Source organism: Castanea sativa, chromosome 11, assembly GCF_040712315.1.
Source record: "Castanea sativa cultivar Marrone di Chiusa Pesio chromosome 11, ASM4071231v1".
Taxonomy (NCBI): domain Eukaryota; kingdom Viridiplantae; phylum Streptophyta; class Magnoliopsida; order Fagales; family Fagaceae; genus Castanea; species Castanea sativa.
In genome coordinates, this window is record NC_134023.1 from 40,608,718 (window position 1) to 40,664,149 (window position 55,432).

General features: G+C 35.8%; 4 protein-coding genes and 1 long non-coding RNA gene across 7 annotated transcripts; 1 reads left to right on the forward strand and 4 right to left on the reverse strand.

The window, feature by feature from the left end:
• Positions 1 to 1,651: 1,651 nt before the first annotated feature.
• On the reverse strand, positions 1,652 to 3,079 carry LOC142617990 (putative F-box/LRR-repeat/kelch-repeat protein At1g11620). The gene has a single exon (XM_075790970.1). The coding sequence runs from the start codon at positions 2,985 to 2,987 to the stop codon at positions 1,839 to 1,841; it is 1,149 nt and encodes a 382-aa protein (XP_075647085.1). The 5' UTR covers positions 2,988 to 3,079; the 3' UTR covers positions 1,652 to 1,838.
• A 7,444-nt stretch (positions 3,080 to 10,523) lies between these two features.
• On the reverse strand, positions 10,524 to 14,004 carry LOC142617359 (iron-sulfur assembly protein IscA-like 1, mitochondrial). Its single transcript, XM_075790185.1, has 3 exons — positions 13,690 to 14,004; positions 11,755 to 11,872; positions 10,524 to 11,077 (listed from the first exon to the last, which is right to left on the reverse strand). The coding sequence occupies exons 1-3, from the start codon at positions 13,886 to 13,888 to the stop codon at positions 10,972 to 10,974; spliced, it is 423 nt and encodes a 140-aa protein (XP_075646300.1). The 5' UTR covers positions 13,889 to 14,004; the 3' UTR covers positions 10,524 to 10,971.
• Positions 14,005 to 15,793: 1,789 nt separating this feature from the next.
• Positions 15,794 to 23,939, forward strand: LOC142615128 (putative aspartyl aminopeptidase). Of its 3 annotated transcripts, none has more exons than XR_012840658.1 (10): positions 15,794 to 16,049; positions 16,127 to 16,202; positions 16,845 to 16,980; positions 17,432 to 17,704; positions 19,047 to 19,191; positions 19,929 to 20,168; positions 20,598 to 20,797; positions 21,143 to 21,324; positions 21,978 to 22,090; positions 23,255 to 23,939. XR_012840658.1 is itself a non-coding variant. In XM_075787826.1 (10 exons), the coding sequence occupies exons 1-10, from the start codon at positions 15,861 to 15,863 to the stop codon at positions 23,361 to 23,363; spliced, it is 1,596 nt and encodes a 531-aa protein (XP_075643941.1). In that variant the 5' UTR covers positions 15,794 to 15,860; the 3' UTR covers positions 23,364 to 23,939. The 3 variants fall into 3 exon arrangements, 2 of the variants coding, with proteins under 2 accessions (XP_075643941.1, XP_075643942.1); XM_075787826.1 differs by having other exon boundaries at positions 20,598 to 20,730; XM_075787827.1 differs by having other exon boundaries at positions 15,833 to 16,049; positions 17,424 to 17,704; positions 20,598 to 20,730.
• LOC142615130 (uncharacterized) lies at positions 23,349 to 24,190 on the reverse strand. The gene is made up of 2 exons (XR_012840659.1): positions 24,020 to 24,190; positions 23,349 to 23,832 (listed from the first exon to the last, which is right to left on the reverse strand). It is a non-coding gene; the product is annotated as an uncharacterized LOC142615130 (long non-coding RNA).
• Positions 24,191 to 24,868: 678 nt separating this feature from the next.
• On the reverse strand, positions 24,869 to 30,871 carry LOC142615129 (uncharacterized). Its single transcript, XM_075787828.1, has 5 exons — positions 30,158 to 30,871; positions 28,171 to 28,912; positions 26,649 to 27,021; positions 25,320 to 25,708; positions 24,869 to 25,174 (listed from the first exon to the last, which is right to left on the reverse strand). Exons 1-4 carry the CDS (start codon positions 30,465 to 30,467, stop codon positions 25,658 to 25,660), a joined length of 1,476 nt encoding a protein of 491 aa, XP_075643943.1. The 5' UTR covers positions 30,468 to 30,871; the 3' UTR covers positions 24,869 to 25,174; positions 25,320 to 25,657.
• Between the last annotated feature and the right edge of the window lie 24,561 nt (positions 30,872 to 55,432).

Consider the following 55,432-nt stretch of genomic DNA (forward strand, 5'->3'; position numbering starts at 1 on the left):
TTTGCTTAGAAGATGAAAAATGAAGGTAACCATGCATTACACTTGGACAATGTGCCTGTGCACCATCTCCCTTGAGTCTCTTGTTGGTTTTCATCCATCTCAAGCCTCATTCTTATTCTTTTACGGACAACTAGAAAATGAAAATTCAATGCTTTTAAGATGGCCCTTTCCTTTGACTTAGCGCAATCTCATGTTAAATTTTTGGGAGAGTTCAAAAACTAATATTGCAAAATGCTAACCGTGAATAAAGCGACAATTACCCCATGAAATAAACAGCAAGAATCAGTCACTAGCCTCCTTACCAAAACAAGGATCAGAATATGTCGTTCTCTAGACAAAGTTGAGGTTATTATTCTAAAGTTATGTTTGCTTAACATGGAGATTTAGCTTGGAACTGTGTTCACAATTTTGTAGTCCCACCAAAAGTATGAAAATTGCAAGTAATTTAGCATAATAAAAGAATGGTTAATACAAAACAAGATATAATCAGTTAATCAGAAACTGTAAACACTACCATCTATATGTATTGTATGATACTTTAGGCAACATTTTGAACTGGCCAACACAAACAATAGATTCGTACATACCATGCAGGCCTAACCTTGAATTTATAATATTGTTCAATTATACAAAAGTCCTGATGTCAACTGTGTATTAAGAGATTTATGTTGAACTAGCAACACTAATTTTATGCCTCTTACTTCAAATTTCTTCTATTCTATTTTAGTAATTCAAAAATTATACTAAAGCTGACCATACAACTCCGAATAAATCTTACTGTCTCCAGGCAATCAAAGGAAACACATACCTAAGCCACTATGACGTATGATCAATTCAACCAATGACAGATAATTAAACAAGTAATAGACCATCCCACATTGAGACATATGCCATATATCAGATAGCATATCAAATAATTTGAATTCCACAAATTCTACAAGCTGTAGCATAAATGCTTCCAGGCCATTTCTATAAATCAGTCATCTTAGAGACATAAATTTCTTTCTGTAACCATTTCTATAAATCAAAGGCATGTTAGAATTCAAACTCTATCTAAAAAGAATTCTGAAGCCGATCTTTCTCTCGTCATTTTGGTTGATAGAAATCTCAAATCTCCATGGTCTGATTAAAGCTTTCCAAGTCGATGTAAAACATAAATTCAGCTTCCCAATGTAACTCCCACATTAATTTTCTAGAAAATAAAATAAGTATATGATGTTAATAAGAAGTAGTGGTCCTTGCACCATTATATAGCAAGCATGAGATAATAGCATCCCTTATACATCACTTACGGGCCAGAAACCAACAAAGACCATGTAAATAAATTAGCTTCTTGTCATCAATATTAAGGTTAAATGTAGTTCATAAACCAACCAAGGCCATGTTGCTGGAAGCAGGGAAAGTAGGAGCATGACCTTGGAATGGTGACATGCTCACTAGATAGCACTTGGCTACTCCTTTTCCACATTCTCAGTTTTAGAGCTTCTTTTATACTCTTCTGTTTTGTTTTTTGTTTTTTTTTTTTTCTTTTAATTTAAAGTGAGGAGAGCACTAATCTAACTCTTTGTAACACTACCAGAGGAACACACTAGCGAAAGAATGGCCAAGCATTGTTTTTTGTTAACAATGACAGACTAGGGTATGTGCACAACAACTATCCATATACAAATATCAAATATTAATTAATAATAGCTACAAAAGGATTAGGTAAACCTATATAAAAATCAAAGTTTTTAGCAATACTGTCATGCCAAATACTAAACTAAGAGAAATAACAATGGTTTCACTTCATCCATACCACTAATGATTTCACTTCTTATATGCACGCCACCATCTGCTTAGTAAGATGCCACATTTGCTCCATCAAGTAAAATAAGGCTCTCCATGAAAGTAGCCACATATGAAGGATGTTGGATATCAGGATCCTTCTTCTCATGTAGAGTTTCAGTGTCAACCAATACAAACTCAAGTTCCGGCCCCTCTACTAGTTCTTTGCAGTAGAAAACCAGAAGTGAACCATACTCAGTAAAGCCAAAGAAACAAGCTATTCTTTGAAATGACACAACGCAAAGTTTATTCCAAGAGTCAACTACACCATACTCCTTCATCACCCACACGGAGTATTGGCTTGGAAAGCCAGGTTGTTCATTATATTCATATGTAATGAAAGTCAGTTTCCCTTTGAATGATGCAAGAAATCTCTCACAATTGTTTGCCTTGATCAAACAATCAGGCAATGCTAGCTTACTGAATTTCTCACTATTGACATCAAATGCCATAATCAATTCACTTCTGCCATCCTCTCTGATACGTGCCAACCAATGCAAAGCTCCACAAACCAATGGGACTGGCAAAATAAATTTTCCATAACCGAACATAACATCTGTTGTCAACTCGATCCCAACCCTTTTCCATGAATCGGAACTTAACGTGTACACCTCAATCTCCTTTGTAGACAAAGGAGTCGACAAAATCCTCACAACCTTGTAGTCATTATTCTCAGAATGATACGCAAATCCGAGTGTAACATTCTCTAACTTTCCTAAGCAAGTACGAGGCAACTTCTTGAATTTTCTAATGCTGGGGTTCCACAAATATATAACATTAACACTCCCGAAATCAGCGAGACACAATAAGCCATTGCATGAACCGACTAGTTGGGCAGGCTCAGAATAAAAATCAAAGGGAATTTGAACCTCCGAAATCCTATCAAATGTACAGTCGAAAGCGACGGTACAGACTGGTCTGTTGTTAGAAGACCACCAAAAAGAAGGATTCGATGGCATGTGTATGACATAATCATTATCATGGGAATCTTTGTTGTTGTTGTGATTAAGGTGGGTGGAGATGAAATAAGGGGTGGTGATTGAGGAGTCCCAGGATTTGGAAACGCATCTGAATCTTATAACTGATTTCACAGGTAGTCTTCCGAGGATGTGGAGTACGACGTCGTCTGGGATGCTCCGTTGGAGAATCGTTGGTTTCATCGTTTGGGACACAAACAAAAGGAGTATTACTTGGGGTACTTAGGTTCAGACACCTAAACAATGTCGTTGTTTCGAGGATCAAAATTTAGATCAGACTAAACGGTGACCTAATCTTGACTTGTGAATACTATTCTTCTCGCCATTGAAGCTTCCTTTTATAATTTTTTTTTTTTTTAATTACTCGATAATTTGGGAGAGTGAGATTTATATATAATAGTAAAGACTCTTTTGAGTTAAATTTGGATTTTTTTTTTTTTTTTTTTTTTTTTTTTTTTTTTTTTTTTGTAGACAGTAACACAAACAAAACACGAATACTGCATTATTTTTTCTTCTCAAAATATTTAAAAAAAAATTACTGCATGATTTTTTATGGGTTCATGTCTCAAAGCTAGTCTACAAATCTATAAATATAATAATTTAAATCCATTATAATTTTGGATTACTACATTTTTCAATCAAAAAAAAAACTTAAGGGTGTAATGAGTAAATTATTTCATCCAAAACGTAAAACACTCATCACGCTCCTAGGAATTTCTGTAATTGAAAAATGTAATAATTTCAAATTATAATAGATGCAAATTATTAACCTTTACAAAAAAAATAAAAATAAAAGAGCAATTTGAAAACCATCAAGAGAATGATCCAGTTTTTTAGGCAACATTTTAGTGGGAGTTAAAGATGTATCTACTTATAAAAAAAATGTATATATCTATTTAGTTTAGTTTAGTTTTTTTTTTTTATATTTAGTTTTGTTTATAGATAAACATGGGGTTTTTTTCTTAAGGAAAAAAACAGCAGCAATGTGTATATATCTATCTATTTTTTTATTTAACTTATTTTTCTATTTAAAAATAAAAACAATAAACGTATAGTTACTTTGAAGAAGTGGGTTAGTGGAAGAGTGTTCCTATTTTGTAGGCAATGTTTTAATGCAAGTTAAACATGTTTTTTTACCAAATTATTCTTTAATTTTGTCTCTACTTAAACTTAGGGGTGTAAGGGTATTTTGTAACAAAGAAAAATCCAGTCCAAACAGGGGAAGCTCCTTAAATAATAGTATAGATAAATATATATATATATATACACACACACACACATATATATAGCCGAAACTCATACAAAAATCCAATTATATTTTAATTGAATTCTCAATTTTGCGTCACGTGTCTCTTTTAATTTTTAATTTCGTGCCAAGTGAATTATTGAGTGTAAAAATCAAAGAGTCCAAATCCAATTAGATTCTAAATTAGATTTCAATTAAAGTCTAATTTTTCACCTCATGTTCATCTAAGTTTTTAATTTTTATGACAAGTTAATTATTGAGTGTAAAATCTGAAGACTCTAAAACTAATTACAATATAAATTATATATATAATGAGAAACCATTATATATTTTAGAAATGTATGGTTTTAAAATAGTGTAAGTTAATACCGTGTATAATTTGGACATCTTCTAAAAAAATGTATAATTTGAACCATATAATTGTAATTTTTTTTAAATTGTACCTGTGCATATTCACGGCGTTACACACTAATCTATATATATCTAAAAACTGAGATGTAGCATTTAATGTTGCTATACTCCTGTTGAGTCACCTCATCAGCCACATCACACTCTTTTTTTTTCTTTTTAAATCATGTTTCTCATGAGTTTTTTAATTTTTTATATAAAATAATTAAATACAAATCATGGACAAACATTATTATTTATTATATACATAATATTTGACTATTCAGCTACCTAAATTAATTTCAACTTTTCGTTCTCTTCTTTCTAATTTCAAGTAATTTTTAAAATTGAATAATTCATTATCTTTTTAGTGGATAAAATTAACATTTCAAGTGTCCCTTCATTTATTTACGTTATAGTGTTTTCTCTTCCAAAATTTCAGTTTTTCATATCCTTATCTCTCTCTCACTCATACATTGATTATTCACTTAAGTTTTATAATGTTATATATATACCAATACACATTTTAGATACAATCACCCATCATCCACAACAAAAATTTTAGCACAATAATAATTGTTCTCTATATTTTCAATCAAGTTTTAGTTTTCCCCATTTTGAGAAGACATCAATTATATTTGTCTGAGACATTCAAAGTTAAGGCAACAATAGGAAGACCATTGAGGTAAACAAAATGCACAATAAAAATGATTTTTTTTTTTTTTTACCATTTTCCTTTCTTTTTAGTATTCTTGCATTTTTCGAAGTGATTTTGTTGTTTTCTTTCCAAATTTTTAAATGATATTGACTTTTGTTATTTATAATTGACTTAGAATTGTTAATGCAGTTTTATTTGTCTTATCATTGTTGTGAAAATTCCTAATGTTGACATGAAACATATTGATAACAAACATTTTTTATGCTTATTTGTAGAGTGTCAAAAAGTCAAAAACTTTTTAGTGTAGTAATTTTAGTATTGTTGCATCCCATGTGTTTGGTAAAATTTCTTTTAGAAATCTTATGCATCTTTCTCAAATCTGTTTGTGATTTTTGTTTTGTTCATTCTACTACAAATAATAGGCATCTCCACCATTATTTTTAGCTAATTTGAGCTTTCTTGGTAAGCTTTTACTTTGTTTAGTTTATCATCTTTAAGGAAAAAGCCAAAAAGAGAATAAGACAAAATATAATTTACTCTAGAGCATCATTATGCTATTAATGTTTTTATGTATAGAAACTTAAGGAACTTGATTAATTCTTTGATAGAATTCCTATTATCCTTATGTTTAGCCTCTTAGATTAATTTTTGGGGGTCAAGTGATAACCTAGCAACATTCTTTATGGTGTCCCCTATTTGTGGTTCAAACCCCACCATCCCCCCTCCACCACCATCTCTCTCTCTCTCTCTCTCTCTCTCTCTCTCTCTCTCTCTCTCTCCATATATATGTATATATATAATCAGCTATTCAAATTAAGAATTCTCATGTGTTACTCTTTAAAGATTTTATTAGATGTATAGATGACACTTTTGGTTTATTAAATATGATCAACAAAACATGATTTTTATATAATTATATCTAGACTATACTGCAATGTCATAATGGATGGATTGGTCTTATTTGACTATAAAATCTAAGTAATCATGTGGTTTATGAATTTGAAGAGTTATATATTACAGGATTTGTTCATATGTTCATATGATGAAATAAAATTTTCTCTTTGCATTTTATTTATTTTATATATCCACTTTAAGATATATGATTTATTGAATATGATCTATTGCATAGTTATCTTTATATACTTTTCACTTAGTTTCAATTGTATGGAAGAAAGAGATGTGGATCTATATTTTGGAGAAAAATATACCTATAAGTGTTGAATCACATACATCTGTATAGTAATAAACAAAGTATACATGGTTAGAACTTGGTCTAATAGTTCTCCACTGTAAATTTTTTATTATTAAAAAAATATTGCATTGTATTTTCATACATATCTCACTATATGTAATACCCAGCTACAAAATATATTTAATTTGTTAGTTGTTACACCACAAAAAAACTTATAATATAAAACATAATTTCAAATAACACATATTGACTTTTAAAAATATACAATCTAATATATTAATTCTATAGTTATCCAATAAAACATATTCATATCAAATTTTCTCGCGCATCGCACGGGTCTGCGACTAGTATATATTAAAAGTCAAAGTTCAAAGAATATCAAATTAAACTTTAATTGGATTCTCAATTTTGTGCCACGTGTACCATCAATTTTTAATTTTTGTGCCAAGTAAATTATTAAATGCAAAAATCGAAGAGTCCAAATTCAATCAAATTTTAAATTGGATTTCAATTAGAGTCCAATTTTGGGCCACGTGTCCATGTTTTTTTTTTTTTTTTTTGTGGCAAGTGAATTATCAGGTGCAAAAATTGAAAAGTCTAAATCCAATTAAATACTAAATCATATATATATATATAATATGAACCATTACATATTTTAGAAATGTATGGTTTGAAAAATGTGTAAGCTAATACCATGTATAGTTTGAACCTCTTTTTTAAAAAATGAAGGTATAATTTGAATCGTGCAATTGTGATTGTTTTTAACTAACTTGTAACCCTATGCATATGCATAGATACACTTAAAGATATACAATAAGATGCATAATATAATTCCTATATATAATTTAAATACTACTGATTAAGGGTGTCCACGGGTCGGCTCGGCTCGGCTCGGCTTGGGTTTGGGCTCAACTCGGAACCGACCTGACTCTATTGAGTCAAAGGACGGCGGACCCGCCGCCGATCGCGAAAAACTACAGGTCGAGTCGGATCCGGTTCGGGTGGACTGCGGTTGGACTCAACTCGATCGAAAGACTGAAAACAAAGACGAAACTTGGTACAAATTTCACAAATCTTAAAAACAAATCTACAAACCTAAATATTAGTAACCACAAATCCGAAGAACCCAGATAGAAATAGAGAGAAATAATAGCAGATCTAAACTTGCAGGCGACTAAAATGAAGAAATAAAGAGTGTTACTTACAGATCAGCGATGGTGCGATGAAGGAGATTCATAGCTTAGCGATGGTGGAGGTTCGAAGATCTAAAGATTCAAATCGGCAGTGGTGTTGGCTGGCAATGGTGTTGGTTGTTGAGCGTGAGAGCATGAGACTCTGAGGCGAGAGTGAAAGAGCAAGTGGACAGAGAAACTGAGGGTGAGTGAGCCAGTGATGGTTTGAACTGGAGTGGAGAATATAAAATGACTAAGAACTGGGTTATATATACACGGTCAAGTCGGGTGGATCGAGTTTTGGAAGGGAAGACCCGCCATCGGACCCGCCTGAATCGATTTGGGATGGCAGGGACCCGCCACCGACCGCCAAGTAGTCGGGTAGGGCGGTTGCCGATTCGGGTCCAGTTGGTTTTGCCGAGTGGGTTGGGTTTGCGGTTTTGTTGAATAGGCCTACTATTGATAGTCATTTTTATTTTTTGTTAACTTTTTTAAAAAAATTGTAAAGATATTATTAGATATAAAATGTAAATTGTTCATGTTTTTTTTAAAATTACTATGAAGCACTGTTTTTTTTTTTTACAATTCATTTATTCTAGATTTTTTGGTTTTTGTACTTAATAACTCACATGGATGAATATTTATGATGTGGTCCCACATTTGATTGATTCTAAAATTAAGAAATAAAACACTTTAAGAATAAATAATTTAGGACACATGGCGCAAAATTGGAACTCCAATTTGGAATTGTAATTTGAGTTTCTCTTAGCTTTACCTATTATTATATATATATAGATTGTACCTGTTGTGCGTACCCAAAAGTGGTTGTTGGGCCCAACCTTTATTTAGGCTCACAATCTATTTGTATTGTGAGCTTTGAATTTCCTACTATGGGTGATTCTATTCCCGGCAACGCAAATACCGTTAGTTTCTCTACCCTCAGAATTACTCTCCCTTTTTCTTTTAGAATGGTCACCCTCCCTTCTCAGTATTTACTTCTCAAATTGCCAACCTCCTCTCTCAAATTCTCCTCTCTTATTTATAGCCTAAGGTTAGTGGAAGAGTTATGATTATTTTCATGGTGAGTGGGAGAAGAGGTCCAATGTTATTGCTCTTAAGTGGGTGTTTAGTTGGGAATGAGAGATGGTGAGAGTGGCATTAGAACTGGTTCCACCACTAGAGGGTCTGCTCGGCAGCGACACTCCCTAGGTGATGCCGAGCATACCGAGACTCATCTTCCCGGGAAATTGCATTCTCTGACCAGGTAGGATCTCACCTATGTCGTTCATGTTATAAATGTCTTTGTCTCGTGGTTTCGGGCTTTGATGGGCGTCAAAGCTTGCCTGGGCTGAGTTCGTGGGCCCAACAAGTGCAAGGTATTACACGTGGCACCATTACAATGGGTTTCACTGATCAATGGGCTTGAGGAAGCGTAACACCTCGTACACTTATGTATATACACGGGGTTGTATACTAGTTTAAATAAAATTAATGAGTGAGTCAATTCCTTAAATTTAAATATTAAATATAGAATTGTGTAATGAAAATAATTGTTATGGATATATTGATAAATTTTTCATTTTGAGTCCTGGAATCCTAAAAATATGTTGAAATGGGCTATGTCCATCAGTCCATGTTAATCCAATACATTTTGGGTAAAATATAGTCAACACCCCTGAAGTTGGGCTATAACCAACTAGATTCAAGATATTTCAAAATTAACCAATTTGGTCCCTAACCCAACTTGGTACCTGAACTGTTATTCATTTTTCTCCTCTCTCTCTCTCTCATGGTGATTAGGGACTAAATTGGTTAGTTTTTAAATGTCTTGAACCTGGTTGACATTAGCCCAAACCTCAAGGCTATTGACTATATTTTACCCATACATTTTTATTAAATTGGTTGAATGGATCATATTCGTGTCAACCCACTTCAACACAACATGTACAGTAAGCGTGTTACGGGGTCATGTCATGTCAACTTGCTTAATAAAAAAATCGTGTTACAATTAAGTGGTTTAGATATAATTTTTAAATAGATCAAATTAGGATTGACCCATGTAATTGAATACCTTTTTCCCAACCTAAACACGCTAACGCAAATCACCTCAAACCTCAAGGCTATTGATTGTTACCCATACATTTTTATCAAATTGGTTGAATGGATCATATTTGTGTCAACCCACTCCAACACAACATGTATAGTAAGCGTGTTACGGGTCATGTCATGTCAACTTGCTTAAGAAAAAAAATCATGTTACAATTAAATGGTTTTGATATGATGTTTAAATAGATCAAGTTAGGATTGACCCATGTAGTTGAATTTCATTTTTCCAACCTGAACATGCTAACACAAATTACCACCCTAAGCTTATGTGAAAGAAATGGAATAAGTGTATTGACAATGTGACAAAGTTTTATTTATTGAGTGCATGAGCAATGAAACCAATAAAAATCAGGAATGATATTTGGATTAGATGGAAGAACATGCCAAATTCATGATACATCAAGTGTTAGATCACATGTTTTTTAATCCTTTAATAGTCATAACAAAAATTCACAACACCACCTAATTTACCTAGCACCTCACAAATGGGCCATTAAAAAAAAAATTAAAGTCATAGATTCTTGTGAGCATGGCGTGAGGTGATAAGCAATTTTTTTTTTTTGGAGTTGTGAATTATTGTTATGACCATTAAATTGCAGACTTTCTCTGTACGAACTACGGAGTTGGGGTTATTATTCTAAGTTAAGTTTGAATCTGATTAGAATAAAATTTAGTTTGGTAATCAATTTGCAATTGTAGTCCCAACAAAGTTTGAGAATTGAAGTAATCCAGCATCATAAAGAGAATGATTTGATATAGAATAGGATAAAATTATTTATTTTCAGAAATTGTATATACCACCATATTTCAGAAAAATACTTGAGCTCACACATGGTTATTCGGGTGATGAATTTATTGGTCTAGGGCATGACTTGGAGGTCCCAAATTTAATCCACTACACTATCGGCCATGGGGTTTCTGGGATAAGATTTCCATGACATCCTACACGGGATGGTTCTTGATCAAGAAAAATAATTTCCATGACATTTTTTTAGAGAAAAATAATAGATCATCTTTCATACACCATCACATTGATTTTATTGCAAAGCTGAAAAAAATTTAAATATCCAAAAACAAGCAGACTACTAGTAAAAAGTATAGTCATCTCTTATTACACCAAATAGTAAAAAGTATAATCATCTCTTATTTACAACAAATGACAATATGAGATGTTCCAGTTACTACACTCATAGTTAACGTGGTGAAAGTAAACAAGGCCAGTGCCACAAAAAGAAAAACTTGTCAGCTTATATGAAAAAATAAAAAATAAAAAAAAAAGAGAGAGAGAGAGGACCTTGGCTCTGCTTTGACTAGGCATTGCTACTAATCTGTGTTTCCAGCTTGGCAACATACAAGCTTTCTAGGGGCTAGAATTAAGTAACAGTGACTCATTATCATAATCACTTCTAACTACCACCTCGCTTAGCAGCCTCTGCATTACTCATTGTCATGAAAGACTCTCCACACCCACACTCTCCTTTAGAATTTGGATTAACAAAAATAAATTCCGATCTGTATCCACAAAAAAAGAGGAAAAAAATGAGAATCAACAGAAAGGAGAATCAGGAAAGGATTAACATAGATTATCCGGATTTGGAAAAGAAAAATCAAGAATTAGTGAATAGATGCCCAAGAAATTATTTATTTCCTTGTTCGTTTATTTCACATACATCCTTGAAAGTACTTCAGTTGCTTACAGAAGGGATGTTCTATTCAAAACAAAACTGTAACAAGTTCAACTTTAGTTCTTATGTTGTTGAAAATAAATTCTGGAACATTATGAAAGAAGTATATACCAAATTATATTTTTAAAGTTTTGGTCATGTTATTGTGAATCAAGAAACATCTAATGATTTTCTCAACAAAAAAAAAAAGAAACATCTAATGATGAATCACTTCTTCCACACTTCTCTTTGGCCATGAGATACGAAAATGAAAAAATATCCTCCTTTTATATAATAATTATTTTAAACAACCATAATGCTGTGGGTATGATACCATTTTATCACAAATCACGGTATTTCTAGAACAAAATTTCCCCCTCCTAATCTGGGAAAGAGATGACAACAAATAACAAAGTAAGCAGTAAATGCAGCATACGAAATCCACATTTGTGTTGAAGATGTCAGTTTGCATCATATAATGGACTAATATAAAAGAGCAACAATGGTGTCACATGTTTTATGTACCTGAGTTTGTCATCAACAAAATCCATCTTGGTTCCTATTACATGCATCATGGCCTTTGGATCAATCAGTACCTTCACACCCTTGTCATCAATCAATTCATCGTACTTCCCCTTCTCATCTGAAGACATGAATACAACCACACATTAAAGCTGTAACATAAGCCAAAGGCTTGAGTCTCTCAAATGCTTAAGAGAGATACATTTTACATGAAAGAAACTATATATAAATAAAAGAAGAAGAAAACTTAATGTCTTCAAATGCTCCGTAGCTTTCTTGCTAAATCTTATTATGCTGATTGATAATAAAAAATAACACAACTAGCAGCACTTGAATGATAATTCCATTAAGAAAAGAAAACCACCAAGCACAATCAAAAAGAAAAGTGTACTATATTAACTAAAATTATGCTATTGATGCCTCCTTCCTAATGTGTTTGAGGGTTTGAACCAAGGTTCAAGACTCACTATGTTTGTGCCTCTTATAAATTGAAAAAGGGGGAAAAGCTACAAGGACAGAACTAGGATTCGAAGTTACGGGGAGGGGAGGGGAGGGGAGGGGAGAGAGAGTTCTTTATTTGAGGATTTTCAGAAATCAGGATGTCAATATTAGAGGTTGTCAATGTTCCATCATTAGCATTGGTTTCTGAACTAACTGTAATTTTTCTTTTGGGGAAAAAAAAAAAAATCAAACATTGTAATTGAGTTTCTCATAATCTACATATCTTATAAAAGTCATATTAATAATAGAGATTTATAGCTAAGAGCTTATATCCTAGTGTTTTCAACGAAAACGTCTTTGCTTCAAATCTCACCTCTCTTGTTGTAATTATTAAATTATCAAAAACTTTATAAAGATTTATATTGATTTATTACGGTTTTAGACATATGACTGGACAAAGAATTGAGAAAATAAGTGGCTATAGGTTCTTTGATCAAACTAGGTTGGATTGATTATTTATTTTTTCCACATTATAATTTATTTATATAAAAAAGTAAATTATTGATCTTTTCATATTATTCTATACCTAATACCTTTATAATGCTACATTAATAACTATACTTCAAAGTTAAAACTCATGTTAACCACTAAATTCTTCCTAAAAAAAAATATTGACCATTAAATTAATAACAGCATAAAGAGCAATTACTAATTACTAAGAGACATTAACATTCTAGTTAAAATAAAGACATTAATATATTTTTTTTTCTCAAAGATAAAAAGTGACTAACATTTATTTTGAGATAGAAAAAAGAGGTGAGAGAATAGAAAGCAAAATTACAGCGGTTTTTTCCTTACCAAATTATGCATGCCTGACAAGTGGGTTCTCCACCTTGTACTTTCTTGGTTTGGCAGGTTGTACAAACATTGCAAATCAATAAATTCTACGACAGATGTCAGTGAAGAGAAAGAAATCCATAAGAGATGATAAAACGGATGGTTCTGATAATAAAAAATTTGGAGTTTCAGAGGTCAATTTGTCAATTTCTTGAAGGAGGTGGGGGTTTGGGGGGAGCATACATATTCTAAGAACCAAAAGTTAAAATTGTTGTACAAATATATATACTAATAGGTTTTTTTCTTGTCGTAGCTCAATTGGTAAAGTTTAAATTTGTCGCAGATTCAAGTTTAGGCACCACTAACTAGGTCAATCAGACAAACTGCCTTGTGCACTTGTTACAAGCATGTGTGTCCCCACCTAATGTTTTCAGGTTATGACTCAATAATAGTTTCCTTCCTTACCAATTTCCCACAACATTGGGAACCAAATCATTAGTAGAATTCTATAGTTTTGAATTGAATTCTCTTGTAAACCTCGATTAATATACATACAAACTTGACATAAATTTTGGATTTTGAGGCACCTGGGAAAGAAAATACAAGATTTGGGGAATTGGGTTAAGGCAAGAAATGAAAAAGAGAGAGAACCATAGATACCAGCGTAGTTGAGGGTGTAGGACAAGCCGTTGCAGCCACGAGCCTTGACGCCGAGGCGGAGGAAAGGCCTCTGGCGATGCTCTAGCAGCTTCCGGATCCTGGCCGCCGCCTCCTCCGTTATGCTTAGGGCCTGACGGCGGAGCGCCGGCCCGGCCTTCGCCGCCGCTGCCGCTATAAACGAAGATGATGGTGATGCCATTTATTTTTGTTTCGCGTGTCCAACTCACCCTGCTTCTTGTACCTCAAAATCAAATGTATGTATGTATGTGTGTTTTTTTGTATGACGATATCAAAATCCAAATTGATTTCAGTTTGATTACGGAAATGTCAAAGTACGTATTAAGAATATTAATTTAGGAACTAGTTTTAGAAATATTTTAGAGCTTAAACTGTTAAAATTTACAATTACCACTCCTAAATTATAACGTGTTACACTATGCATTCTGCTAATTATGTACATTATCTTTGAAGAAAAATCATTAAGTGTAGGTTAGAAAGTGTAATAATATGGGTTTAAGTTAACTCAATCAGTAAAATATGGTTGAATAATAGATTTCGAGTTTAATCCTAGTCTACACCACAAACTAATCAGTGTCTTGGTCTAATGATAAAAACCTATCATCAAAAGCGGACCTTATAAGTTGAAACTCTCTAAAAAACTGTTGAAAAGTGTAATTGAGAATATAATTTAGAGTAGTAAAGTGTAATTTCTCTTTTGTTTTTAAGAGATTAAAAAGATGAGTAATTGAGTTTTTTGACGTGATGCTATTTAAGATAAAGGCAAAATTGATGACAAGTGTAAAGTGTAACATGTGTTATAGTTTAGAATGTTAATCGTGCATTTTAAAATACACTATTAACACAATTTTCTAGTAACTATCTTAACATATCCCACTTTCCCATAAGATTTTAGGTTGTGATATCTATGGACTCACCTATCACTCTTCTTCCTAATACTATTATTGTTGCCACTATATTTTACAGAATCCACCAACTAGTTTCTCATTCTCATCATTTGTTGGTTCCTCTCTCATTGCTGATTTGATCATTTTTATTAATCTTTTTCAAGTGATTAAAGGTAATTTGCTTGTAATATTTCATATGGGCTTAGAATTTGTAGCATTAAAAGTTTCAAGGTAATAATTTTTATTTGCAAAAATCGATTTGATTTAGTGTTGGTGAGATTTACAATCATGTATCAATTATTTCATGTTGTGAGCAAATATTATTATTTTCCATATTAAAGGGAATTATTTCATTTCATACAAGCCAAATATGAAAAAAAAAAAAATCTTAAGTATTTTTAGAAACTCGACCAAAACACACACAAAAAAAAAAAAAAATCCTTAAAAAAAGTTTTCAATCTAAATCGTTTATGTTAAAAAATATTTGATGCTGAAGCAAGTGGAACCTTAAATTTTTTTGAGAACGGGAAACTTAAATTTTAAATATTAATAATGTTGTAAAATCCATTCCAATAATTCCATTATTCTTAGAAAGAATGTATTTAAGAAACTTTGAGATAGAGTTACTTATGAACCTTTGGAGGATCCTAGTCAATTCTAAACTTGCTTCCCACCACTCCAACAGCACCCCCCACCCACAAATAAATAAATAAATATATATATATATATATATATTTTGTCCAAGTCTTTTTTTTATAAATTATTATTATTATTATTATTAGTTATAAAAGTTTAAACGAATAGAAATACCTATGAACTTGACTCAAATGGGGGGAAATTTTTATTTATGTTGGTCTCGTTATTTCTTTTACAAACTCAAAAGTCTTTCAATAATTTTAGTTTTTTTTTTAGGGGGGATAATTTTAGTTGATAGTTTTTTTTTTTTTTTTGGTGGTATTATACTCTTTTTTATTGTAATTATTAGATAATGTTCAATTATTTTATTTTGACTGTGATTATATTTTATGTTGCCTTTTTTATTGATATTAATTTATTTTAAAAAAATGAATTAAAATTATTATTTAATATTTATTATAGAACATTTTCAACAACATTGATAGATATGATAGACAACATTTTCAACAACGTTTAGCTAAAAAAAAAAAAAAAAAAACATTTTCAACAACATTTTGGAGCAAATGGATTGATTGAAACAGAGGAAGCACGCACGGTCATTCACTGACACAAACACACACAAACTGACATATGAAAATGGCGGCGATAACTCGGCTGCAACTCCTCCACCACCCATTTCCGATCCTCAAAGCCTGCACATTTCCTCACTCCTTCAACTTCAACTTCAACTTTATCCCTCCCAATCTCCACCGTGCCACTCGTCCTCGCAAATTCTCCACCACTCTTCCACTTTGCTCCAACTCTGATCCAATCCCTGAGGTCTATCTTCTATAATCTATTTGTATGTACTTCATTTTCCAATGCCTTAAAGCTAAATTATTTTGCTGGGTTTTCAGGTTGGATCAAAAGGGTCTATTGTGGGGGATCTTCTTGACTACCTCAATGAGTCCTGGACTCACTTCCATGCTACTGGTACTTCTTTATATAACATGTCTCTGTTTGGCTAATTAGAAAGTTGAATTCTTTTCAGGATAGGAATGTTTCAGATTGGGTTTTCAGGTTGTTATATTTTTTAAAATTGAACTTCACTTTTTTAATGTAATTTTTAAGAAATGCTTAGTGCAGGTTTTGATGTAAAATTAAGTATTTCACAGTTTTTTATAAACAAAACAATGCATGAAAGGAAGGGTAGGCGTAACTGTATGTATGTCATCAACTTTGTATCATGAATATACAACAACAACAACAAAGCCTTAGTCCCAACGAGTATCCGTATTGGATCAATTCATAATAGAGTGACTAGATTTTATGCTGGCTGTCAACTTTGTATCATGATTATATAGACATAAATTTCTGTATGCTAATTTATAGAGGAAACATGTAATATTGTCCTTTTATGGTCACTTTAAAAGGTTATGCTAAATTCGTTTGAAAATTATCATCCTGAATTCATCTTACAATTATATTTTAAATACTAATTTATTAAATCTCACTGCTATGGCTAAACTATCCATATATCATGAGGAAGGAAATGCAATATTAGCTCTAGTTTGATTTTTCTGGTGATCAGGTACATGGTCTTAAATTTTTCTATTTACTTTTCCTTCACTGCAGCTGAAGCAAAACGACAACTGATTGCTGCTGGTTTTCATTTGCTAAATGAGAATGATGAATGGGACCTAAAGCCTGGTGGACGATACTTCTTTACACGAAATATGTCTTCCTTAGTTGCTTTTGCCATTGGAGAAAAGTGAGTGGAATAACTCTATATCCAAAAATTTGAAAACTTGGTACTTGAAAAAAGGATTACAAGGCAGGCTTCATTAGCAATTCAATCTGCATTGAATCTGACCTTGCATAATGTGAGACTGAATACCTGGGGCAAAGTTTATTGTTACTGTGATCACTGCTAATTTTGGATTGGCATCTCTCTATGGTCCTCATTTTCTTGTTGCATAATTTGTCAGCAAGTTTTTCCTTAAGCTACTTATCTTTTGAAAAAAAGATTTTTTCAAGTTTATCTGTTTCTATTGCTTGTTGTTTTCTTATTTGATTCCATAAATGGTTGTCTTTCCCATTATTTTCTTTCAAGGTTGTATAAACACTGAAATTTTTCTATGTTTTCTTCATTATGTCGATCTCTTTATCCTTCATAGGTTTACTGGCAAATGTTTAATCAAAGGTTTCTCTTAGTTTTGTAGGTACACTGTTGGTAATGGCTTTCATGTGATTGCTGCACATACAGACAGCCCATGTCTAAAACTAAAGCCAAAATCTGCATCATCCAAGTCTGGTTATGTATTGGTCAATGTGCAGACCTATGGCAGTGGTTTATGGCATACCTGGTTTGATAGAGACTTAAGTGTTGCAGGAAGAGTGATAGTGAGACGTAGCGATGGCTCTTTTATGCACAAGCTTGTCAAAATAAAAAGGCCTCTGTTACGGGTACCAACATTGGCAATTCATCTTGACCGGTTAGCCACTACTTCTTTAAATTTTATTTTCTCTGCTATTTCATCGCAATTAATGTTTAGTAACTTAAAAAAATGAATGATTGCTCTATAGAAGTTATTTGTATATTGATTGTGATGATATATGAAAAGGAGAGTTCATGTTTTCATAGGTTATGGTTCCATCTTTTAAATTTAACTTCAGACTGAAGTGAATTATGGTTGTTCACTTCACATGAATACAAAGTGAAAGGACCCATCTTGTGCTGCATTTTTGGGGCATTCTCATATGAAACTCAACTTGACTGTCTGGTCTAAAAGGGGAGTTTAGTTTCTAAAGGGTGGCCAGTAGGGAAACATAGATGATTTCTGAGGAAATAGATGACTGATAATTAGGTAAGTTTTTGTCTTTTTTCCCTTTTCAATTTTGGAAGGGATTGGGGGACTGATCAAAAAAAGAAGTTTGGGATTGAGGGGCGGAGAACTTCATATTTTGAGAACAACAAACAACTTTTTATTTCAATCTCGAAAACAGTGTTTGAAGTTTTTTAGAATACTTTGTTAAAACTCTAACTCCCTATAAGTGATATGGGTGGTAGGTGAGAGGTTTTGGGTTCTAATCTCATGAATTACATGCAACATCAACAATAACAACAGCCAAGCCTAGTCCCAAAATTATTGGGGTTGGCTATGGATCCTCATTGTCAAAAGGGGGGGGGGGGGGTGAGGAAGTTTAACGTGAAATTTCTCCTGTTTACTTCTATGCTCACCCATGATATGAAATTGCAATGTCTAGAGTTTTTCTCTTCAAAGAGGAGAAGAAATAGCTATCTTTTCCTTTGTTTAGATGTTTTACTAAATAGTTTGATAAGAGATAAGAATAAGTCATCTTCCCTTTGGTTGTAGGGTGGGAAGGAGAGGAAAGGAACGTATTTTATAAATTGGCGATAGAGTGAGACAAGGGTTTGCTTATACATTGTTGATTATTAATAGAATTATTAAGGTTAAGAAATGGAAGTACAACCAAACGTATCTTAAAATACTATTCACATGCACATGCAAATATAAAACTCAAGCTAGTCTATGTGAATGGGCATATAAGTTATCTTTAGGGAATTTTGATTTTATTTTTTTATGTAAAGTGAATTCCCATGTAAATTTTGGTGTGCTTTATGAGTCTTGATCAAAGCAATGTGCTTTTGAGTTACCTTTACTGAAACATTTTAAAGTTTAAAACAGTTTCTTATCCTTTCCTTTGGAAGTAGTTGTTATTTGTTTGATGGACCTGCAGTAAAGGCACATAATCACTCAGATTATTCTATGGGTTTCTTTCTTTCTTTTTTATTTTCATTTTTGGGTTGTTTAGCACAGTGAATAAGGATGGATTTAAACCAAATCTGGAGAGTCATCTGATTCCATTACTTTCGACAAAACTAGAGGAAACTTCATTGGAGTCAAAAGAGAAGAGTACATCTTCCTCAAAAGCTGCTCATCATCCACTGTTTATGCAGGTATCTCATCTGTTTTTTCTATGGTTAGTTGGGAAATAATCTAAGATACTCCATCCAAAAAAATGTAATTGTTATGGTTTGAAATAAATGATTATTAATAATTTGTAAAACTATATTGATCATCTTAAAATGCCATACTTTATATTACAAGTGGCATGGCTTTTAATAAGAATCTTGCTCATTAAATAAATAAAATGGTATGTTAAGAAATTTTACTATTAGAAAGTGGGTACATATTTCTGATGTCCCAAAAATGAAAGCAAGACCTTTAAATTGGGATGGAGGGGGTATTTTTTAAGAGAATAGTTTAAGAAACCTATTGCTTGTGGTTTTCATTGACCATGATCTTTCCATGTAAAAGTAAAAAGTTCAAACCATATCATTTCATATAATTCAAATTGTTAGAATTTTTAATCTCATAAACAAAAGAAATCCATTTGAATTGTTTAGGATAAAGTGAGATGATTTTTTTTTTTTTTTTTTTTTGTAGTTTATTGAGATTTACATTCACAAATCACCAGTACTATCACTACTGTTTTTGAAACATGTATTACTATAGCGTTAATAAACTGGTGTTATTGATTTTTATACAATTATTTTTACATGTATATAAAATCGTATTTACCTATATGTTGAAATAACTCTTTTAAGTAACGTTGCACTATATGCATTTCTATGAAGTAGTTGTAGGCATTAGGGCATCATTCTTGAAATTAATCTATAACTTCAATTCTCAGGTTTTATCAGACGAGCTGAATTGTGACGTTGATGACATAATGAGCATTGAATTAAATGTTTGTGATACCCAACCTAGCTGCCTTGGAGGTGCAAACAATGAATTTATTTTTTCTGGAAGATTAGATAATCTTGCTTCAAGTTATTGTGCGTTACGAGCTCTTATCGATTCATGTAAATCATCTGGTGATTTATCAAGTGAGCATGCAATTCGGATGGTTGCTTTATTTGATAATGAAGAGGTGATCATCTTAAACAGATATTTAAGTTCGCATAGATTAGATTTATATATCTATCTTGTACGCTTATCATAATAACAGCAATGATTTAATGCCATTTTTTTTAAGTACATTTCCAATTTGTACTTCTTTAAGGAACACCCTCAGCCTGTAAAATTTCCATGCCCATATATAAGATGTCCTGCATGTGACCAATCTGAACTAATTTGTCAATGATCCATAGCCAACTCCAAAAAAGCTGGGATTTGTTGTTATGAGAGCCAGTTTCTATTTATTGGTCATATTTTACTACCAACTCTATCATTATTGGATATGGGAAGTAGAAGGATCAAAAATGCATGTTTATTATAAATGTTTTGATTACAAGGTTTAAAATATTTTATATTTGGTGATTTATTATTTTTCAAATATTTGTTGTAACTCTCTCTTTAGGTGGGTTCAGATTCAGTCCAGGGAGCTGGTGCACCAACCATGTTTCAGGCTATGAGACGCATAGTTAGTTGCTTAGCTAATGAATATATTGGTGAAGGTGCTTTTGAGCGTGCAATTCGTCACTCATTTCTTGGTGCGTATCAGATATACAATTTTGACTTTGGGGCAAGCTGGACCCTTCGTGATTCTTCTGTCCTTATGTATGTTGTACCTATATTCACTTATTATATTGAATTAAGTTCACCGCATTAGCAAATGCTGGTACAACAAGGATAATCCTATGAAGCGTGGTTAGCTTTTAAGAAACATCATTAGAGTCCCAGCCCCAACCCTAGTCATTTCTTTCATTCTAGGTATTGGACTTGCTGGTTTCAAATCTTTATCATGATTCATGACATAACAGACTATCATATAAATACCATGGACTTATGACTAACTTATACATATACATTCCAAATTTTCGTTTAGCTTGTATTTTGTAAGTATTTTACTTTGGAGCACCCAGAATTTCTAAAGTATTTTTTCTGGACGTTCTCTCTTTATAGTATCTGCAGACATGGCTCATGGAGTTCACCCAAATTTCATGGATAAGCATGAAGAACACCATCGGCCAGAACTGCAAAAGGGGCTTGTTATAAAGCATAATGCAAACCAGCGCTATGCCACTAGTGGAGTCACGGCTTTCCTGTTTAAAGAAATTGGAAAAATTCATAATCTTCCAACTCAGGTAATGGCGATTTATGTAGGGTCTATCCAATTCAACTACACAAGATAATTTGAGTTTTGGAGATGTTGCTCCAAAAAAAAATGCTTGTGATGTTATGGATTTGAAATGACATCTTATTGCTAGAAATTTTGAACCCACATTAATAAAGCATAAATTCATCTATTAGAATATATAAATATATATATTTCATCGCTATTAAGTCATTTAAATTGAAATCCAAATCAGTTTCCTTAAATAATTCTATCTGTATGAACCATTAAATTGAAAGTACCTTTTGTGTCTGCGTGTGTATGATTTCAACCCAACCCAAGAACAACGTGTTTAGGTCCAGCTTGGGTTCTTAGATTTAGTCTGCACCTTGGCCAATTAACTTTAACAATCAGTCTGTACTAAGTAGTTATTGGAATATCATCGTAGTTCCACTGTTATAACTCTAAACATCTAATTATTCTTCAAGGCCCTCTCCTTCTGGAATGAATATTTAGAATTTGACATGTTACGCTAATAACTTGATTGGCATGTTATCCATAATGAAGAACATTTAGAAATAGGTTATATACTAGCATATTTCTAGTTTTCATTGTTGTGTCTAATGTCTATCTTGTGATGGTGGAATATAATTTTTTTTTTATAACCGGTTTGCCTCTGCATAGGAATTCGTGGTGAGAAATGATATGGGATGTGGTTCCACCATAGGTCCAATTCTTGCTTCAGGAGTTGGCATCCGTACAGTTGATTGTGGCATTGCTCAACTTTCAATGCACAGGTAGCACATTATTTTCTTTTTCCAATTTCTATGATACTTCCCTTCAACTCAATTAGATTTATTATTATTATTTTAAATCACCAAAAGAAAAACCAACCTTAGTATTATCCCTGCCTACTTCCCCCTCTCCTCCCTCCATTCCAAGCATACCCTTCTGGTCTCAAGAGAGAAAAGTTAGGATAAAAAATTGTTCACAGGATACACACACACACACACACACACACACACACACACACACACACACACACATATATATATATATATATTCTCAGATATACTTGCTCTTGTTAGAAATGATCCTATTGGATTTGCTTTAGTTATTGAACATTGAGTTCAAGCTAGAATATTTTACTGGTGCTTTCTCTGCTTCCTATGCAGATACTCAATTAGCTGCAGTGGAAAAGTTAAAATTGATATAAACAATCAATTGTATAAATTAATGAATTTAACTAGATCTGTAAAGGTTTAATCTTTTCAAATTGGCAAGGGAAAAAGCTTGAGTAAATATAAAACTGACAACACCTATAAATATATATAAATCTGAAAATAATAATTTCAGATGTTGGGACACAGATTGCTCCTTCCAAATTCCTATGAAATTTGATGTTTTGAAAAATAATTGTATTCATCCAGGTAAAATCCACCTGGTAAAGTTTGTTACTTTTAAGAACCATGTGAGAAAAGTTATAGACTTCATACTAATCAAGAAAAACAAAAGTTATGGATTTAATCTAAATTCATGTGTTAGATAGAGCATTTATTTGAGTTCTTAAACAGACTACCAATTAGCTATAGCCAATTCAAGATTGTATTCTACGGGCATTTCAACAGGTCTGGTTCCGGTCTTTGCACTCTGTTTGTTCTTGACTTCTTGAATTGTGGCCTATAACCACAATCCAGAAGAGATGATTTTTTATTTTTTGGTTGGGAGGGACCAAGTAATATCCATGGCATGATATAGTGATTCTATGGGCTCCAGTACATCTAAGAAATTAGGTCTTCAGATTTCACAACAGTTTCATCATTCTCATTACTAGAAAATATGTATGGAGTTTATTGTTATTTGGACCTCATGCTGAATAAAAGGCAAATTGTTGTTTCTGTCCTTTTCTTCTTCTAGTTAGCATAGCATTTGATTGGTTTGGTGTTGTTTATTCAATGCAGTGTGAGGGAGATATGTGGGAAGGAAGATGTAGACATTGCTTACAAGCATTTCAAGGCATTCTACCAAACTTTTTCAAGCATAGACAAGAAGCTGCAAGTGGATTTTTAGATTTGATTTACACTTGAGATTATTATATGCTCATTGAGAGAGAGGATTGTATTCATTTCCTCATCAAACAAATCTGTAGTTCATAACATTACCTTTTTTCCTCATTCTCTAATAAAGAGATGTCAGAAACTGGAAATGTAGCTAGGTTCAAAAAATCAAAATCAAATGTGTTATGCTACATGTACACATGATTTGCACATAGGAGATTGAAAAGGCAACTGTAATCATATGATCAAGGTTTGCTGGAACTAACTGGATCTGGTGCAGAACTGGAGCCGACATTGTGGTCAGGATTGGTATTTGTGTTTGCTTTGGGGAGTTTCTTCTTCAGTTCAGACAACAAAGCCTGATTCTCCTGGTTTAGCTGTTGAGCTTTCTTCCTTAGCCTGTCATTTTGCTGGATTATGTGACAGTTCTGCAAATGTAGCTGTGAGTTCAGTCTCTCCATTTGGAACAAGTTGTATTGGCCCTGAAATTATAACACTCAAGTAACAAAGCCAAATATTTGTAGGATTAGGGCGGCAAACTGGGTTATTTTTATTTATTTATTTATAATGAGTATGTTGTTTTCATAAATGTGAAACGTCTCAACATGTGTGCGTGTGTATGTGACCGAACAATGTTTGAAAGATAGAAACGATTGACATGAAACAAACCTTGTGTTCTTCAGTCTAGAGGAATCAAAAGAGGCATTGCTGATAGTATATGGTTTGGTTCGAGATATAAATTTCTGGTGAGAGTGAGTATAAAACACAGAAAACAAGCATGACCAACATCACACAATTTACTTGCGATTAACAAAGTGTTCCAGCTAAGCCCCCTTGTCTGCTTTTTTCATGAAGAAAGGACTTGATTATACAAGACTTTTACTGTAGAGAGAGGTGGCCATCATTAGCATTTCAAGAAAAGAATACCTTTATCAAGGTGTTAGAGTAGTACACGTAAAGGTTGTGAGAGCATTTCGCGACTGGACGTAAGAGTGGCTTGCGTTGTAGACTAGTAAAAGCGAACAAAACAAAAGGAGAGATGCTTAGGGGACAGGAGACTTGGGAGAGAAACAAGTCTAGTGCGGCTTGGCTAAGCTTTGCTTGAAACCACTTTTTTATCTCACAATTTTAACAAGTTGGTAGCAAATTTTCACTGCTTGGTAAAACAGGCATGGACATGCATGTGTTGGGCGGTTTGTACTTGGAATGGGAGGCAGTTGAAAAGAGAGGTGAACACTTGATGTTCATGTGATACTGATGGCAGCAAAGTGGGAGATTATGGTTTTTTTTTTTCTTTCTTTTTTTAAATTATTTGACCTGTTTTTACGTACATTTAATAAAAAATTGAATTTCATTTATAGCTCCTAGGGGCGTTTTCATATCACGGATGATAGCTTGACACTAGTGCAGGAACAGCGCGAGGAACTAATTATAAAGACAAAGTAACAAGCTTAAGGGAAACAATGCCACTGTAGGCAACTTCAATATGTGCCCATCGTTGCTATGGAGACATGCCCAGAACATAAATAAAATTTAGATAATCACAACTACCAAATAATTTCAGATTCAAGAGCCAATACAAGTGATATATATTCAATCAATTTCATAACCTAAAGATACAATTACAGATCCAAAAGCCTAATATGGTACAGAATGCGGTTTGCTTTATTATTTCTGCTGCTAGTGTTCCAGTAATAAAGCATAGCAAGTGATGATCAGAGCTTCCACAAATCAAAAGCCAGATGTGCACCAAAGCTTCTGCAAAGCCAAATACAAATACCTGCTAATTTCCTTATAGCATGGTGCTTTGGACTTTTTTTGGTGCTGTAGCCAAGAAGAAAACACATGCATTAGTGTTGAGCAAAACATGTATGCAATTATTATTTATTCGATAAATAGAATATGTGATAAAGGGAAAAGAAATCTGCATCAGCTAAAACTAGAGCTTTATTGATTCTGAAAAACTGACCTTCATCCAAGCTGATTAATTACATTCCCAGCTCTGTTAAATTTTCTCATTCTTCATCAGTGGCAAAACATGGTTCTTAGAGAACTAAATAAGTAGGAATTGCCATAACCCAGTGAGCTTCTTCATCATTCATCAAAGATGAAAAAGCTTCCATCAAAACCCAGGTGGTGGAATGGAAAAAAGGTCGGTGTCCATAAAATTGATACCTCCACTCCAGTCCAACTGGGTCCTCTATGCCTGCACTCCTGCCAGATGAGATAATATATGCAACTATAGCTGCTCCTCATCATATCAAGATCGAGTTCCAGCTGGCAGCGTGCAGGCATGGCCCTTGCCCCTCATCGGGGCCGGGCTAATCCAAAACTTGCATCAGGTTGCTGTTGATGAGACTGCACAAGTATTAAAACAGTAAATAGAGTCATTTAAATTCCAAAACGAGAAAGGGAACTAGGCAAAACAGCCAAAATATGTAGGAAATATATCAGACAAGAAAATTCACCTTATAAGAAATATAGTCTATCATCGAGAAACATTTCCTTTTGAAATTCATGTCTCTTTTTATTTGAATATACATTAATGTAAAATCAATTTTTAGTGGTTATGCTTCTATTGAGAGATGCAAAGAGATAGAAAAATTAACCAAAATATCAACTTTGAACCATGTGGCAAACACTACAAATTTTTTTTTTTTTAATAAGTAATAAAGACTTATTGATATAAAAAAAGAGACACCCAAGTACCCAAGGAGTATATAGGGTGTACAGATTAAATACAAAATTACATAAATCAAGTAAATCCAAAATTGAAAAAAGGGTTGTTTTCTCCACCATTGATAACCAGTCCAATAAGGTTCTAAAAAATAATAGCTTGAGATCAGGCATAGAATGCTCACTGTCTTCAAAGCACCTACTATTTCTTTCCTTCCAAATGCACCACATCAAACAATGAGGAACAACGATCCATATATATCCATTACGAAGGCAACCAACACTTTAATGGAAGCAATACAGTAAATTCTGCTCTACTTAAACAGGCTAGGCTTGCATTTCTAAAATATTTTCCCATAGAATTTTTACTTTGAGGTTGTCCCCAACTTCCTCAGGTGTTTTTTTTTAATTATTATTATTATTATAACCAATACAAAGAACCCTACCAGCATCTAAAGCATAAGCTTATTCCCAAACACTGGTATATCAAAATCTACAAATTTGTGTTATTAGAGAGGGTCTGATGTAAACAAAAGAAATTAGGTGCTTCTTCCAGTTTGAGGATAATTCGATGTCTATTCTACCAAAAGTAGAAAAAGTGAACCCCTGTGAGTCGTCATACCTGTGAAAAAGGTTGGTGAACTTGTTCATGAGGGTGGATGAAAGGCATTCCAGGGCGCTGACAAGGGTACTGAGAAGAATGCAGGTATATGGCAGACGTGGAACGGGCACCAACATGGTTAGGATTGAAAGGAGTCATCATGGCCTCTGGATGGCCATACCCAATGGGACCCGTAGGGGTTGATGGTCCAGCCCATGGAGCAGGTAGATGTTGAGGGAGTGCCCGAGGCTGGTGCTCAGTAGAAATCTGAGGCCTATGAGTAGCTCCAAGTTGTGGAAATTCAGTGTTGTAGTTCAACGCAGGGCTGTACATAGGCTGCATGGTATACGGTCCTCCATTGAACCCAAACCCAGGATCAAACCTTTGCATATACCTGGAAACAAAAATTTTGAAAACTTTTGGGGTATTGACAATACTAAAACAGACTATATTTTCAGCTGATCAACGTCTCAATTTTTTTTTATTTGTAATTACACACTCAATGGATTATGAACTCATTCTTATGGGAGAAGGAAGTACTATTTGAGCCAAAGCTCATTAGCAGCTAATCAGGGTCTCAAATATGCACAAGAATCATGTACATCAGAATAAGATATACAATTTGAGAATCTAGAACAGCCAAATAATTCAGGTCTGTATTTTCATTTTATTTTCAACATATGATGTTGATAATACAATAGCCCCCAACAAAGATTATACATATGACGAAGCAAAAACCAGGCAGCTTGACAATTTGGATTAAAATCATATCACCTCCAGCCAGTAGGCAATATTTTGATGAACAGAAAAAGGATGGAATATAATTGGCAGACAATTTGGGTTATGAGTTACAACCATCTCACTTCCAGCCAGCAGTCAATCTTGTTATTAACAGCACAAGACTATAATAAATAATATTTTTTTATATAAGTACTATTCAAGAATATAAATACTATTGAAGAATAATCTGATTAATTGCAACTGGCATAGAAAAGAATATAAACTTCAATGGATGAGAGAGAGAGAGAGAGAGAGAGAGAGAGGGCCATAAAAAGGCAAATTTCCAAGAGTGAAGAGTAATTATTCAAAAAATTGCACTTCTTTAGGAAGAGCTTGTTTGATGAACAAACTAACATTTATGCAGCCACATAACCAGCAAAATAATGGAAGGACAAAGAGGTGGTCAATTTTTTGGAACATGCAGTATCGATATGGATATTGAAGATAAGTTAAGGGGACAGGAAAAGGTTGAATAGCACGTATATAGATGTTTGGACCATGCAGGCAAAAATTAGTCAAAAAGACAATCATCACCAAAGGAACAATATCATACCAAGGAATGAAAAAGGAGGCTTCATTGCTGTACCTAATTGCCATATCAATATGGCAACTAATCTATATGATCTGTTCCTTCCTAAAGAAATATAGAATAAGTAATCAACTATTCTACAAATAACTTCACAGGAACCAGCCAAGACAACCAAAGCCCTCTTCTGATTGGCTCAACAGGGACAATAGTAAAGTTGAATGGGAATGGGCATACCTGTCATAGCTCCTGTCGTAATCAGGATCCTTGCGATCAATCTCACGGTCTCTGAAAATAGCCACTCTATTATTATTATTAATATTATTATTATTTGGTTTGCTCCTACCAATTGGCTCCTTCTCTGTCCTACTTCTAGCTGATCTACTGCTACTTGTTGAAGAATCAATCAGAACTCTACCAGAGTTCACATCAGCAATTACTGAAACAGGTTTCTCTTCTATCTTAGGAATTGCCAAAGAGCCATGCTGGGGACCATCCTGCACTCTTGGTTCATTTTCTGGTTTTCCACCCACAGCGCCACTAGGTCCACTACTATTAATACTAGAGTTAAATATCCTTGCACGAGCCCTGTTATACTCCTCTTTTCTTTCCTCTACACTTTTGGCACCGCCTGACTTTAAAGAATTTGAATTTGCATTGCCAGAAATCGGTGACCGTTTTTGTGGCCTCTGTTTGATTGCAACCTTAACGACCCCACCATCTTCTGATGGTAAATTTACAGGAATGTCTGCAAGGCGAATCAAAGGAAGCCGACAATCAGAAGTTTTGCGAACAATAATCCTGGAACCAGTACCATCAGGCAAACTATTGTCCAATAAAACCATTGACTGCAACGAGTAGTGCTGTGCGACACGGTGTGCAGCCAGCCGTAAATAGGATGTAGGCAGTTGTTGGAACTCTAGTTGTTGTTGAGTAGGATCACGAATAAACCTCTCAACATCTTGTTCCATCCGTAAAACTGAACAAAATAAATTAAGAGTCATCAGTGTCACGATGGATGGCAATAGAAATCAGTGCATCTCATTATGAGCATTGAATAGCATCCTTGAATACTAAAGGATCAAAACATTGATACACATCATGTTCAAAACGACATCACAACAATAATTTTGAAGAACTTGGCAATGACTATAAATCTATGATGATGATAAAACACACCAATCATAATGATGATCATATTGACATGCATGAATGCAAAACTTAAGTTGCCAACATTGAAATCATGGTACCAAACATATAGACAGTGAAAAGAGCAGAAAAGATATAAGACATGAATAAAGCATACAACTTCTCTAAATCCACTATTCTTCGATTTCCTCATCCTTCCAAAATAGCTAGCTGAAGTTCCTTATTTTCTCATCCTTTCCCATAACAGTTTTTCACCCAACCTTACTTGTTCATTATTTCTAAAAGGTTGTCAGACCTTTTTCTACACAAACCATTTTACAAGAATATCAAAAGCCTTAATTAGCTTCATTATCTTCTTTAATCTTCAAACCCCTTCTCTCTCTCTCTCTCTCTCTCTCTCTCTCATGAGAAATTATTAGGTCCTCCGGAACAACTGCTAAGGCGGTCCTCGGAACTTATAAAATGATGCCACACACAAACACATTCACGCATAACTTTGACATACTTTTGAAGGCTGTAGAACCAAAAAATCCCAAGTGGTAGTACTATCTTGTACCGATTTTAGATAAACACACCATTAGAAGACCAAAAAACCAAAACCACAACTACTAGCAGCATCAACCAACCAGACAGACTCTATTATACCACACAAACAACATACCTAAAATACACGGTTTCCACAAACAACACCTTACCTCACTTTTTTTACGAAACATATCATATTAGCACAAAATTCTTAAGATAATCCCTGAAACAGCACAACACAAGATACCATAACAACACACCTAGACATCACAACTTACAAGGTGACAAGTTATTATTGGTAGGTAAAAAAGTAGCGCCAAGAGCACCAGTAAAAAGCTTGCCAATTCAACTGTTGTGAAAATTGTTGTGTAAAAGGCCAAGTTACACAAAAAAGATATTAATTTTACACCAGCAATAGAATTATCACCATATCATATCCAAAATTGCCAAACAAAAAGTCTACAAATACAAATACGGAAACAACTCTACATTTACATGTACGTACACATACGCGTACAAATACGCATGAAAACACAAAAAAATTGCTTACTTGATAAGCGCTCGCGGGGATTCTGTATAGCTTCGCGAAGGAACTGATCAACCTGATTGACGAGATCCTCAGAAACCTTCTCGCCGCCGCAACCATCACCGGCGGCCGAATTGGAAGCCGACGAATTCGACGACGACGAAGAAGAAGAGGAATTGCAAGAAGCTGAAGCTGAAGCTGAGCCATCGCGAAGCTCTTGAGGCGGCGGCGGCTTGGAGGAGTCTTTCTTGAGCAAGAGGCGGCTCATGGACTCGTCCAAATCGGCGATCTCCCATGACTCCGGGGCTCCGATGTCCTCCACAGAGCCCTCCATAGCACCGCCTTTTAAATTTTTTTTTTCGGTGAAAAAAAATTCGAAAAAAAAAATTTGGAAGAGAGAGAAAGAGAAAGAAAGCGTGGATTTCTAGGGTTTGGATGAGACCGAAGAAACCATGGAAGAACGACGAGTGAGACTCTCGAAGGGTTCGATAGTCATGAGAGAAATTCTAGGGTTAGGGTTTGAGAATTTTTAAGGAGAGAGAGAGTGATTTTGGAGCTAGCGTGAGACAGAGAAATGTGAGAGACAGAGAGATAGGGTTTGACGATGGTGTTTTTTTTTTTTTTTCCTTTTTTGGGTGGGTGAGCGCGTGGTATTCTTTTCACACGCGGTATGGTGTGGCCGCGTGAGGAGTGTGGGGATGTTATTTTTGTCAGAGGGGGATTTTTATATGGTACGGTGATTCAAGAGTGTAGACGAGATGTAAGGACATTTAAAGAAAGAAATTTGGGTGGGCCCGTTTTTTTGTTGGTGGGTCCCCTCCCGACGGGGTTATATTTTTGGAAAATTCTTACACAAGGTAAATGGTGTACTATCTTTTCATATTTATAACCCTATAAATTTAATAAGTGGACCTTAATATAAATGTGAAAAGAAAAAATATCATTTTTTGTACTTAAGGTGCACCAAAGAATTATTCTATATTTTTTGAGATTAGCTTAAGATATATTTGTAGAAACTTTTTATAAGAAAAAAAAATTATGAATTTTTTAAAATATTTTTATAAAAATAGTATTAAATTTTTTTTTTAAATGGTTTATTAATAATTATATGCTTATCTGCACCCTTGGTCTAGTAATCACTCCATAGATACAAGTGCTTATAGAATGTAGAAGTAAGGACTCGATTCAAGTCTTTAGAAATGAGTTTCACACACATCCACTAAAATTAGGCTATTATAAAATTATATCTCAGAAAAATAAAATTGCCTTAAAGACACACTTTTAAGTTAGAAAATAGTTGATTTAACTAATGCTCTCTTGTTAATAAACTATTTTTAAAAAGTTTTAATATCATAAGAGAAATATAAAAATTTGTAAAAAAGGTTATGTAATGCAGCTCGATATTTATCATTACTCAAACACATAATTTTCAAACTCACAAATTTGATGAGTGAGAAGAACTCAACTATTAAACTACTGAATTTCTTTTCAAATAATTCTAAGGCTGTGTTTGGTTGGACGGTAAATCAATTCCAGAAAATATTTTTCGCATTTGCGTACGTTTGGTTCAACGGAAAATTTGGTCAAACTGAAAATCATTTCCACGTTGATCGGAAAATAACCCTCCCCAGCTGTAAATCAATTTCCGTTTCTATTTTACCTTCAAATACAAATTTCCATACCGAAAATAGAAAAGGAGAGAGAGAGAGAGAGAGAGCAACGGCAGTCACACCAGGGAGATCGCACCGGCGAGCTAGCGCCTGCGAGATTGCGTTGTTGAGCTGGCGCCCGTGAGATCGCGCCGTTGAGCTGGCACTCGCGAGATCGGGCCGCCGAACTTGCGCGAACGAGATCGAGGCACGAGTTCGCGTTGTCGAGCTCGCGCAAACAAGATCGCGACGTGAGATCGAGCCGTCGAGCTCGCGCGAACGAGATCACAGCGCGAGATCGCTCTGTCGACTGTGCACCCGCGAGATTGCGCCATCGAGCTCGCGTGAACGAGATCGAGGCGCCATAGAACTCGCGCCGTGAAATCACACCGACTGCCATGAGATCGGACCGGATTTGCGATGTGAGATTGCGCTGTGAGATCTCTTCCTCCTCCCTCTCTCAGTCTTGACCGAATGATTTATGTGGGAATGGTGTTTTTTTTTTTTGTTTGTTTAACAGTTGATGTCTTGCTTTGTTTGAAAGCTGGGAAAATGATTGAGAAAATGTGAAAAATTAGTAAAAAATTTGCATTTTCATAATGTTACCAAACACTTGAAATTATTTTCTAATATAATTTTTAAAATGCAACCAAACACTCGAAAATATTTTTCCTTCCTGAAAATATTTTCACTTGAAATTATTTTACACCCGAAAATTAATTTACACCAAAACAAACGCAGCCTAAAACTACAACTTTTACCGTAACTATTTTATATAATAAATTATGATCAACTATTTTTTACTTCCACCTAACCCTCCACTTTTTATTCAAAGCTCACAATCTAACCTCAAAATCGTGACATAAAAGGATGTGTGATCCAAATTTTCTTTTTCTTTTTTTTTCCTGGCTTCTTTTCAACGTGGGCGATTCCGGAAGTTCTAAAAGAAAGTGTGTTGTGGATTGTGGGGATAAAGCCAAAGCCACAATCGTAAGGAAGATTAGTAATGATCGACAAGATTAGACGTGATCGACACAAATGCATGCACCAATTCTGGAACAGAGATAAAGCAAATGAGTGGGGGTTCAGAAAGAACTAAAAATGTACTGCCATGTGTTTTTTGGAATAAAGACCTGATGTTCATTCTCATCATAAGTGAGAGAATTTGGTTTTATCTTTTTTCCATAGGATATTATAAATTATTATATATCTCTTTGTGCTTTGTTAGTCTTATGACTCTTATCTTCATTTATAATTTAGTACGTTAACTTTCAATTATCATATTTTACTCCCCTTAATGTTGTCATCGCGTGTGAAATAATCCTAAATATTTCATTTTAATCCAAGCTACAACAAATTAAAATATAACAATTAAAAAAGCTTTGCAAGACTCAATTTAGTCAAAAAGTTTAATTATTTCGTTTTGTTTCAAACTTTCAGAGCCAAATGTAACCATTACAAGTTTATACGCAAAATTGCAGTAACCAATCTCCATAAATTATAATTTTACCTATTTTATCATTAAAAAAATGTTTTGGTTAGGCAGTTGTTAGGGCACGATTTACTCCTAAAGCCCAACTGAAAGGTCAATGGCCCAGAGAGCCCAAAATAATAAATTTGTTAGAGAGTAAGCTTGAAGATAAATTTTCAATGAGTTGAGTGGATAGTAGTCACAATAGGTTAGTTATTATTAGAAAGAATAAAACAACAATTTTGAGCAATAAAAGTTCTCCTCGACTAAGTCTGAGGATAGTTTGTTCTTATATATTTCTCTTAAATTTATGCAAAATTACAGTTTTTGAGTCTACAGTGATTTTTCCTTAGATTTCTGATGATCTCTTTGTAATGGGGTTTTTCTCCTTTATATTCCTCTTCCTTCCTTCATCTTAACCCTTCACGTGTAGATCAAATTGTTAGTTATGATACTTGTCCTATCAACATCTTTCTAAAGTCTTTATGGGTAGCTGTAAGACTGAATGTTACTATTCAGGTATCACCTCCACATTAATGTGGCTAGGGAGTTAGCTGCAGAACATTCAATGCAATGGTAGTAGCTTTCTTCCTAGATATTTCTCAACTCTCCTTTGTCTTATCCCTATCTTGACCCTCCATCCCTACAATAGTCCCTCAAAATTCCACTCTTTTGCTCTTTGTTGAGGACTCTTTTTTTGGCCCACATGGCATTACTTCATTGGCAACCCATACCACATCAACATATTATTAATTTTTTGGGTAAATTTCTTTAAAACCCAAAATAAGCTCATATCTCATTCAACTACATGGATTGGGCTCACATAGCCCACAGAGATCCTTACTTCAAGAGGCAAATTCATGATCCACATTTCCTTTTCATCAACTGGGATCATAACTCATGATATCATCAGCATCAACATATGGATCGAGTTTAAGCAATGAATAAAAACTCACGGTCCATATTACCTCTCTTACACTCATGGCAAGCGGCTTCTTCAACAAGAGCCCATATTTACACAAAATGACAACAAAACCTGAGGTACGTTATCTCATCTTCGACTTATGATCCAAGCTCATAAGTCTCTTTGGGGAAACTTTGGGAGTCGTGGTTTGGAGGGCCAAGAGATATGTTCAGTAAAGCTCCAGCGGTTTAAAGTTGATAAAAGAAACATATTGCTTGTCATGTCTTCTCCAACTCCCTAAACTCTGACGAGTCTATGTGTAGCGGATAACATATGGTAAGCATCTCTTATCACATAACATTTTAGATGATAAAATTTCTCATTGCTCTTTTCCTAAAACTTAATATTCATCATGTGATAAATACTCAATATCCCCAGCCATCTAACTGCTGGGAACATAACTGTTCATTCAATCCCCAGCTGTCGCTATACAAATTTGGAAATTTCATTATTTTATTCTACATAAATCTCATTACTACTTTCAACTAAAATCCAACTCAAATACATGGCCTAATCTGATTGGCTATTTTTAATCTCTAACTATATGCAAAATATTCATGATATCTCTCATACCCAGCTGCTATTTGCCACAATCAGACCATATATTTCTCTGACAGCTGCCAGAGCAGAGTTTTAAATACTTTTCTTGCTCACCAAGATTATGTCACAACATAATGAGGCCTTGACTAAATCTCTAAAACTTCATTAACTTTCAACCAATCCTTCTATTACTTGCTAGAAATTTATTGTAACGGAACCTTGCACCAAAAACACAAACACCCAAAAGGGGAAACATTTCTAGCAGAACCCCAGTAGTGTATTCAATACTTGACACCTGGCTGGAAGTGATATCATCAGCCATTTAATACTGAAATCCCAGCTGCCAGCTGTTATACCCAAAATAGCAAGATTCCCTTGAAAGAGATCTTACCATTTTCAACTAAATCCATAAAGTAAATGTTGAATATCCTCTCCAATAGTTTGAAACCACCCAGCTGACCTCATTTGCTTCTGCCCAAAATAACAGTTGTCTTATGACAGTTGTGACAACTATCTCATGATAGTTGTCACAGCTTTTCTTGACAACTGGAACAGCCTTTTCAGAACAATTGTGACAGCTGACCCATCAACCTAAGTATTACTATTTTTTTTTTTCACATTTGGCTAAAACCAAAACCAGCTAAAGTAACCATATTTTTCTTGCCAAAATACCTTCCTTTTATGCTGCTCTTTCCCCAGCAACTCTTACCCAAAACAGCAAAAAAATCTTAAAGCTAAACATACATTTTTTGCCTAAATCTTAAGATAGACTTTCTAAAAATTCATTGATATTTGGGACAGATTTTGGCTGAGATTCTTTGCTAAAATACCCTTTTAAACTCAGCTAAATAGGACCCCTCATCAACACCTCAAGGGGGGGCAAAAAAAAAGGGGAGGAGAACAACTCTTTCACAAACCTCTCCAAGCTCTCTCCTTAAGCTCTCAATGAAATTATGAGATTTTAGTTTCCAAATCAGGAACTAAACTCTTTAGCCCTTAGCTCATCATGCCCTTTATAAGCCTTCATCCATCCTCCTAGCAAAAAAGCCCAGCAGTAAATCCTAACAACATTGCTAAACACACTACAACACTATTACTCCTCTTATACTCATTATCTCACTTTCCATATTCAGAAAATACACCTATCTTATTGCTCATATCTCCAAATACCTAAACACATCTCCATACTCTTCTCTTACAATATCTTTTCTCTTGGAAAACAATCTCTACAACTTCTCCAAGGGTTATAATCTCATATTTTTACTAGCCTTAACTATCATATCTCTCATACTTCCATATACCATACACATTACCAATGCTACATTCCACAAAACACGCATATCTCTAAACATCTCTTTCCTCACTTCTCTTACATAATTTCATACACATTTACTACACCATTACATATAAAACACTACACTCTTCTAAACTCCACTCTCATACTCTCTCACTTTGAAGTTCTACTGTTTTGTTGCTCATAAACACATATCAATACTCTTCTCTATCTCTCATTCTAAAAGTCCTTCTCATGGAAGGCACAAATTCATCTTACATAAAGCCCTTCTCTTAGAAGGCACAAATACTCCATACAAAAGTCCTTCTCATGGAAGGCAACACTATTCATAACTTCACAACAACTAAAAGAGCATTGTCAAGGAGAAAACTCATTTAAATGCATGATAAGAGAGGCAACTTAACCAGCCCCTACACACAGCTGGGCATACTCTCTCTCCCTCAAGTTGCACCCATTTTCCCCCTCAATCTTGAAACTATCATGGCAAATTGCCTTTCTACCGCTGGGGTCACTCTGCTGGGATATCATCAACTCATAGAAGCTGTATAGCTGGGCTACATACCATACAAAGATAAGTGATTTTGCTTCCATATCTTTAAATATACATCATTAAGTACATGATTGCTTCACATTTAAATACATATTACTTTATTCCAACTACTATTACAACTATTAATTAAGGCTTAAACCCATTTAAATGCATGATAAGAGGGGCAAGCTTAACTAGCCTCTACCACTGGCATTCTGCTGAAATCTTATCAGCTTGCTGATACTACACAGCTGGGCTACAAACTATATGAAGATAAGTGACTTTGCTTCCCTGTTTTTAAATTTACATTATTGAGTATATGATTACTTCACATTTAAATACATATTACTTTATTCCAACTACTATTACAACTATTAACTAAGGCTTAAATTCATTTAAATGCATGATAAGAGGGGCAAGCTTAACTAGCCTCTACCGCTGGCATTTTGCTGGAATCTTATCAGCTCACTGATACTACACAGTTAGGTTACAAACCATATGAAGATTGTCGAGGGTGAAAAAGGTCCCTTTTTGACAAATGAGATTTATGTTGGGTCGGAGGCCTAAATCGAAACTCGACGATGGGCCCGATGCACGACCTAAAGGCTATCGACGAAGATCTAAATAATTCACCATATTTTTATGCCTTGCGCCTAGATTCAGACTTACAAGAATGGCCCATAAACAATACCTACAGCAAACACGTTAGTGTAGTTGAAAAGCATACTGTGTGAAATAGCCCAGCAATAAAGTGCTTCTGCAGAAAATAGCCCAGCGGTAAAGTACTTCTGCAAAAAATAGTAACCTAGCCGTAAAAATATTTCTGCAAAAAAATAACCCAGCGGTAGAGTGCTTCTGCAGAAAATGACCCAGCTGTAAAGTACTTTTGCAGAAAAGAGTGACCCAGCCGTAAAAATATTTCTACAGAAAAATAACTCAGCAGTAAAGTTTTTCACAGATTGAGGGAAACATCCATATTTTAGGACTCATCGTTCGTTAGCTCAGAAGAAGAATCTTCTAATACGACAATATGAGAGAAAAATTTTATTGTAACAGTTATATCATAACCATTAATAGTAAATGAATAAGTAAATATTATAGGTTCCATAATAACAAACAATGAGGAAGGTTTAGTGTGAGATAAAGGGAGAGAGAGAGATCCCAGCTAGTACAGCAAGATCATTATGGTGCCAAAGCATGCTCTTGGGTGTAGTATATATAATGAGTAGAGAGCCATTTGTGAGTAGTGTGGGCAATGAGTGAGGGTGTATAGTGGGCTGCTAGAACTTTCTGCTGTGGAGGAGCTGTATGTTTTTAACTAGAGGTATGAGAAGTGTTTTTAAGCTAGGAGTGGGGGAACTCAGTTTCCATGCTTGAGAATGAGAGTTTTGTGACTTAAAACTTTGCTGGGATTTTGAGAAGCTGAAGCAAAAGGGTTTTTGTGAGAGTTTTTCTCTGTGAGTGTGTTTCTTGGTATGTTCTTGTTCCTTCCCGAGGCATTAATAGAGAGTTCTATTTATAGTTGAGATTTAGGGGGCAATTGGCAAATAACTTTTTCTAAATCTTCCCAAATCTTCAGAAAATCCTTAGGGATTCGTTCTTAGAATGTTAGCTAAGAATGGTAAGCTTAACCTTTTGGAAGACTCTTGCTGTTTTTGGGTAATATCAGCTGGGATTCTGACTTAGCATATGCTGATTGGTCTTGGTTGATAGGGTTAGAGCATACATTAAGCTAATGACCTTGGTTGTGTTGCTTACTAAATTCAGAGCTCCCAAAGGTAGGTTGCATCACCCCAAGCCAGGTGTCAACCTTGGAGCCTTTGCTGGGAACTCTGCTGGGATCCCCTTCGTGCCCTCCAAGCCACATTTCCCTAAGTTTCCCCATAAGGGGTTCATGTGCTTGGTCCATGAACCAGAAAATACATATTTTTAACATGAAAAATGAGTTGATTTCAGCTTGCTTCAGAAGCTTTAATGGCCTGGTCATGGCTACTTTTGATGCTTGACCGAATGGGTTGGAGGAGAAAGAGGAGATGGCTGGCTGAAGTGCTTCAGCTCCCTGTCAAGTCTTTTCAGCCTTATGTCAAGTCTGTTTCAACTTCATGTCACATAATAAATGATGAAATTTCAGCTTATGGAGAAAAGGGTTCAACCCCTGATGGACATGTGTCCTGTTCTGACCTGATGGGACAAGCTGAAACCTGACAGTAGTGGGCTCCAGCTGTTGACTTGTGTTGGATTTTGGTTGATTAGCTCACATGAGCTTCAGCTGCTGGGACCTGAGTTTGGGCTGGGTTGGTCCAGCTGGGCCTTATGTTTGAGTTGCCTTGGGCCTGATTATTCCTACAAAATAAGGAATTTTTTCATGGATGATATTCATGGGCTTTTATAAACTTTGCAAGAGAAGTATTCCTTGAAGGATGAATACTAATATTTCCCATGAGTAAGGGATTTGGTATATATGAAATAATTGTTAAGATAATTTTTAAGTTTTGTAAATATGTGTCAAAAATAATATTGGGCTTTTAGAAATAGTTGCCAAGATGACATTGGGCTTTTAAAAATAGTTGCCAAAATAATATTGGGTTTTATGAAATAGGTGCCAAATAATATTTGGGCTTTTGAAAATAGTTGCCAAATAATATTTGGGCTTTAGGAAATAATTGAAACAGTTGCCAAAATAATATTGGGTTTTATGAAATAGTTGCCAAATAATATTTGGGCTTTAGGAAATAGTTGAAATAGTTGCCAAAATAATATTGGGTTTTATGAAATAGTTGCCAAATAATATTTGGGCTTTAGGAAATAGTTGAAATAGTTGCCAAAATAATATTGGGCTTTATGAAATAGTTGTCAAATAATATTTGGGCTTTAGGAAATAATTGCCAAATAATATTTGGGCTTTATGAAATAGTACCAAAACAATATTTGGGCTTTGAAAAATGGTTTGCCAAATTAATATTGGGTTTTATGAAATAGTGTCAAAATAATATTTGGGCTTTGAAAAATGGTTTGCCAAATTAATATTGGGCTTTATGAAATAGTGCCAAAATATTACTGGGGTTTATGAAATAGTGCCAAAATAATATTTGGGCTTTATAAAATAGTGTCAAAACAATATTGGGCTTTTAGAGATAGTTGCCAAAACGGTATTGGGCTTTTAGAAATAGTTGCCAAATTAATATAGTGCCAAATTAGTATTTGGACTTTGGAAGATGGTTTGCCAAATTAGTATTTGGGCTTTAGAAAATAGTTGTCAAATTAGCATTTGGGCTTTGTAAAAATAATTTGAGATTTTTGCAAAAATGTTGCCGTGTAGTAACGGACTTAGTAAGATTGCCGTGTAGCAACGGGCTTTGTAAGGTGCCATGTAGCAACGAGTTTAGAGGTGCCGTGTAGCAACGGGCTTAGAGGTGCTGTGTAGCAACAGGCTTAGTAAGGTGCCGTGAAGCAACAGGCTTAATAAGGTGCTGTGTAGCAACGAGCTTAGTAAGGTGCCGTGTAGCAACGGGCTTAGTAAGGTGTCGTGTAGCCACGGGCTTGGAGGTGCTGTGTAGCAACGGGCTTAGTAAGGTGCCGTGTAGCAATGGGCTTAGAGTTTCCGTGTAGCAACGGGTTTAGAAAGGTGCTGTGTAGCAACGGGCTTAGAGGTGCCGTGTAGCAATGGGCTTAGTAAAGGGTTTTGTTGGGCCCTTTTGGGTTTTGCCCATAAGTTAAATGATTTTGGGCTTTTTGTGGAGGAAGGATAATTTTGTGGCCTAATGTTGGTAACAAGGTGATGGCCATTTTTGTGAAAACCTAAGTTGGATAATATGTCGAATATAATGGGTGATATTTGTGAGAGGGTCCAAGGTAATTTGTGGGGCTTGTATATAGGGAATATTTGTGGGAGCCCAATAATCATGGAGAATATTTAAGTAATATGTGGGAAATATTTATATGAGCTTCAAAATAATTATTGGGCTCGTGTGGGTATTTTTGTGAGTGGGCTAAAGAAATTAGGGCCCGAAAATTTGTACCTCAACAAAGATAAGTGACTTTGCTTCCATATCTTTAAATTTACATCATTGAGTATATGATTACTTTACTTCTAAATAAATACTACTTTATTTCAATTACTAATCAAAGCTATCATATCAAATGCATATTGTATATTTATTCGACCATTGTCATGATTCTTAGACTTTGACTTTAATGATTTTGTAGGCTTAAAAGTACACCGGTAGCCGTTGGACCACGTGACCCAATGTTGAGTTCTAGGACACAACTCCCCAAACGAACCCGGGTTTAGCAAGGTCACCCCTCCAAAGGACCACATGTGGTCGAGCAACCGAAAAACGCCCCCCAACACTCTTCAAGTAAAAAGGGGGATTTCGATTTCTTTGGGCAATCACATTTCCCACTCTTATGTCACTTCTTTCTGTGCAGGTGTCTTTTCAACTGCAAAGAGGCATGCTCCTGACGCTTCGGCATCCAAAACGCTCCAGTATTTATTTCATATGGCGCCCTGTTCCCCACATTCTACGATATGATGAAGATCCTACGGTGGATAAGTTTTATGGGGATTTGGGCGGAAACTCTCCCACTTTTTTTTCCCATTCATATATATATATATATATATATATATATATATATATATATATATATATATATTGCTTGAAGACTCTGGCTGTTCCACCTTTTGCATCTTCAACTCTCAAGAATCAGTCCAAGAAGCCCTTCCATATTTTCGTAAGTTACCTTTAGTATTTCTTCTTAATTTTAGGACCTATTCTTCCTCGACCTCTTTGATTTACACCTCATCACCCTAACGCCTTCACATACTTTTCAAATTGGTAGATTCGCTAGATTAGTAGACACCTTAGAGGGTATAGAGAGTTTTAAAGCCCAATACTACATACCTGCTGGGATTTCAATCCGGTATTGCCATCAAGGAGAATGACATACTAAGAGATCAGAAGGGGAGATGGCAATTCCTATGATTGCTTTCATAGAAAGAGGGATGAGGATCCCCCTGGGTAGAATGACTAGGGATTCTATACTAGCCCACAGACTCTGCCCAACCCTGTGTGCCCCTAATATGTTTAGCATATTAGGTAGTGTAGATGGCCTTAATGAAAAGATGGGTGTAAACCTCACCCATCACGATGTTAATTGGGTCTATATCTGTCATAACCTTAAAGGCCAGGGATATTACCTCAAAACCAGGGTCCCTGAAGTCAGGCTCATGTCATGTCTCCTCGATACTAACAAGGGTATGGACAAAGACTTCATAATTGTCTCAATGGAATGGCATGATGAACTGCATTGCTTGGTGTGAGACGGGAAATCAAGTGAGGTACTTAGGTTTAGGTTCACTACTATAACACTACCCATTTGTTACTTACACGCTCCTATTTTCTTCTTTGCTATTCACGAATTTACTTGTCTCCATTCAATGATTTTCTACTCTAACAGTGATTTTGATGTTGGAACTTTTGCAGATAAACACTTTAACACCCCCAATCTCAACCTCGTCAACAAACCTGACTTGACGAGGATACTCCAATCAGATATATTCATACATACGGGTGGGCAACTACGAGCAGCTCTCCTCATCATCGGATACCAACCCATCTCTAATAGCTTCTAGGCCCCCAAGTATGTGATCAAAGCAAAGGATTCCCGGCTGCACCGAATCAACATTGCAGTGCCCAATTTCCTCATTGCTGGTCCCCCTCCCAAAGGTACTCAATTAGTGGAACTTCCTTCCCAACACACTACCGAGGAAGAGGCCACATCTTCTCACGCTAATCTTGAAGAAACAGCTCAGTCAACTAGCTTCATTCCTAAGAATCTACAAGGGCCGCCCTTAGTCAACTTCTCCCTGCTTAAGTCAGCAACATCCAAGAATCCTCTGACTTTCCTAATGCAATGGTGCTACAGAGGAAGCAGAAGACGAGTTTGTTAGAGCTCCTTGAACCCACGCAGGAGGATCGGTGCCCGAGGTGGCCATTTAGACTAGACCTTCTACTCCCCTTCCCGCCCACACTTTCCAGTCTAATGCAGCGAACAAGAAAAGAAAACGGGATTGGAAAGGTAAAGACGTGGTTAAGGAAGGGGAGGCCAAGGAACTCGAGCCCTAGAAGGGGGCAAAATTGGCCAGAGGTCCCCAGAAGAAATCCTCGAGCGAGGGGGTACTTGTAGAAATAAGACTTGATCCCTGCTCCAGGATGCCAATCTGGAACCCCCCTTCTTTAGAGCTGGATGGGGCTCCATTTCCCCTAGACTCTTCTATCAGGGAATTCTAGAAAGGGAAGATGGGCTACATGGCCAACGCCCTAGAGAAACCATTACTGCTACCTCAAGATATGGCAGACTTGAGGATGTTGAGGAAACATGAAGTGTTTCTGACCCTAAAAAGGGATTTGGCAATGGTAAATTTTCTTCTTTGCCATTTTTTTTTTACTAAGTATTGTTGTTACTTTATCTGAACTTCTTTCTTTCTTTGGTAGGCGATCCAAGCAACGCATATTGCCGAGGAGCTGGTAGACAGTTCCCACAAATAGATGAAGAAGGAGGAGGGGTGGCGTATAACTGCTGTGGAGGCATTCACCCTCACTGAACAAAGATTAAAGACCTTAATGCCAAATGGACTAAGGCAAACTGAGACAAAAAGAGTGCAGAGACAACTCTGGCTAGGGTTGAGAAGCAGGTAGAGGACCAGCACAAAAAGCTGCGTGAGGCTGAGGACCAACTCTACATAGCCAAGGAACAAATAGGCACCCTAAAGAAGAAGTTGGAGGTCACAGAAGAGAAGGCTGAAAAGGCTGAGCAGGAATGGTAAGAGGTTGGGTGGCGGAGATCGAGGAGAACCTTAGGGCCCATGTCACTAGGGTTTGTAGAGGCTACTGCCTCCAAGTATGGAATGAAGCACAAAACCTGGTTGGGGTGAATGCTTCATCCCCACTAAGGAAGGTAGAAAATGTCTTCTATCGCCTAACCCTCAGAGTAGCTGGTCCCTCAAGCTCTCACGCCGAGGTTGTTCCCCAAGATCCAGAGCCTAGCCAAGTTGCCTACGCTGATGCTCTCCCAACTTCAACCCTTCCTCCCAAAGAGGCCGACCAAACTGGTGCAATGGAGAAGGATAAAGAGCCAGTAAAAGAGCTAGCCAAGCTTCCTCATGCACCCAAGGATCCCTCCAAGGAGAAGGGAGCCTCCCAGGGCCAAGAATTGGTACTGGTCACCCTTCCCTTCACTGCCAAGGAGGACCTCAAGGGCAAGGATACTGCCCAAAGGCAATGGTACAACCCAATTAACAATGCCTAAGGCACCTGCGAAGATTGCAGCGAAAGCCAATCCTCCTCATCCCAAGACTACCTAGGACTTTACTCAGACTTTGCAATTTTTTTTAAATGTTCCTTTTATTTGTATTCATTACTTTTAGTTTTTAAACGTATATTTTTTTTGCCTTTTCGAGGCTTTATCTACTGAAGAATGGTTGAGTTTCTTTATACTTCATCCTGTTTACGTGAAACAGAACATTATTTCGTTCCTAATCACTGTTTAACTGATGTAGCATAGCTTATCAAAATACAACTTTACCCTTAACCTTGACAAATGTCTATAGAACTTGCAGTCTAACTATTACGTTTCATGCAATTGGTAATACAATAAATTAACTTTCTAGGCAATTGACACTTAACACTGCAATTTAACTTAAAACACACTTTGTGTACCTAAAATAGATGACCTAAGAGATTAAGTGTGATTCAAGAATCTATCCTTAACTTTGAGGAATACAGTTTAATGAAATCTTATTTACTAGCAAAGAATACTTCATGGATATACTTGCAAATGCTTTAAGTAATGCTCATGGACATTTCTTCAATTAGAACATTGCAACAAGAGTCTTCATGATCCATTACAGATAGGTCAAGCATTAATTTACCCTAGGTATGTGGTTCGAGGAACCAGGTATGACCAAAGTTTTGTTTAACACTTGGTAAAATAGGGAAATGTTAACTTACCCAAGGTATGTGGTCCGAGGAACCAGGCATGACCAATGTTTTGTTTAACACTTGGTAAAATAAGGAAACTTTAATTTACCCAAGGTATGTAGTTCGAGGAACCAAGCATAACTAAGGTTCTGTTTTACTCTTAGTAAAATAAATAAGCATTAATTTACTCAAGGTATGTGGTCTGAGGAACCAGGCATTACCAAGATTCTGTTTAACACTTAGATAAGTAAGAAGTATTAATTTACCCAAGGTATATGGTCCGAGGAACCAGGTATGACCAAGATTCTATTTAATATTTAGATGAATAAGAAGTATTAATTTACTCAAGGTATGTGGTTCGAGGAACCAGGCATGACCAAAGTTTTGTTTAATACTTAGATGAATAAGAAGTATTAATTTACCTAATGTATGTGGTCCGAGGAACCAGACATGACCAAAGTTCTATTTAATACCTAAGAAGCAAAAATCATTAATTTATCCAAGGTATGTAGTTCGAGGAAACATGCATGATCAAGGTTTTGTTTAACACTTAGATGAATAAGAAATATTAATATACCTAAGGTATGTGGTCTGAGAAACCAGTCATGACCAAGGTTCTATTTAATACTTAGATGAATAGGGAAGCAACATATAACAATAGAAACCAAAATATGGCAGAGATGCCTTTTATTAATAATAATACCTTCGTGTATTATTTACATTTCACGGGAGTGGTACAACATTTTCATTTAAATCTTTCAAAAAATAAACACATATACCAACCATTGAGGTGATGCGGTATAGCCCCTCCCAATTGGGTCCTAGCTTCCCCCAAGAAGGGTTTTTCATCGTGCCCACAACCTTTCTCAATACCAAGTTTCCTAGGGCTAAGGGCCTTTCCTTCACCTTCGTATCATATTATTGCCTAAGCTTCTGTTGATAATATGCTAGTTGGACCATGGCTGCTTCCCTTCATTCATCGACCAAATCTAGGCTTTTCTCTAGTAGCTTGTCATTGCTGTTAGGGGTGAACATACTCGTCCTTAGTGTTGGGAACCCAGTCTCTAAAGGGATCATTATCTCAATCCTGTAAGTCATTGAAAAGGGTGTCTCCCCCGTTAACCGACAAGCAGTAGTCCGATATGTCTAGAGAACATGTGGCAGCTCTTCCACCCATCTACCTTTTGCCTTGTCCAACCTCTTCTTAAGTCCATTCACTATAACTTTGTTGATTGCTTCTGCCTGCCCATTTCATTATGGATAAGCCGGAGTTGAATAACTGTTTCTAATGCCTAACTCACAGCAGTATCTCCTAAAGGCCTTATTTTCAAATTAGAGCCCATTATTTAAGATGAGAGTGTGAGAAATCCCAAACCAAGTGACAATGTTCTTCTATACAAACTTTTTTGCATCCAGATCCCGAATATTAGATAGTGGCTCAGCTTCCACTCACTTTGTGAAATAATCAGTTCCGACCAGAAGCCATCTTCAATTTCCAACAGCCTTAGGAAATAGTCCTACAATGTCCAAGCCCCATTGAGCAAATGGCCATGGACTAGACAGAGGATTAAGGACAACCCTTGGCTGATGAATGTTTGGAGCAAATCTCTAGCACTGATCACACTTTTTCACATACTCTTATGCTTCTCTCTGCATACTTGGCCACTAATACCCTTGGGTGAGGGCTCTATGGGATAATGACATGCCCTCTGTATGACTTCCACAGATCCCCTCATGTAACTCCTCCAGAAGTGGCTCTACATCTTCGAGATGGACATAGAGCAAGTATGGTCCCAAAAAGGAACGTCTGTACAACTTTTGCTCCTTGGATAACTAGAAACGAGGAGCTTTCCTCCGTACCTTATCTGCCTCTGCTTTCTCATCAAGCAGAGTACCCTTCTTGAAAAACAGGACCAAAGGATCCATCTAGCTAGGACCGACCATGACCTGGTGAACTTTGACCTTCTCCTTCACCTTCTTGTTAGGCTTATGCGAATCTTTAACAAGTATAACTCCAGGTAAGCCTTGTCTAGAAGAGGTTGCCAAAGTAGCCAGAGAATTAGCATGTGTATTTCTACTTCTCGGGATTTGTTGTAAAGTGAAAAACTAAACAATTGACTGCAAGCGCCTAGCTTTATTCAAATATCTTTGCATTCTTAAATCCCTAGCCTCCAACTCTCCCTTCACTTGGCCTACCACCAACCTTGAGTCTGAGAACACTTCCATTACCTTTCCTCCCATTTTCTAAACCATGGCCATCCCTACCAACAAAGTTTTGTACTCGGCTTCATTGTTCGTGGCCGAGAAACCCAACCTTAAAGATTTCTCAATTGTGATCTTGTTTGGGGATACCACAACTAGCCCCACCCCAAATCCTCTCTGATTAGCTGCACTATTAACATACAATTTCCAGAATGAGGGTTCTAGTAGAGAAATTTCATTAACTGGTTTTCCTCCCTGTCCTCCATTTCTACTGGAGATTCAGTAAATTCTATCACCAAATCTGCAATAACTTGGCCCTTATAGAGGTCCGAGGCATATACTTAATATCAAATGTCTCTAAAATTGTTCCCCACTTGGCGATTCTCCTTGTATAATCAGCCTTTTGGAATAATGACTGAAGAGGAAGTTAGGTTAAAACCACAACTGTGTGAGCTTGGAAATAATGAGGGAGTTTCCGTGTAGCATGTAATACAGCAAAAATAGTCTTCTCCAAAGGCAAATAATGAACCTCTACTTCGTGTAGTGACTTGCTCACATAATAGACTACCTGTTGTACTCCATTGTCCACTCTTACCAGTACTAGACTAACTGCATGGAAAGCCACAGCAATATAGGCAAAAAGAACCTATTCCTCTTCGGGCTTGGACATAATGGGTGGTCGAGAAAGATAATCCTTCAACTGCTAAAAGGCCAAAGCATATTCTTCTGTCCACTCAAATCATTTTCATTTGTGCAATAATTGGAAGAAAGGCCTACATCTGTCTACGGACCGAGAGATAAATCTGGTCAGGGCTGTAGTCATTCCTGTTAACTTCTGAACTTCCTTGGGATTCTGAGAAGGCTGTAAATTATTGATTTCCTTAATTTGATCTGGATTAACTTCAATTCCATGATGAGTGACCATATACCCCAAAAATTTGCCTGAATTGACGCCAAAAGAATACTTAGAAGCATTAAGGTGTAATTTGTGCTTTCTCAACACTTCAAAAATACTTCTGAGGTCATTCACGTGCTCAGACTCTACTTTAATTTTCACCATGATATCATCTATATAGACTTCAATATTCTTGCCAAGTTGGGGTTCAAACATCCTAGTCATCATGCTCTGATAAGTGGATCCTGTATTCTTCAGTCCAAAGGGCATCACTTTGTAATGGTAATTCTTAGTGGGTGTAACAAAAACAGTCTTCTCCTTATCATCCAGAGCCAATGGTATTTGATGGTACCCCTGAAAGGCATCCAAAAAGCTCATCCGAGGATAGCAACTGTCGCATCCACCAACTGGTCTATCCGAGGTATTGGAAAGGGATCTTTGGAGCAAGCTTTGTTTAGATCTGTGAAATTCACACATACTCGCCACTTCCCATTCTTCTTCTTTACCACCACCATGTTGGCCAACCACTCAAGATAAAACACTTCTTTTATTTCTCATGCCCGCTTAAGTTTGATCACCTCTTCTTTAACAGCATTAGAATGTTCCTTAGAAGAGTGCCGGGGTGGTTGCTTCTTAGGAGTGATAGATGGACTAACCTTTAGATGATGACACATGAAATTTGGATCCACCCTGGGAGCTTTGTAAGCACTCCACGCGAACACATAAGCGTTCTTCCTGAGGAAAACAACTAGCTTCTTTTTCTCTTGAGGAGGCAACTGAACTCCCACTTGGAAAAACTTCTCCTCATTACATCAATGATGATCTTTTCTAACTCTTCACACTTGGCCCCTTCTACCACAACATCCGAGGACAAAACTATTTTCCTTGATTGCTACAAATCCCTCTTTGTAGAGGTCGAGGATTCACCTCCAGACTAATGTCTAATTGCAGCCACCAAACATGTTCGGCCATAGATTGACTTTCAATCAACTCCTCAACTTGGTCCCCTAAAGGATACTTCATTTTTAAGTACAAGGTGGAAGAAATAACCTCCATTAGGGTTGTACAGGCATCGCCCGCCATCGACGATACCGGTTGAAGCCGAACCGATCCGCCCGCCTCAAACCTCCACCGCAGGTGTTAGGCACAGTGGTCGGTAGTGATTTTCAAGTACCAAAGTTGGCCGGTACAGTTGTCAGCAATGGTTTTTGGATTCCGATGAACACCAAACAGAATCGATTTTCTTATATATACACAAAACTTGAGATTTCTACCCCCTTCAAGTCAAATCTAAGATTTCCATCCCTACCCACAACATAAACCCACCACCGTTTCAGCTTTTTATCTTCAAGCCACCTCTACTTTTGCTGCCACGGTGCCACCCAGGTCAGATCTTCAAGGTATTGTCTCTGCCTCCATCGCATGGTGGTTGATTAGACTTTGTAGGTGAGTTAATCGATGGTTAGTCCCAAGAATCTTTAGCTTGTTTGGGTTTTAGTATTTGGGTTTGTAGTGGGTTTTGAATATTTTGATCTTATTTGATCCAACTTTTGATTTGTGGTTTAAATCCTTGAGTTTTTTGGGTTTGATTTTGGTTTTAGATCTCACTTTTTCTCTGTGTGTGATAGACAAGTGGACACCGACCATCGCCCCGATTGGAACCGCCACCGATGTTGCCGGAGAACCGTTCCTCAAGTGCGGTAGCGGCTTCAGTTTTTAGGAAACCGAAGGTTCTTGTGTGGTGCAGAAACGGCCACAAAATCCAGCCACACCACACCGTGTACAGCCCTAGCTCCTATGGCATGAAGCTAATGTCTCATTATAATGGCAGTGTAGGGGGAATATACATCTACCACAATAAAGTCTACTTCCACGACCTCTGACTTTGCCTGAACAGGTAATCTAATATGGCCCCTTGGGATGATCGTCTTCCCATCAAACCCACTAAAGGAGAATCATAGCAGGCTAGGTCCTCAGGCTTCTGCTTGAGCCCCTTGTATAGGCTAGGGTACATGATCTTTGCGCCACTGCCTTGATCTACTAAAACCTCTTCACATCATACCCTCCAATCCTGAAGGTAACCACCAAGACATCATCATATGGCTATAGGGTTCCTACCTTATCCTCATAAGAAAAGCTTAAAGCTAGTCGGACTTCCACTTTACCCCTCTTAGAATCAAGAGTTAAATCCTCAGCATGTGGTCGAGCTATAGACATCACCCTGGATGGATAGGAACCAGTCCTACCTGGGGCAGCAAAAATGACACTGATCGTCCCTAATGGTGGTCTTGAAGAAGCATCCCTCTGATGTACTGACTCTGCCTGGCTCCCTTGTCCATTGGGCTGATACAAGGATTGCCTTAGTTTTTAGATTTTGACCAGCTGCTCCAGGTGATCCCAAAAAGTCCTACACTCTTTTGTAGTATGTCATCGAACTTGGTGGTACTGGCAATGAAGACTTTGATTGCGTTTCGCGGGGTCTCCTCCCATATTATTTGGCTATTTAAAGCATGGCTCATTCTTTATTTTCCCAAGATTTGTTGCGCAGGCTCCTTAAACACAGTATTAACTACCTAGGCAGTAGCAGATCCAGTATGCCCAGTAAAATCTCTCCTGGGCTAATTGTTGTTGTACCTCTCTGATTTTGAAATTCCTTTGGTCTTGGGGAACTACTTTAGCCTTCCCCTTTCCTTGTTGTTGATCTTCCTTGACCCATTTATACTCATTAACTCGATCCATGAGCTGATGTACGCTTCTAGTAGGCTTTCTTGTCAAAGATTTCTTTAAATCGTGCTCGGTAGGTAGACGACCTTGAAAGTCCTTATTGCCATGTCATCAAAATTTCCATCTATTTTATTAAGCATCTCCCACTACCTGTTTGAATATGTCTTCAGGGCTTCTCCCTTTCGCATGGCCATAGACAGCAAGGAATCCAAGGGACGAGGAACCCTACTACAAGTAACAAAATGAGCTCCAAAAGCCTTGGTAAGCTTCTGAAAGGAATTAATTGATCCTTCCTCCAATCCATCAAACCATCTCATCGCTACTGGCCCCAAGCTAGATAGGAACACCTTGCACATTAAGGCTTCATTCTTTGAGTGAACAATAATTCTTTGATTAAAATGGCTAACATGCTTCACATGATCCGTCCTACCATTAAACATGGTGAATGTTGGCTGAGTAAACCGCCGAGGAAGCTTTCCTCCTTCAATCCTCCGTATAAACGGTGATTTAGAAATTTGGCGCAAGGCTCTGCTCATAGCATCATTTCCCAAGTCTCTGCGAGATGGGCTTCTGCTTCTTCGCCTATAATGGCAATCCTTATCACAAGAGAGAGCTTCATTGGGAGGAGTCCTCGATTTGGGCTTGTAACTATTATCATCACCTTTAGAGGGAGACTCCGAGCTTGAAGGAGTTCTTCTCCGTTGCTTATAGTGTAACTTCCTTTGTAAGTGGTCTATCTCCAACTGCATGTTTTTGATGCTCTCTCCATGGGACACGTTAGCCCCCAGCCAAGCGCTTTCGAAGCAACGAGGGCCTGGAGAGTCTCTTTAGCAGTGGGATGGGGCAACTGTTAGGACATCCCATTAACTTCCTTACCTGCACTGGTAGAATGACTCCTACTTGTATGGGTGGTGTGTACGCTAACCTCACGGTTTCTCCTTCGTTCAAGATTAAGAAATTGATCTTGACATTGGGATCCCATGGATTCTTCATGGTTTGGCCTTGAACCTACCATGGTTGGATAAACTCAAGAATGTTTAAGTTCCCATAGATGGCTCCAATTGTAAGGGCACGAGTTACTCCTAAAGCCCAACTGAAGGGTCAATGGCCCAAAGAGCCCAAAACAATGAATTTGTTAGAGAGTGGGCTTGAAGATGAACTTTCAATGAGTTGAGTGGATAGTAGTCACGGTAGGTTAGTTATTATTAGAAAGAATAAAACAACAGTTTTGAGCAAGAAAAGCTCTTATCGGCCAAGTCTGAGGATGGTTTGTTCTAATATATTTCTCTTAAACTTATACAAAATTACAGTTCTTGAGTCTATAGTAATTTTTTCTTAGATTTTCTAATGATCTCTCTGTAATGAGATTTTTCTCCTTTATATTCCCCTTCCTTCCTTCCTTCATCTTAGCTCTCCACGTGTAGATTAGATTGCTAGTTTTGATACTTGTCCCATCAGCACATTCCTAAAATATTTGTGAGTAGCTGTAAGGTTAAATGTTATTGTTCATGTATGACCTCCACATTAATGCGACCAGGGAGTTAGCTACAAAGCATTCAATGCGGTGGTAGCAGCTTTCTTTCCAAATATTTCCCAACTCTCCTTTGTCATGTCCCTATCTGATGTTTATCCTTGCCAACACGATTGCTTATTGCTTTGTTCTTGACGGAGGGTTGGACCTTTAATCTTTGCTCTGTTTAGTCGAGGAGGCACTTCTCCTCGGACAACATCCCCAACTCCTTATGACCAAACTTCTTCCACGGCTCATTAACTTGTATGCCTTCTTCAGTATTTACTTGTCCTTGGGCCATACAATGTCCTCGACCACAGCCCACGGTCCAATGCCTATATCTAGGCCCTCCATCCCTACAATAGGGATGACTTATTTGTTAAGAGAGATTGTATTGAAAAGCCATGGTTGAATATGTATATAAGTTCTGAAAATTTTGATAATAGATTTTCAGTTGGAATAGAATTTAAAATTCTAAAACTTAGATGATAAAACTTTATCTAAATTACATTACAGTTAAACCTTATCACTTAGTCAAGAGCTTTGTAACTTAATATCCTAATAAAATATTAATTTAATAAGATGCAACTTGTGGAAAAACAAAATAAAAACAAAAACAAAAACATGGGTTGTGTGAGATTTAATTTTGAAAATTTTTTATAATAGACTTTTAATTTTGAATAGAATTTAAAATTTTTTAAAATTATTTTTAAAACATGCAATTTGGGGGAAAAAACATGGGTTGTGCAAGATTTAAGTTTAAAAATATTTGATAATAAACTTTTAGTTTGAATAGAATTTAATTTTTAAAAAATATTGTTAAATTTTATCCTTTAGTCAAAATGTGAGGTTTATTTTTATTTTTATTTTTTTTATTTTAAATAAAGAAAACATGAGTTATTGTGTGGAATTTAAGTTTATAAATTTTTTATAATAGATTTTTAGTTTGAATAGAATTTAAATTTGTTAAAATTTAAATGATACAAAGTTTTACCTAAATTAAACAGTTATTAAATATTATCAATGAAATATATTCTAACAAAAAATATATAAATTAATTACTTTTTTTTTTTTGTTGAGAAAGTACTAATTAGTGAGAGTAGCCTTCTGAACTCAACTTTTATTATATGATGATATGATCTACAAGGGGCCAAATACACTATAGGATCATTGGGCCCAGTAATTTATGAAGGGTGGCCTTATAATATCTTTTGGGCTAAAAGCTCAATCCAAGGATATCAAGTGATCCAAAGGTGTGTGAATGTTAACTCATAAAGAAAATACTAGGTAAAGAAGTGATAATGTCTGGATAAGTATGTCCGAGGAAGATTGTGTCCTCGGCTTATGAAGCCGAGGTATGAGAAGGGTTGTTTGATATCCCCAGGCTATGTTATAAAAGTTCCTGTGGTTTAGGGAAGATACGGTACACGTGGAGGATAAGAGAAAGGGCGGTGGAATATTTAAAATAAAGCTGCTACCACTGCCCCCGCATTAAAGACTCTGCAACTGATATTCTAACTGTATTAATGGAGAAATGGGACCTAAACATCAGGTTTGAAAATTAGCCCTTGTCTTCACAGACTTCAGGGAAAATGGATGGGACAAGTATCTAAAACCAGCAGTCTAACCATGAGGTGGAAGATGAGAAGGGGAAGAAGGAGGGAGTATAAAGGAAAGAAGGGACCTTCGGTAACAGGGAGATTGAAAAAAGAAAAAGAAAGAAAGAGGAGATTGTAGACTTGACTATTCACAATTGTAATCTATCTAAAAAAGTAGTATTATAATTTATCCTTGGATTGTGTCCGAGGAGGGGTTTTCATTCATATTCTTATATAAACAATTCCTTATTTGTGCCGTTGGGCCCAAAGCCTATGTTTCTTTGTTGTCTAAACCATCTTTAGAACCTAGATTTCAAGTACACTCTCTACAAATTTATTGTAAAAAGGTCTTTCAGGCCATTTCCCTTCTAATTGTGGGTTAGGGGTTCGAATTGTGTCCTTACATACATAATGTTAAAAAATATATTAACAATCAATCATCTAGTCACAAAAAAAAAAATCAATCATCTGATCTAAATAAGGTGTTTTTTAAACTGTTAATGAAAAAATTATCACAAAACCCTAAATATTTCAAGAACTTTCGTGAGCTTAATTGGTGCCTTGCATTGTCGTGCTTTGGCTGAGATTAGGAGTTGCCACTTGCCATAACTACAATTACGAATGTTGTTTGTGTCTCACCTCACCTCGTTATGCTTTGGTTGAGTTAGTACTTAGTAGTTGCCATGATTGTGCCTCAGCAGTTTATTGTTGGTGACCTCACCATGATAGGGTTTGAAACGTTTCATAGGCTTAAACAATATTCAACAATTTGGGAAATTGGATAGGAGGTTAAAGCATCCGTTAACTTTTTTGGGAAACATTTTTGTTTCTAAATACATGCACATAAATATATTATTGGAAAAAGTTAATGGATATCCTAAGAACACTAGTTTTATAATGGTCATGTTTTTATGTAATTGACATATCCTTTAATAAAATGCACTTTATGTATGTTTAAGTCTTAGTTTTTATTGTATTTAAGAAGACCTTATTAAGACAGACAATTTCTTCACAAGTGGTATGACTAAAGGCACAAAACAACTCAAAAAACGACTTAAGAAAAACTACATCTATAGGTCTCGATACGTGTCTCGATACCTATCGATCTATCGAGTCTCAGGAAACTAAATGACAAGTTATATTTTCTGCTCTTGATGTCTTGGCTTTTTAGGAATTTGTGCACTAGGGTTCCAGAATATGTAAAAGACATGTTTTATAGTCGTCATCAAAGAGATAGAGAATTACACGCGTGATAGAGGTTGTTGTGAGATTTGTGTGCCTAGGGTTTTGTGCCAAGCTACTTCCAATTCATCTAAGCATGGATCGAAAAACTTTGCAAATATATAATAGTAAACAAAGTTGTTGTGAAGTCTGTCATGGATATGGAGATTTGTGCAAAGGAAAAGTCTTCTACAAGATTAAATCCAATTGGGTATTAGAGTGGAGACTAGTAAAGCTCAGTAGGCTTTACTGTAGGTAGGTAGTTTGGAATAGATATATAGGGTAAGATTCATTGTGCGTGTACTGCTTTTTCTTGTTAGTGGATTCTTTAAGAGTGGTAACTTGAAATTCACTCGATGAGATTTTGCTTGCGAGAGTTTTTCCCATTGTGATCAAATCACCGTATCAAACTTATTTTTCATTACACTTAATTTAGTTTGATGATTTGATTGTGGCTTAATTAGATTTCACTAATCTGCATGTAATTTGACTAATTAATCAAATTACCTGTAATTTGATTAATTAACTGGGGTCAATCTAAAACCCAACTGGTTTATGAATTATTTTTAGAAACTTTTTATGGAAAAAGAAAAAAACAATATTTTATTTGACATTTTTATATTGCCAAATATTAAGACTTTCCTAAAAGAGAAATATTATGTGTACAATATTTTCATAATAAATTATAAATGGTAGGTTGTTATTAATGGGTAAAAAAGTAAT

Coding starts and splice junctions, on each gene's coding strand:
- LOC142617990 (XM_075790970.1), bottom strand. CDS start 2,987: ATGAAACCAACGATTCTCCAACGGAGCATCCCAGACGACGTCGTACTC.
- LOC142617359 (XM_075790185.1), bottom strand. CDS start 13,888: ATGGCATCACCATCATCTTCGTTTATAGCGGCAGCGGCGGCGAAGGCC. Junction 11,873..13,689: donor CTACACCCTCAACTACGCTG/GTATCTATGGTT, acceptor TCATGTCTTCAG/ATGAGAAGGGGAAGTACGAT. Junction 11,078..11,754: donor TTTGTTGATGACAAACTCAG/GTACATAAAACA, acceptor TTGTGGATACAG/ATCGGAATTTATTTTTGTTA.
- LOC142615128 (XM_075787826.1), top strand. CDS start 15,861: ATGAAAATGGCGGCGATAACTCGGCTGCAACTCCTCCACCACCCATTT. Junction 16,050..16,126: donor ACTCTGATCCAATCCCTGAG/GTCTATCTTCTA, acceptor CTGGGTTTTCAG/GTTGGATCAAAAGGGTCTAT. Junction 16,203..16,844: donor GACTCACTTCCATGCTACTG/GTACTTCTTTAT, acceptor CCTTCACTGCAG/CTGAAGCAAAACGACAACTG.
- LOC142615129 (XM_075787828.1), bottom strand. CDS start 30,467: ATGGAGGGCTCTGTGGAGGACATCGGAGCCCCGGAGTCATGGGAGATC. Junction 28,913..30,157: donor TCCCCGCGAGCGCTTATCAA/GTAAGCAATTTT, acceptor TATTTTGTTCAG/TTTTACGGATGGAACAAGAT. Junction 27,022..28,170: donor TACGACAGGAGCTATGACAG/GTATGCCCATTC, acceptor TTTTGTTTCCAG/GTATATGCAAAGGTTTGATC.